The sequence below is a fragment of the Vipera berus genome (genome assembly GCF_964194415.1).
Source record: "Vipera berus genome assembly, chromosome: 5".
NCBI classification, from domain to species: domain Eukaryota; kingdom Metazoa; phylum Chordata; class Lepidosauria; order Squamata; family Viperidae; genus Vipera; species Vipera berus.
Genome location: NC_138207.1, coordinates 36,679,805 through 36,751,893, shown reverse-complemented (window position 1 = coordinate 36,751,893; position 72,089 = coordinate 36,679,805). Strand labels below are relative to the sequence as shown.

The 72,089-nt window shown below is 38.6% G+C and overlaps 1 protein-coding gene across 1 annotated transcript; it reads right to left on the bottom strand.

The window, feature by feature from the left end:
- Positions 1-60,317: 60,317 nt before the first annotated feature.
- LOC308668739 (uncharacterized protein) lies at positions 60,318-63,812 on the bottom strand (the record flags this gene model as incomplete). Its single annotated transcript, XM_081328829.1, has 2 exons — positions 60,318-60,371; positions 62,888-63,812. The coding sequence occupies 2 exons, from the start codon at positions 63,810-63,812 to the stop codon at positions 60,346-60,348; spliced, it is 951 nt and encodes a 316-aa protein (XP_081184955.1). The 3' UTR covers positions 60,318-60,345.
- Positions 63,813-72,089: the final 8,277 nt, after the last annotated feature.

The following is a 72,089-nucleotide window of genomic DNA, read 5'->3' as shown; positions in this document are numbered from 1 at the left end:
GCAATATCCCAGGGCTTGGACCTTTCTTCAATATTTGCATTTGGACCCAAAAGGAAAAAGAATTTTCTATATATAGAGTGGAAAAACAAATCATTAATTTCATTTGGTGAAGGAGGTCAATTTGATCTGTCTGCCACTAATACTGCACTGTACAACATTCCAAAGCCAAACACATATTATTAGCTTTCAAGACACAGTGATACATAATTTTAAATGTCAATATTTTCTCAATGTAATTTAGAGGTATTGCCAAGCTATTATATAGCATAAAATGTGTCCAATATAATTTCATCTTTCGCTGTTTTATGTCTAAAAGCAGAGTTAATTACAATCCTATAAACACCCACTAAGTTTCATTGAACTCAAAGGAACTTGTGAGCTGAAATGCACAGGATTGCTGTTTTTATCTGTTTACTGAGAAAATGAAATTGTTGAGAAACTGAAGCCGAAATATTGCTTAATCAAATCAACCAAATCTTTTCAATTTAGAGCACTTCTCAAAACCAGCACTGTTTATGTTGACCTTTATTATCAGCAATACCTTATTACTTTATTTAAGTCCTCAGTGGCATAAATCCACCTTTCATCTTAAATCTCAGGATCAATCAAATATCACAGCAAATGGCAAAAGTGTAATTGTGCCACCACTCTTAAGAAAAGCTTAGGAATGCACACTTATCCCTTTACACTACATGCTTAACTACAATACCAGATAAGCCCTCTGTTTCTTTTAAATATTGATCTGATTTGTGAAAGAGCTAGAAAAAGCCATCTTGAAACATGTTGGCTATTTTAAAATAATAAATAAATACCAGTCTTGTGGCTTAAAATATTTTTTTCCCACTTCAAATTTCAAACTTTTTTTTAACTCTGCACTTAGTGTGCTGGAGCTTATCAGTGACTTCTTGGGGTCACGAGTGTTACTGTGAGTACAATTACTTGGACAAAGCCAGAACCAGGTCAGATCACAATGGGATAGTCCCACAAGGTTTCTGCAGGCTGCTACCACCAAGGAGTTCTAAGGAAAAGAAAGGAAAGACCATGAACCAAACATCCCAGAAAATTCACTAGCAAATGTGTTATTCATCAAGGAAAATACAAACAAACTTTATTAAAATGCCTTGTAAAAGTACATTTCAAAACAACACAGAGACATCTTCTGGGATGACCATTTAACACTGAGGCTTATGCCAATTGAGTTACATTCTTCAAACCTGCATAGCTATGAGTGTGCCAGAATGAAAATAAACACTGGAATTTGATGTGTATGGTCATGCATCTAATTTGATGACTGATTGTCTAATTTAAATAGCTATTTTAAAACAGATTGTTAAGGTTCATAGTAGAGGTCAGTGAAAAAAGAGATTTGGGTGTTAGATACAGGGAATTTTTAATTCTAAGAAAGGGACAGTAATATCAGTGCACATTTTGAAGTCTATAACTGTCATTCTGGTTAATTTACTTTTATTTCATTGAACAAATGATTGCACTGATTATCTCAACAATTGAGTCCATAATTATTGAAAGTGGGATAAAATTAAAGAAGCTCTTCTTTCCTGTCCTATGTTTAGAAACTGCTGCACAGTTCTGAAAATCTTTATCTTTACTGTATGGCCTAGGATTCATATTAGGTTGAGATGTCTCATTAATGAATAAAAAAAGTATCTCATATGGTTTTTTTTACTGCAGTTTATTTTAAAATGCATTTTGTTGCTGTCATGCATAATCATAAAATGCATTCTATTATGCATTTTTTCAGAACAGTGTATGATCTAAATAATAAAAAAAATCAGTAAAGTAAAATTAAGCTTCCTATCTAATCACAAATTTACCTTATAAAACATGCTTTGAACACACACACATAGACACACAAACATGCTAGTAACTAGATCATAAAATAGTTGGGAGGATACAAACCGTTTTTATATTACACTGGTACAACTGAGCATTAATTCTGATATTTTATTCTTCATACTTCTTCAGAGTTTTATATTTAGAAGTTCCCCAGGGATGAAACAGAATTAAATTGTTAAGAACAAGAAGAATAGTGTTTAAAATATATACATTTTATGAATCTAATCTGTGGAAGAAAATCTTTTTCAAAGAGTCTTGGCCAAGTTAGTCCATTAATTCTATTGAAGCTTTTGGCCTGTTTCATAAAACCCAGAGTTTATTTCTGCCTACAATTTTTTGCAAACAAGGTAGCTCTTCTGAATTCTCAAAAGGAAATATAAACTAGTCTCTATTTCAAAAATAATAATCCTAATATTCATAGACAGCATTTGAAGTGTGTTTCGTTAGAACTGACATGAAGGTCAAAGATACAATTTTATCAGTTTCATTTTGGAGGCTTTTACCTGATCATGACAGCAACTTATTTCTAACACAATTATTGTAATCATATTTCCTATACTATTTGACTCTAGTGGACCCAGATAACATTACAGTAAAACACTACCAAAATGGGGTGCAAGTTTCAAAGTTAAAGGTTAGAGAGCAAGAATGACAAATTCTGGTTCAAGGCTGAATCAAAGTATATTCCCAATGGAAAATTTTCAGGAGGTTTTATAAACTCTAGCATGTGTGCTCAGTATATCACGTGAGCTGGATATGGAACAAACTAACAATTGTGATCAAGCAATAAGAAATAGTTTATCCTCTGATTGGTAAATGTAGATGTACAATTCTAGTACTATTAAGTTAGAACTGTACAACTTTTTTGGCTATTGTCTGATTAAAGCAATTATGTATTCGTTGCAGAATAATCAGATTAAATTTATTTAATTTTTAACAGAGAAAATATGATTTGCTTGTGCATTCTTGAGATATGTAATTTACAATCCCAAATTCCTTAGATTTGGTCACTAAAAATCCCTGACCCTTATTTCACATCCCCACACTTTTAACTTAGAACCTATCATTTATATAAACAGTGGCTTTAAAATATGTCTGTTAGTTATGGCATGTATTGTATGCCATAACAGAAGCGTGCTAAAATGTAATAAGGCAGGCTTTTAGCTTATATACTGTATCATGTGGACTCTCATCTCTTACAAGGTTGCTTCTCCTGGTTCTAACAGTGGCCCACAAAACCAGAGAAGAAACCAACATATGTAACAGACATGATTGGAGAAAGGTGGAACATTACTGTAGTGCTTCTTCCATCTTCTCTGGCCCTGCTCAAGACCTTTGGTTTTATGCTATGACTAGCAGCTAGAAACCAGCAATTGGCAAAAGAGTTATGGGGATGGAAAGGGTGAAGAATGTTTTTTCCGGCCCAGTTGTGATATATGGGTAAATGCATGCATGCACACTTTCACATTTGCATTGACACCTATTATCCCTAACTCCCCTGAGTCTAAAAATTTTCCTACTTTTTAAAAATTGGACAATCCATGTCTGGTTTAAGGATAAGTGAATAGGAGCTTTGAGATTGCCCATCAAAAGTTTGCAGATGGGATTGTAGACACAGAGCAGCTGGTCAGTTTTCCTCACAGGGCTGAAATACTTTATATAAATTGTAATGTTTATATTTATATATACATGGCATACCTTCATATAAAGAACCTTTTTGTGAATCTTTGTTTTGCCTTTTGTCTCTGCACCATTACTTCTGTCTTTTCTTTCCTGTTAATAGCCATTCTACCCCAGTAAATGACCTTTGCTTATCCCAAGTAATGTATGTATCAGGTCATTTCCTGGCTCGTGCCCGACCAATAGATAAACTCTAATTGTGGTTCTTGATCTCAAAGGTTTTTCTTAGTTAATTTCTCTTTACTGGATCATTGAGATCTGTCTCTGGCACCATTTCCTGCCTTCTTCTCTTTGGTTCTATATTAAATTATGTTATTTACTTGGAGTTTCTAAGTATTTGTTTTCTTTGTGGCAGTGCAACCTCAGGAGAATGTGAATTTGACAGAGTTTCTGGTTTTTTTCTCATAGGGAAACTTCTAGCAACCCTAGCTATTTGTACTGCAGAGTAGCTAAAAGTAGCTAAAGAATGGCTATTTTGATTAATAAAATGGGTGCATGTTAAAAAGGATAAAACCCCATCTGCAGTGTTCTAATTAAATTCTCAGCCACCTCATACTGAGTCAATATTGCAATAATTCAGATGTTTCTTGCATCTTATCCCTCCTGGTTGTCAAGTTGCCTTGCATAATAGGAAGAAAATTCAACATTTAAGTTTTTTTTTTTAAAAAATACTAATATTACAATATAACTGTTGAGAAAACCAATAATATTATTGTTAATGTATTAACATATATACATATTCTAAAAATGTTCAGTTATTTCTATGTCAATTATTCACAGATGACTCCAACTATGTGAAGATTTGTTTTCTGCACTTTAGAGCATTATATTTATTCTGTTTGAAAAAGGAAATATGCAGTGATTAGCTTGTTGTAACAAATTGCAAGATTAATGTAAGAGTAATATTCACCCACAGCCCACAGCAATATCTAGTCTCTCCACCCATAAAAAAAGACAGGAGAAAAAGGAAGGGGGGAAGCTGTCTCCTTTTTAAAAATGTATCTTTGACAGAGCTACAAGTAATAATAGCAGCCATAAACAGATTTAGGTCTTACTTGTCCAAATGAAGAATGCTGATGCAGGAAGGATAGGCATAATTAGGATTATATCATAAATATGCAATAGATTGAAATTGAACTGAGTGATTGCTTTTGCTGCAACTTGAGCCTCTTAAAGTAAACTGAAAATATTCACTTCCTTAAAAATGCAGTGAAGGTTAAATCTAAAATTTCAAACAAGCAAACAATTGATTCAAGAGCTTCCAGGAGACTTTTGAGCCACTGCTCTGTGTTTGATTCCAAAGTGGTGATGACTGATAAAGTTTAGCTGCTCTAGCAACAACAGTTCAGGTTCTGGGAGAATTCTTCTTCTCCATGGCAACATTAATGAACTTTAATGCCAAAATCTAATTCAGATTCAGTGTGCTTAAGCCTATTGATTTCAATGGGTTTTAAGAAAGCATAATAAAGTATTAAATTGTGGTCTAAATGTAGTGTGCATTTCATAGTAGCTTGAAAATTGGCTGGGGATGATCAATTTCTTTTGCTTGTGTTATGATGTGAAAATGGATATGACCATAAAGTTGCTATGGGGCAGACTCTTTAAAATTTGCATGGAAGAACTTGATTAGTTGCTGTCTGGCTTTGATCTAACTAGTTCCTAGCTTCAGACAATGTTTTTCTCCAATGATTTTATTTCAGAACCTTTTGCCCAGTGATTTTACTTTAGAGTAACTTTATGCAATCGTGAACCTAATTTATAGACTATATTGCAGCTGGCAATTTCAATCTGATTCATAAAAGCTATGGATCCTGTATAATTCTATTTAGAAATAGTTCTAATACAGTTAGTGAGATTTATCACCCACAATTCTTATTCTTGTGTAAACATAATAAAACAGGAATATGTTCAAGTAAATGCAATGAGACTAACATCTGAGTAAACTTTCACAGGAATACACTTGATTTAATCTTCCTTAACTATAACTTGACTAGGACTACTGTATTCTAAAGCAATAATGCTATACACATGTATTTGAGCAAGAGAACCTTTAAATTCGAGCATGTTTGTTGAAAATTAACTAACAAATAAATGAGCTACACATAAGCCTATTTGATGTTAGAATATTTTGGATTAGATTGATCTGTCCAGTCAGTACAGGCTGATGGAACCTACTGGATTCCAATCAGGTTGGAGGAATGTTTTCTCAGACTTGACCAGCTGCTTGATCAGCAACCCAGTTGAAATATGAGATGCTAAAGTCTAATGGGCACTCAATATTGTGGTTTCCTAACAGTCCATATCCATGAGAAAGTAATGGCAAAACTGCTGTACTATATGTGTGCAAAGGATAAAGCTTGAAGGCCACAGCTCTGAGCAGCTATAGTAAACATCCAAGAATAAATCTGGCAGACCATGATTTTTGCTGAAGCCATCAAAGAGAATAAGTGTTGGTTCTCATCCTTAATTGTATCCATGGAGAATAACCCAAAACAGCTGTAAAGGGAGGTGAAAAACCCTTTGCTTAATAAACTATCTTTGAACCTGGCCAGTTTTAACAATAATATGCAGTATTCAACATTCCACTTTTAAGCTAAGTATTGAAAAGCATAGTAGGGCTGAAGCTGTATCAGCTTTTAGTGAAATAGATTTTAATTTTTTTCAGTCTGATGGATCTGGCACAGAGATGACCTTGCTTGTCCTGATTAATAATTTATATTGGGAGAGAGACTTGGGAACCTTGGCTGGATATTCAGGTTGTTTTTTTTTATAATATTGGTCAGATCATTATGAGTCACTTTTTCTTCTGTTTCTGCTAAGGTTAATGTTCTTAGGCTACAGCCAGGGTCGATTGCTTTGGAGCTGTTTTTCAGTCAACATTTCTTTGTGGCAGTACTAGCAAGCATGCTGTGAAGTAAGGATGCATTTGTGTTCTGTCTTGTTTTGAACTATTCATGTTAATGTTTTAAAACATAATTACTAATAACATAAAGGCTATACAATAAATTAAAAATTTCTCATCACACATTGTTAATTAGTTACTGCAACAACTTAGAAATCACTAACCTGGGTAAAAAATAAAATATGACAAAACTATGTTTGAGTAGTTATAAAGCTTTGACTAAATAATGATTGCAATTTAACACTGATAAAAATGTTAAATATACGGCTACTTCCATCAGCTGACATTCAAGATGTACATTTCATTAGCAGATGTCCCATTAATAGTATAGACAGCAGAAACAAAATCTAATATTTAAGTAATTCAATATGCCTAAGAGACTAAATTCAGGTTCAGTTATTCTGCCAGAAGATATTCAGCGAGCACTAAGTGACTATATTCTCACAGCATTAAAATAGCTTGAAATAAAGTGCATGAGAAACAGTAATTTTTAACAAGCCATAAAGGAAACAAAAATGAATCATTTAATTATCAAGATGGCTCTCTTGCACATAAACAAATAAATCAAATAATAAAAATAAAAAACTAAGTGTAGGCATAATGTCTAATTTGTGGGATATGAACTAAAAATGGGAGTTTGTTGGATTATTTTAATCATTGGCATGAGGTATAGCTAAATCAAAATCACTTGGAATAGGAGTCTTATCAAATATTGCAAAAACTAATGTGTGGCGCGTATAGCATTTTTTTTATTCAGCTTCTCCTTCTTTCCCCTTATTGGTGGTTCTCAACAGATCCAATTTCATAACCAGTTTCAGCGATCTGTATGATTAGCTATAGTTTTATCTCCAGATAGTCAGAATGTTGAAGTTAGGAACTGAGACAAGTTTACCTGTAACTTAGTTTCCATATGCTTTTATTTCCTAAAGCCTGTAAAAAGTTGATTTAAGGCAGGATTTTTGATTGTATGACTGATAGGCCTGTCCTGTTGAAAACCTTGAGAGCTAGTGTAATATACTTAAAGTATTGGACTAATACCGGAGAGACCCAGGATCTGGACTACCCTCAGCAACATACATAAACACTGAAAGAGTGTTAGTTGTGCTACTGTGCTACGATATCTTTTTTTTTTTACCACACAGTGTTGACACTATTAAGTTCATGGTTCAGTTGACAGCTTCCTGTGACAGTACCATACAAGAAATATCCTATCTATTATGGACACAATTCATCTGACAGCAAATTCTCACCACACGGAAGCCCTTTTGCAGTGGAAATTGGATCTGTATGATACAACCATATACTCAACAATAATTTGGTCCTTACTGTTTTCTCTTAGTATGTTAACATAACAGCATGGCAGAAATAGCTTTGAACTATCAAGCATTTTTTAGTATTATTCAGTGGGATGATATATTTGTAGCCATGTTCAGTTAATAAAACTGTTTGTATTTGACCAATAGCCATGTTTAAACATTTCTTTAGAAAAGTGAAAAGAAAATTCCATCTAGGTGAATTTACAAAAGACGTAGTTCAGGTAATATTAAACATGATTTATGCATTGATGGACACATCAGGTTCTAAAAGGTAACCTTTACTAAGGTTGTGTTTCTATAAATTATTATTGAATCAACATTTTTTTAAAGTGCTCAGTATAGAGCAGTGAGCTGAATATTGTACGTGATGCAGCTTCTTCATCCTCTGCCAAACTGCCTCAGTTAATTCAACCCAAATTATGGAATCTCATCTGGTTATATGAAATACTCTTGGGTTGGTTGATTAAGTCCAGAAAACTCTTCTATTGCATCATTATTTTTAAAAAGCTAAATTAATAATATTTAACTTCTATTCCTTGGGGTTTGTAAAATGTATTTCACAAAGTCCCAATTAACTCCACAACTCAGAGTTTAGGATTAGTCTTCTGTCATATTTCTGTGTTTTGTCAATAGGATAGAGAGAGAGAGAGGTTTTAACTTGTTATCAAAAGTACTTCTCTTTTTTTTGAGAAGAATTCTACCTTCATTTTCAAAAGCAGATCTCCTGGTGAATGCAGTTGATCTTGTAGAGTAAAAGACTGCAGGAAATATTTTTGTCTGATTGAAGTTTTTTTGAATATTACAAAATATTTTATTTTGTATTCAGAAATACACACATACCCATGTAATGTGTGTGTATGTGTGGCTAAATATAAAACATATTACTGTCTCTAACCCTGATAATGTTTTGGTGGTTCGAGGCCATATTTCCCATTATTAGCGCTCTAAGATTGAGACAAACTGAATAAGGCTGTGTCAGCATGAAGTATTCTATTTTTAAAATTGTTTTGGAGGTTGTTGTATTAACTTTCTATTTTAAAGTGCATTAAGACTTGCTACTGTTTTCAATGGGGAAGCCAGATTCGCTGAACAATTATGTTACTAACTTAAAAACTACAGTGATTCACTTAACAACTATGGCAAGAAAGGTCGTAAAATGGGGCAAAATTCACTAACAACTGTCTCACTTGGTAACAGAAATTTTGGACTCAATTGTAGTCATAAGTCAAGGACTACCTGTCTCAGATCTGACAGATCTCAAAGGCTGAAGATTTGCAAGATTAGAAAAAAAATGGAGTGGGAATTGCCAAAGCAATTCAATGAAAGTTGGAGGGAGGCAGAAATAAAAAGAGAAAAGGAGAGGAATGGAATGAAGTGAATCTTAGGAAAGGGCAGAATTGCTTGACTGGAAACTGAAAGAGAAACAATCCATGTAGCAACATAAAGCCAATTCTCAATATTCTGTTTTAGGGCTGATGCGCCATAGATCATTTTGGGAAGGTAGGAATGGGTGATATCATCCTCAGTTCATCCCAGCTTGATGGGAAAGCAAATTCCATCTGAACTTTCTGGCTCCATAATTTTCTGGTTCTTAACGTTCTGCTGGCATAAGCAGAACAATCCATTCTATTTTTGTACTTCATGTCATCCTTCATTTATCTTTCTGTTCCATTCATCTGGTGTGGCACATCCCTACTGTTCCAGCTCTCTGCCTTCAATAGCCATGTCATGCTGGGCTGAAAAGCTGGACTTTTTGCATTGCTTTGTTTGATGATGTTCTTTTTGCAAGTGGATGAAATGGACAGCAGTCTGGAAGAACTGTACAAAAACTGTTGTTTCTTTTGTTCTATTCCTTGCCTTGTCCTCAAAAAGAAATGGGAAGCAATTGGCTCCTGGGACCAGGGATATTTACAATGAGGAGCTGTGTAAACTGCCACCTAGGCAGAATATCTGGCCAATGTGGAGGAAGGTGTGAAATCCAAAAAGAACTTTTTAAAGCCAGCTCCGTTTCTGATTGATTCATGGGAGACAAGCAGCTGAAGGCTGCAGTGAATGAATGAATGAACCTTTATTGTCAAAGTACAACCATGTATACATTGAGATTGGCTGAGCCTCCCTTTGTGACCCCACCCCCAACTTACAGTGACACAAACTTCCATCTTATTACACCATGTGAGCTAATTGCACAACATACTGGCCTCGCAAGTCAATCATGCATAAAGTTTATAAAATTATTTCCCGTTCAAAAGCCTAACAGCCCATGGATAAAAGCTGTTCTTCAGCCTGTTGGTATGGCTGGCTATACCCCTATATCTCCTACCATCAGGATACTGATGGTAGATACTGTCCAGGGTGTGAGTGTGAGTCATCCCCGAGAATTTTCCTCACTCTTCCAAGGCAGCAAGCCCTGGCAATGTCATCCAGTGGTGTCAGGGGACAGCCTACAATGTCTTGTGCTGTGCTCACCACCCTCTGTAATGGTTTCCTATCCGCGGCTGTCAGACCAGCATACCAAACCACAATACAGTACAAGAGGATGCTCTCTATAGTAGACCAGTAAAAGAGGGTCATTAGCCATTGTTCTACCCTGTCCTTACGCAAGACCCTGAGAAAGTGAAGTCTCTGTTGGGCCTTTCTGGCCACCTGGGTTGTACTGTATTAACTTTCCAGGTAAGATCTTCGCAGAGATAGACTCCCAGAAATTTAAAGGAGGAAACTCTCTCCACACAGTCCTCCCCGATGTAAAGTGGGGCAGGTTCCTCCTTTTTCCTCCGGAAGTCTAGCACCATCTCTTTCGTCTTGCCGATGTTCAGGTGCAAGTTGTTGTTGCGGCTTTGCTGGGATTCACAGCCTTCAATACAGTTCTCACTTGGTCTTCAAATAGGGTGAGTTGCTGAAAATCAGAAGGCCGGCCAGCAGAGGCTCCGGGGTCTGGTCTTTTTACCTCGTAGCGAGCGAAGAAGATATTCAGCTCCTCTGCCAATGAGGCATCAGTGTTAACCGTGCTCCTCGTACTGCCCTTGTGGTTGGTTAAGTGCTGCAGTCCCTGCCACACTTGCCTCGGATTGTTGTCTGCTAGGTGGTTCTCCACCTTGTGTTTATATTGCTGTTTCGCCATCCTAATGCCTCTTCTGAGATTTGCCCTGGCCTCTCTGTATGTGTCCCTGTCCCCTGCCTTAAAGGCAGAATCCTGGGCTCTCAGGAGTGTTCACACCTCTGCAGTCATCCAGGGTTTGCAGTTCCTGTAAACTTTAATGCACCTTTCTGTTGTCACACTATCAGTGCCCTCTGGGTGTTTGCTGCTGCCTGGTGATGACATCATACAGCTTGGAAAGTGCCGTGCTGACAATGGCATCAGGTGGAATATAAACAGCTGTAATAATTGTTAAGCTTGTAAGCCACCCTGAGTCTTTGGAGAAGGGCGGGATATAAATGTAATAAAAAAAATTACCACAGTAATTTCTCTAGGCAGATTAAAAAGGCCTACATATGTAAATGGATAAGCATATTGTTAATATTCAAACTAACAAAATGGCCATACTTTTATGATGTAGTCATTTGGGGGAAATAGGCTAAAGCTTATATTTGTTCTGTATATACACAGTGCAGAAAAGCTCCTATTCACCAAGATTCTATCATGCTTTAATACGTTAAAACCAAACCCATGCAACTTAGTTTCCAAGAGGGACAGTCAAGGGAGTAATTATTTCCTATTTTACTATTGTGATGTTCCCAGATAAATCCATTCTTTTATATAATCCAAAAATTATTACACCTTATTTCAATGTGAATAAAATGTTACAACCACTGAACAAGGAGCAAAGATCTATAATATTTGTGTATATACAGAACAAATTTAGCCTATTTAGCTTTAGCCTATTTCCCCCAAATGACTACATCATAAAAGTATGGCCATTTTGTTAGTTTGAATATTAACAATATGCTTATCCATTTACAGCATGTTCCAAAGAGATAGCTACGTAATTAGAAGCATGGATCAATATTTAATATTCTGGAAATTTCTCTGCTCTTTTAGTTACTAGCAAAGATGCTAAAAGATTCTGTGAATAACATCTATACCAAATATTTGACAAATATATCAGAAATTAGGTAACCTGTGATCTGTTGGGTCATCAATTTAGAGATATTTCCATATTTAAATAGAGAAACAAAATGACCAAGGGCAAAAATAATCAGTGTGAGTGGAGTAAAATCCCAACTTTCTGCCAGCTTGACTGTGGTTGACTGCTCTCCAGCAGCTGTTGATGGTACCCATCTACTTAGCTTTCAGAGGCTAAGGCAGTATTGGTCTACTGAATCCCTGCACTGAAACACTGAAGCAATGACAAATTTGCCAAATTTCAATCCCACTGGAGTCATGCATTTTGTATATGTTAGTCATTTGAGGTACCTTGGTTCAGAAATTGTTACCTTATGATGTGCTGCTTTGTCCAGTTAAAAGTTACAGACACAGATGCTATGAGGGAAAATTTATTTTAAGGTGATGATTCTATTAAGGCAAAACCCTGAATGACTGTGTGAAACATTTCAAAATTTCCAATTCCTGTATCATATGTAATCAGCAAAAGGTGGAAAACTTCTCAACTCCCTATGAGAGTTTGTAGTTTCTCTTGTTTCAGCTTTAAAAAGTATAATCTAAATTGCAGTATCAATAGGCTAGAGTTGCTCCATATCCAATTGTTATATTAAAAAAACTATAGGGAAGATGTACAAGTTTTATTAAGTTATATAAACATTCCTACCCTGAAATATATTAGTAAATCTCTAGTAGTGGGAAAAAAGGAAATTTATGACTTTTGTGAAATATTAATTATTTCAACGGTATGGAGACATCTGCAGCAGTGATGCTTCATATTACCATATTGCCTGTTGGGATTTGCAAGTTCACATTATGTAGTTTTCATTTTGTGCCCATCATTGAGATATCTGTGATCTGAGCACGAGAGGAGGCAAAATAATCAAATGGTTACAATAGAAGGATTATTTAACCAACATCATTCATGTACTCCTTTACTTCCTCTATTCTTTTGGTGAGACTTAAGTTTAGGATTTGGCATGTGGAGTAGACTATACCAATAACAATTAAATCTGTGACCCCTCATTTCAAAAGGATACCAATATTATAAAATTCTATGTCAAAAATTCCAAATCCAAACATTTGGAAAATAAAATCAGTAATTTTTCAATGTGTTGAAGAAACTTTTATCATGGAGAAAGTAAAATGCAACATGTTTCTCTCTACCTTTGGATCATTGTTCTTTAAACCACCTAACTAAATTTAAAAGAAAACCATAAAAAGTCATATATGTTTCCATCAACCTTACAAAATCAAGCACAAATAAGTAGATTCTTACTATCCTTTTGCTGATAGCTCCAAATTCTAGCTTTCTGATTGCTTTTTTTGATGAATAAGGCTCTACACCCTTTTTCAGTGACTACACCCTTGAGTATTTGCAACTGTGAGATTCTGCCATGAAAGCATGTTCTTAATTATTTCATTAATTAATTGTCTGAATAATTTAGTTTGTCCTGATAAGGGCATTTGTATTACTTGACAATCACAGCCTAAAATCTAAGTGATTTTCAGACATTCATATTTTGTATGCACATTAAAACTCTAGAGCAGGGCTTTTCAACCAGTGGTACGGGTACCACCTGTGGTACATTGGCACCTGGCAGGTGGTACGCGACCATCCTAGAAAAGTGGTAGCTGGGGAGGGGAATGAGCTGAACCAGTGTTAGCACCACACAAGCCTGAGCAAGACATGGCTGGAGCTGCAGGGCTGTCAGGGCTCAGTGGAAGCACCAGGATCAGCACTTCGTCAGGGCTGTCAGGACTCAGTGGAAGCGCCAGAATCAGCGCCAGGCTCCAGCTGGATCTCGGCATTGATCCTGGCGCTTCTGCTGAGCCCAGAAGAAGCGCTGATCAGCTGGAATGTTGCAGCATCTCCAGGGTCTTGTGATTTACAGTCAGATGCTTGGCAACTGATTCATATTTCTGACGGCTGTGGCTTGGGGGTCACTTGTTTCAGTTCCATTGTAACTTCGAACAGTCACTAAGCGAATTGTTGTAAGTCGAGGACTTCCTGTACTTCATCACTTTTTTTCCTTTTTTTCTTTTTGGCCATCAAGTTTTTGACACCTTGCTAGGCGACTGCTGGTACTCAGATGTTGCCATTTCCTAAAAGTGGTACAATGGGTGAAAAGGTTGAAAAGCCCTGCTCTAGAATATTTATATGGCAATTCTTTCTCTAGCAGGAAGAGTCAAAACTACTGTCTTGCTAGCAGGGAAACGCAAACACATTCTACAAGTCACATTTGCAGTCAGGAAGCATCTCTGAGGTGCCTTTAGGCAAGGAAAGGATTTTTTTTTTGCTTGAAACTGGCCTGGATAAACATACGAGTTCCTTTCTTGCTTTACTACTTCATCTTTCCAAATAACATTTGCACTGTTTAGAAAATGACATGTTTTCTCTTTAAACGTGCAATAAGTCCAGCCATGCTAACTGAAAATTGAACACTTATGTACTGTACAGTTCAGAGAAGTAATCAAAATTGAAACAAAAATACCCCGTCATAAACATTGTTTTAGATCTATTTCAGCTTAGGTACCATTTAGTGTAAAAAGTCCTAAAGCAATATATTAAATTTTAGTCTCTTGAGAGAGAAAAATTGTTTTAAAAATTTACTTTATTGAAGTTTGAAATTAGCATTCTTGGATAATTCCAGCAAGGGAGACATAGATATTACTCCTCTCTATAGGCAGAAAAAACAACAACATTTCCCCTTCTCTTTCATAAAGACATGGTGAAAAGTTCTGTGTGAGGAGCTACGTGTGCATGCATATGTGTGTGTGTGTGTACTGATCTAAGCCAGTCACACTGGCAATGGGGAAAAAGTCATGATAAGTTGCACAATGTCACATGACCTCACAAGTTTGAGATGCCTAATCTAAGCCATCTTAACGTCATCACTATTTTGCATATAAAAGCATCTGCAGGGGAAATAATCCATAGAGCCAATTTTATAACCAGGTGCATTTCCTAATACCTGTAGACCAGGTTACATGATTATTGGAGTAGGAGAAAAAGAAAAAGAAGTGCTAAGCTGTGCAGGCTCCAAACTGCACACCTGATTACACTGCCAGATTTGATCTGAGCTGTTTTGACTGTTTCCAGACCTTTGCATATCTTCCTGCATGCATAGGAGATGAGGCAAAATAATACTGCGAAATCAGAAAGACTTAACTTCGGCAAGGGACCAGTCATTCAAAATGCAAGGCTGCTTTATTTCTTTTCCAGTGACTGCCTTCAATAGATTGCCTGTATTCAGAAGCTGGAAGATGCAAACAAGTCCACAAAAAAGCTCCAACAGTTTTTCTCTTTTTTCAGATAAACTGTTGCAGAGCCAGCGAAAAGCCAGCTTAGCTCTCAAAATGAGCTAATATTGTCTGCTTAGACAGGTCTGGATTTTATTTTGAACTGTTATAAAAACTAGTGTTGAGGTGCTTTATATCCCATCTTATTTTTCAGTTATAATAATCTCTATTAAATGAGACTTAAGATTAGTGTAAGATGTTTAGGATTCTATTCTTTCAATAAGCATGAAAAAATAACAACATACAAAAAAGACCAAAAAAGAGTCATGATAATCATCATTAATATAATAAAGTCTATAACAAGTGCTTTGCCAAATACTTTTAATAATACTGCATATGATAATACAGCATGAGCCAAGACAACAGGCCTTAATTAATACACAAGAAAGACAGATGTTATCAAATCATTCATTCCATCTTGTTTTCTACACTGCAGGAAGAATATACAAGAGGGAAGAATACAATATCCATAGCCAATTATTCTTGCTTGAAAGCATCTCTGCCTAGTTAAAAGGTTACAGATTTCCACTGCAATATTTTTCAGTTGATGCAAATAATGCTAAATATAGCAAGGGTATGAGATGATGAAGGAAATTCATCAAATAAGGTGGAAGAAGTTACATGGGCACCTTAGAATGGATCCCAAATGGATGTGTTATAGTAAACAGACGATGGACTTGCCTGCTTTTTCTCCTTTTTCAATAGTGAGAAGGAAAGGGCCTTTGTCAATTTCATTTTCCATCTGGGGAGATGTTGATTTTTATATGAAAAAATATTTTTTTATGAATCCTACCCTATAGATCAGAAATATTTGAGCTTTTGAAATAATAACAAGATTTTACTGAATATTATAACACATTTTGGCTCCAGTTATCCCACTGATGGAAGAAAATATAGCAATCTGAACTTTCTTTAATTTCCAACCTACACTGAGAATCAGCATTGTATGAATGAATTAAAATATAGCAAGACACCTGTGTTTTGAGTACAGTGTTTGGGTCCTGAAAAATATATATTCTCCTCTCTATTTTTGCTGGAAAAGTCCTGAACTTCATTTGATGCTGAATACAAACTGTTTTTTCAGCTAGCAGAGTTTCCATTTGTTAGATTTCATCACATATTCTGACAGTGAATCTACCCATGATATGCTGGAGCTTGGTATCAGTGAGGTCCACAAGCAGGGATATAGCATGCTCATAATCCTGTAATCACATTTAAGTCAGAATTTTCATTTAGGCTCACTTATCACACATCTTTGTGCAAATATTTGTATAGATAAAATAAAAATCCTCTCATACATACATTGTGCATTCATTTCTTGCAATTTACCTTACATTTTATACGTTATCTAAAGATAAATTCTTCAGGTTGCCAACTTTAAAGCAAGAGGTGGATGCTACCTTTTGCTGGATTGAGGGTTGTACAATTTCTTTCCCAGAAGGATGCAGAATTGTGCTTGCTTCAGCCCCTTTCAGGTTTTTAAAGTTAATATAACTATTCTAAAACAGCTCATATTTTAAAGGCCAAACAAAAGTCCAAGTTATTGTTCATCAGGTTATAAGCATCATTGTCCTTCCCCTCCTAATACTTGACGTTCTTTGATGTGCCATTATCCTGGACTTAAGCCCAAATCTTGTATATCACTTGATTTACATGCATTTTATTATCACTACTAGCTCATTGTTACAGTGTAAGTTTTAATTACCACATGAGACAATAACCTGCATGACCTGCTCAAAACATCTCATGAGCAGTTATTTCGGTCAGTTCATAATTTCAGTTGCCAGTTATCAAATATATAGCGTCTAATATTGAAAAACAACCTATTCATATTTAGTGTAATGCCCACTGATATTTCCATACATGCCAAGCAAATCCTCATTTATCAGCAAACTGAATGTGTATGTTTATAATCAGGGTAGCCACATTCAAAAAATAAATATTTTGAAATCTTTTCCACGGGTCTCTAAACTTTAAGGAATAATGAAATAGTTACTATTTGAAAAGAAATAAATATATCTATACTTGATCATAAAAGATGGAGAAGCTCTGTAAAGGAAAGTGTTGTTGTAGTCTACAATTTGAGATAAGCCATAACCTAGATGTATAAAACAGTTCTGAGGAAAAAAAGGACTTTAGTATTTCATAGCTAAGTATAAAGCTAAGTATAAAGCTAAGTATAAAGAACATGCTGTACTGTTGTATAACAGAAAGTACTGTGAGGTCTATAAACTGTCTAATTATTGCTTGCAAACCATATAAGGAGGGGACAGGCCATAAGAGGCCTGGCTGAAGAGATGCTGAAGAAAAATATATCTATGTTTAAAATAAAATTAACTGGAGAATATAAAATACTCAAATCCACAAATCCATTGGAGAAAACATAAAGAATAGAAATGGGGTCACATAATTTTACAATGCATAACTAATGAGTTTTCCCCTCAATGAGAACTAAATAATCATCTATACATTATATGCTTCTAAGTAAGCATGACATTTGCCTACATTATTTTTTTATTTTCAATTATTCTAATAAAGCTCCTAATGAAAACTAGGCAGTGTGTTTCTTTTTTATTATCTGCTCATCTGTTAGAGATGCTATGTAGCATTCCTCTTCAGAACAGTGAAGTTTGAGTCACTTCAATAGATAACAAGGATTTATACGACATACATACAGAAGCATCTGGCAGTGAAACGAAGGGACTCATCAGTACCTCCCCCCTTCCCCCTTTTCCCTCTTTAAGATTTGAGTATGCACACACACACACACACATACACACACACACACACACTTTAAGATGTTGTTGTTGTTAGCTGCGAAGTCGTGTCCAACCCATCGCGACCCTATGGACAACATTCCTCCAGGCCTTCACTTTAAGATATATGGGTCTAATACCACAATATGCTTTGTTGCATATTTTTCCTTCTTTTCCTTCAAAGATGGAAGAGGACAGGATAGTGTATTTGGTTCTCTTACAGCTAGATTTTATCTCTTCTTGAGATCAGTGATGATGAGTTGATGGGTATTATACAGATGGAAAGTGCTGTTCTCTAGAATGCCGGGTATAGTGTAATAGTTTCAAGAAAGTAAACGTTAGGAAAAAATACCTCAGGGGTAAGAGTAATGTGATGTTTGAATCAATTATTGAAAAAAAGTGGTAAGAATCTCTTCACTGGTTTTTTTTAATTGGATAGCTATTTGAAAAGGTATAGAGGGCACCTTGAAACTAAGATTTTATACTTCTATTACTGATGCAAAGTCTTCTGATAACTTCCTTCCTTCCTTCCTTCCTTCCTTCCTTCCTTCCACTTTTGTCATATAACTTTTCAACCACTGACAACTCTAAGCAGTCCACTTACTTGATAAAAACCGCAAGCACATACACATATACACTATGGACATTAATTACATTAACAATTATTCCTGCGCCAGAGGAAATAGTATCACATCATCTCTATCCTCAAGGCTGCTAGAACATAAAGGCTGAATGAGAACATAAATTATTTAAATTAGAGCTTGCCCATTTTTCATTCAACATTCTAACTGCTATATTCTAGTTGACTTATAGTGTACATATGGCTTGGATCTGGAGCATTTTACCAGACTCTAAACTTCTATTTCATTTTCCAACTTTGAAAAGTGGCTGTTTTGTTTTCTTAAGCTGGGAGCTGTTGTAGAAGCATTCAAAATAGTTCCCAAAACAAGTATAATTATTTTGTATGTGTGCAGAACTATACGAGTTCAACTACTTTAAACTATACTTTTTGTGCAGAAACTGCATCTTTGTGATTCAATTTAGGAGCATAGACAGATTGAGACTTCACTTCAGAATCCCAGCTTATACTTTTGAAAGGAGTTTTGCCTCTCTCAGCTAAGATTTAGAAGCTTATTTTCTAAGATTTAAAATGCAAATTGGAACAGTAGTTTCTTGCAGATACTAATGCATGGGCTTCATCACATTGCTTATTTTAATGCAGTGTTTCTCAACCTTGGCAACCTTAGGATGTGCGGACTCCAATTCCCACCATTCCCCAGCCAGCCATAGCTGGCTGGGGAATGCTGGGAGTTGAAGTCCACACAACCCAGAGTTACCAAGATGGAGAACACTGCTTTAATAGCATAATTCTGGATCTAGGAACAAGTTATGTACTGTGAGAACTAGGGGTAAAATAGTTTTATGAACATAAAAACTCTGTCATAAACATCATCTATCATAAACAGAATCTACTAATTGTAGCCTTGAATTAGCTGGTTTTAATAAGTGTGCTTTCTATCTCCCTTTTACATGTGGGGATTCACTTCTATTATTTAATTAGAGTCAAAGGAAGAGTAGGTCTTGTTGAACAGCACCTTGATTTCTATTTATTTATTCCCTTAAGGTTTTTTCAATGGTTAAAAAACTTTTCTTCTGTGCATGAAAGTCAGGGTGGTGGTCATGGCAGTAGAGTAAGTAAATCAGCTGCAGATAATTTTTGGGAATGTGTCAGTTCCACATATCATTTTGGATTCTCATAAACTGCAAGCAATACTTTCTTTCTCCTGTTGTATCTGAAGCCCTTGTGAGAAAAGCCCACATCATTATCAGCTGTTGACATGTAAATACCCTGGTAATGAAAATATTTTCATTCTTGATTCTCTCTTCTGTTTAATCTTGTTTTCCCCTTCACTCAACAAAATTATAGACCATAGCCATAGTTAGAAGAATCAGCAGCTGAGTCTAACGTGTTAAGATTTTCTTTTTATAGAGAACCAATAAATTACATGGATTGGAAAGCAAAGGAGTGTTTAATAAATAATAATCACCAGAGAATCTCAATATAATGTAGATTTAAAAGCAAATATTTATTTATTTATTTATTTATTTATTTATTTATTTATTAGATTTTTATACCGCCCTTCTCCCGAAGGACTCAGGGCAATAAATATCAAAATACGAAATACAAAGTAAAAAAACATTAAATAATTATGCCCGATGTAGTACATTGGTTAAAATCCATGTTAAAACCCCAGACCCCAAACCCATCAGACCAGGCCAGCTTGTTCAAATAAATAAGTTTTTAGATCACGTCGGAAGGAGCGAAGGTCGGGGGCCATCCGGAGCTCAACCAGTAAGCGGTTCCACAGGTCTGGCGCGCCCACAGAGAATGCCCTCCCCCTGGGGGTCACCAGTCGACATTCTCTGACCGGTGGCACCCTGAGGAGGCCCTCTCTGTGGGAGCGCACTGGACGGAGGGAGGTTGACGCTGGCAGCAGGTGTTGCCGTAGGTAATCCGGACCCATGCCATGTAGGGCTTTATAGGTCATCACCAGCACCTTGAATCTCACCTGGAGGGCAACTGGAAGCCAATGCAGCTCACGGAGCAGAGGTGTAACATGGGAGTATCGGGAGACCCCCAACACAACTCGTGCGGCTGCATTCTGCACCAGCTGAAGCCTCCGAGTGGTCCTCAAGGGCAGCCCCATGTAGAGAGCATTGCAGTAGTCTAAATGAGAGGTCACGAGCGCATGAGTGACTGTATGCAAGGCATCCCGGTCCAGATAGGGCTGCAACTGGCGCACTAGGCGAACCTGGGCGAAGGCCCCCCTAGTCACAGCTCCTATATGATCTTCTAAGGAGAGCTGTGAATCTAGGAGGACCCCCAAGTTGCGAGCTCTATCTATGGGGGGTAATAACTCACCCCCCATAGTAAGAGGTGGAATAATCTGAATTTCCCAAGATGCCGGCACGCACAGCCACTCAGTCTTGTCAGGGTTGAGCCGAAGCCTGTTCCTCCCCATCCAGACCTGGACCGCTCCAGGCAACGGGACATCACGTCGAGGGCATCACTGGGGTGGTTTGGGGTTGAAATGAAAAGCTGGGTATCATCAGCATACTGATGATACCCAACTCCAAAACCACGAATGATCTCACCCAGAGGCTTCATATAGATGTTGAACAAAAGAGGCGAGAGGACCGACCCATGAGGAACTCCACAAACGAGAGGCCTCAAGGTCGACCTCTGCCCCCCTGCCAACACCGACTGCGAACGTCCCAGAAGGTAGGAGGAGAACCACTGAAAAACAGTGCCTCCAACCCCCTGAGACGCCGCAGCAAGATACCATGTTCGATGGTATCAAAAGCCGCTGAGAGGTCTAATAGGACTAGGACAGAGGAACAACCCCTGTCCCAAGCCCGCCAGAGATCATTCACCAGCACGAGCAATGCCATCTCCGTGCTGTACCCGGGCCTGAAACCCGATTGGTACGGGTCCAGATAATCAGCTTCCTCCAGGAACAAAGGGAGCTGATGCGCCACCACGCTCTCAACAACCTTCGTGAGAAAGCGAAGGTTGGAGACCAGACGAAAGTTGTTTAATACAGCTGGGTCCAGGGCAGGCTTCTTAAGGAGGGGTCTCACCACCGCCTCCTTCAAGGCAGTGGGAAAACTACCCTCACTCAAGGAAGCAGTTATCACTGCCTGGAGCCAGCCTCGTGTCCCATCCCGAGCCGCATAAACCAGCCAGGAGGGGCACGGGTCCAACAAACACGTGGTGAAGTTCAGCTTCCCCATGATCCTGTCCACATCTTCAGGAGTCACAGGATCGAACTCCTCCCAGATAACATCAACAAGACTGCCCATGTCCTCATCGTCAGACTTTACATACAAGCCTGTTGCAAAATTATATTGGGGTCATTTACAAGTATCCTCAAGAATACTTAAAATGTTGATGTATAAATAATATAAAGAATGTGACGCTTCAAAGTTTTCTCTTAATAGCTTAGTCATTAAAATTCATGTCATTATCCCAAAATAATTCTGGAAGCAATGGTGGAACTTTGACAGCTGTGAAACACAGGGCACGTCTTTCCAACAGGAAGCAAGACAGCAAGAACAATTTATTCTTTTTTGCAGGTACTATTCTTTCGGTCTCTCATGTTGCCAACTGCTGATTAGATCCTTTTCACCAATTTCCTGTTATTAGTTTTCTCATACTTTCCATCCACAAACCAGCTCCTTTGCAGCATTCACCTACATTCACTCATGCATGTACCTGGATGTATCCCTTGTGAAAGGAGACAGAGGCCTATTGCAACAGCAATGGCACTTAGACTTACTGTATATACTACTTCATAGTGCTTTACAGTCCTCTCTAAGTGGTTTACAGAATCTGCATATTGTCCAACAATCTTGGACCTCATTTTACCAACTTCGGAAGGATGGAAGGCTGAGTCAATCTTGAGCCAGTGAGAACTGAACTGCTGAACTGCAGTCAGCCGGCAGTCAGCAGAAATAGCCTGCAGTACAGACATTTCTTTATTCACTGTTAAAACTATACGGCTGTCTCACTCAGAGTGACTCTGGGTGGAGTACAATAACACCAACAATTAAAACATTCTACAAAGTACTTAACAATAATTAATAACAATATTAACAAAATTAATGCTAATAATATTAACAACATTAATAAACAAACCCTTAATGACAATAAGGCATAATATTTCTGGTTTCCACAAGCATTGAACATAGAACAGCATTACTTCTTTGTTGCTCATAATAAAGATCACCATGTATATCTCTGATTACATGTAACTACTTTTACAGCTTTGAAAGCTCATTCCTTTGAATATAGCTTTATTGCACTGCATCTACAATTCTTCCTCAGCCAAAAAGATATATTAATTCACTGCAACTTTGTTGTCAAGCTGATGAAATCAGTTGATTAGTCATTCTGCAAGCATCTTTGCTCAATATAGATCATTTTTCTTAAATGTTATTTAATTTGAATAATTAAACAAATATTCTGAAAAGTATTATCTGTATTATTTCCTTTAATTTAGATTTACAATTTTTTAATTATTGTTTAATTTTTGATTTATAAGTGATGTGTAAAAATGGTTTGCATTTTTGGGCTAATTTTTACTATTTTACGGTAATACTTTATTATATTGTATAATGTAGTACATGATATTGTTTCAGTATAGTGGTATTTGTATGATATGGAATAAATATTAGTAATTAAAATAATTAAAAGATTACTTGTAAAAATTAATTAAAGAAATAAATATTAAATCAGCATTATTTATGATTTAAAATGTCAGTGTTAACGACCATAGATCATTTCATTTTTTTCATTCAGAATTAAATATGACATCAAAAATGGATAAAGATTAACCAAAAAAATCTCTACAGTAAAGGTTTTGGTATTTATTTATTTATTTATTTATTTATTTATTTATTTATTTATTTATTTATTTATTTATTTTAATCCCATTTATATCCTGCGCTTCTCCGAAGACTCAGGGCGGCTTACACTCTAAGCACAAATCAATGTGCTTAGCAATAGCCTTCATTCTATGTATATGCCTGCTTATTAGGGCTTTCGCCCCCCCCAAGCGGCATTATTACAAAGTCAGCTTATTGCCCCCAACAATCTGGGTCCTCATTTTACCTACCTCGGCAGGATGGAAGGCTGAGTCAACCTTGAGCCTGGTGGGATGCGAACCTACACTAATTGCAGGCAGCTGGTGTTACTTAAGGAGGCATTAGCCCACTGCTCCACCAGCTGGTTACTTAGTACTAAGGTATATTTGTATTGTTACTTAACACTGCTTGTGCATGTTGAAATGACCATGCAATTTCCCTTTTTCCGGTTTGTTTACTTTGTTATTTGTAAATGTTCCCTTATTGTAAAACGTGTTAAAATAAATAAATAAATATTTCCTTTCAAATCCTTTATTACATTTGATGATCCTTTATTACATTTGATGATAGGTACAATTCTGTAACAATATTAGGGACAAAGGAGGAATGGGCTAAATGTAGTCAAGCAATTTATACAAATATTTTTTAAAAGGGAGAATTTATAAACTAACTAACTAACTAACTAACTAACTAACTAACTAACTAACTACAATTTTCAATACTGAGTTGCAGTGGATTGCATTATCAGAAAAACTGTTGAATGCTGTAGATATCTCATGAAAAACTTCATATTAAGTTCCCAATATATTAAATCGGAACTATTCTTTACTGAACTGACATTTCAAGTGACATAAAGTAATTGTTCTTCACTTAAAACAGTTTCATTCTGCACTGAAGAGAATGGATTTACTTCTGTAAGTGTGTTTCTAATTTATATTTGAAAAAAGTCAATTGTGCCATATATGCAGTAACTTAAAACCAAAATGAAAGGATTAATATTAGAACTTTGCAGAATGGTTTGAATTAAATTCAGGTAGTGTGCAAGAGAGCTGCATCTTTGGGGGTCAAAAGTAAGAATAAAGGAAAACAAGTCTTATCTATATATTCTAGGGAAACAACAACTAAAATATTGATCATTACTAGAAACTATAATTCATCTTGTAAAACTTTGTTCTTATTGTAAGAAAAATAAGGTACTGAATTATGATTTTAAAATGATAGAATTTCAGCTTTTTCTTGAAAACCTCTTATATATTATATTGAGAAGCCATTGTTCCTACTATATCAATAAATCACATTGCCTTATCAATAGAATGGAACATATATTCCAAATTATTCTGCAAGAAAATATCTATGTTCATATCAGTGCAAATAACTGTAACATTTTAATCCATATTCTCACAGTTATTTATGACAAGAAATGTAGATTGATCTGGCAGCTTGTGATAGAGAGAGAACTTCAATTTCTCTCATTATGGCTAGAAATATAATCCTGTAATTTCAGAACATGGTGCTATCTTTATTTACTCTATATGCTTGCTAAATAATAGTAGAGTAGTCTTTAAATTTGCCCATTAAAGTAAGACTGAGAAACTAGGGTAGAAGAAATCAACTGTTTTGCTCTAGAAGCCATATTTGTATTTGTAAATGTAATAAGGTAGGGTACAAATAAACAAACAAATTTGAAGGCAGCTGTGAGCAAGGCAAGTGATATCATCAGATTAGACAGATTTAAGAAGGTAGGGTTTGGGGTTTCTGGTTTTGTCTTTTAATACAAAATATATGGCTTTAGTCTCTCCAACAGTTTAAGAGATTTATTTTAAGTCTTAAAAGAATGTCCCCCTCCAAACTATATCTATTGCCAATTATAGATGATGTTGTTGTGAAGTCATAAAATAGACCACAAGTTGCCCCTTCTTTCTCTAAGACTTCTCATACCCTTTGGCATCATTCCAAACAGCTTTGCAAGCAATCAGTTCAGATCTCTGACAAGAGTAAGCACCCTTTTCTCTGGCAGCCTACTAAGAATAGAATAGAATAGAATAGAATAGAATAGAATAGAATAGAATAGAATAGAATAGAATAGAATAGAATAGAATAGAATAGAATAGAATAGAATAGAATAGAATAGAATAGAATAGAATAGAATCTGGAAGGGACCTTGGAGGTTTTCTAGTCCAGCCCCCTGCTCAAGCAGGAGAACCTATACCAGTGATGGCGAACCTTTTAGAGACTTAGTGCCCCCAAACTGCCCAACCCACTCTGCCCCCTGCCCCTGCTCCACTCTGCTCCACCCCCTTGCTCCACCCCTGTCCACACACAGGGTCCCCACTGCCTCCACGGCCTGTTGCAGATTGCCCAGGTGGCCCTGCAGTGCCATGGTGGCCACACCCTCCACCCGTGCCCAGCAGCAGCATCTGTGCACATTGGGATGCAAAGGCAGAGTCCTGTCCCTGCCATCTGGCTGCCATGTCCTGTTCTGCATGCACTACACCCAGGGGTGACTCTCTGGGGGCCTGCTGGTGAGGAGGGGGCCGTGGGGGGAGGCAGAGCTGGGCCAATGGTGCATGTGCCCACAGAGAGGGCTCTGAGTGCCACCTCTTGCATGCGTGCCATAGGTTTGCCACCACTGACCTATACCATCTCAGACAAGTGACTGTCTAGCCTCTTTTTAAAAATATCCAGTGATGGAGTGCTCACGATTTCTGGGGGCAAGCTATTCCACTGCTTAATTGTCTTCACTGTCAGGAATCCTCTGGTGCTTTGGTGAATAATGTGACCCTTTCTTCTTTGTGGAAGAATTGGGAGAAATTAGGTACTTTTTTGTTTGCCACCTACTTAATCACTGGGTCTATGTAATATTAATATTAAACAACAACAAAAATATTTTCAACCATCTGATTTAAACATTTGTAAGTATGCAGACTTCTCATTTGTAGCTCGGGAATCCTATAGTCTGGATTCCAATAACACACTTAAGTTGGTTAGAGAGTGAACCCATATTCTGAATTTGTGCTTTGTATTGGACTGAAGGGACGCGGTGGCTCAGTGGGTTAGGACGCTGAACTTGTCGATCGGAAGGTCGGCAGTTTGGCGGGTCGAATCCCGAGTGCCGTGTAGCAGAGTGAGTGCCTGTTACTCGTCCCAGCTTCTGCCAACCTAGCAGTTCGAAAGCATGTAAAAATGCAAGTAGACAAATAGGGACCACTACGGTGGGAAGGTAACAGCGTTCCGTGTGCCTTTGGCATCTAGTCATGCCGGCCACATGACCACGGAGACGTCCTCGGACAAACGCTGGCTCTTCGGCTTTGAAACGGAGATGAGCACCGCCCCCTAAAGTCGGAAACGACTAGCACGCATGTGCGGGGGAACCTTTACCTTTACCTATTGGACTGTAGGCTTACCAAACCTGCAATAAGAGACCAAAAAAAGGCTAAAATTAAGCTCTCTGTGTTGTATGAATGCAACAACTGACCTAGTTAAATATATTATATGAATCCAGCTATTGAATCTTAACTGTAGCTTACAGTTTAATTTAAATGTCTCAGTCTGTCATTTGAAACATAATTATAATATAAATAGAATTCAAGTGTCTTTAGATTCATTATGAAGAGTAGCAAAAAATAAACAAAGAACTGTTATAGTATTAAATGACTCCACAATAGTTCTAAAATTTCTGACCTAGTTTGTGTCTTTTAAATGCTGCCTTACGTTCTGATAAAGCCCTTATTCAACCAATGGATTATTGAGTGTGAAGTTTGTTCAAAACATTAGAATCCTATCAATAACAATATTATTTTGCCTAAACCCCATGATAAATGAAACTTAAGATCTATGAAATTATCTATGCATTTCACAGAACAGTGCTACTTCTTAGACTATTTTTCACAAATATCATTTTATCTTTTTAACAATTGCAGCTCCACACAATTAATAAATTAAATTACTGAATTAATTATGGGTTGGCTGCTGCTGCTAACTGGCTTCTTGGGTATAACCTTATACCATGTTATAGTTATTTGAAGTGTGGAAATAAGCACAAGGGAATAACAGCGGAAAAAAGCCTGCCAAAACTGTTATTATATGTCTCTCTATGTCACCTACATGCATTCAGTGGATTATGTCACTGTTATGTGGCCAAATTTACCACATTACCCAAGAGTGACAATAGGTCAAGAGCTTTGGGAGTAACACAATGACAGCTAGACCCAAGATTCAAATACTGATCGCAGCATTGATGGCATCTAAAATAGACTGTGACACAGTGTTTATAAAAGCACTTCAGGAAAGATACCAGTAGGAAATGATGTCATAAAGATAGGAAGCTTTGATGGCTGGGTAAAGTGTATCTCAAGACACAAGAAGAACAAAGCTGTAGGATCCCTGTATCTGTAGGTATTTGAAAGCTTTATGTCTCTGAAATGTTTCAGAATTTTAGAATATACTCACATTGAACTAGAAACTTATCATGAACAGTGCAATAAATCATAGAGTTGAACATGAAAGTATAATACTGGATACTCAGTTAGCATCCAAGTGAGGCACAGAGGTATGCCTCTTGGATACCTCCTTTGTTACTTGCTCAACACTATGTTCCACACAATTTTATTCCAGTATATGTTTTTACTGCCACTTTTCTTATGTCTATAGAGATTCTAATGCAGTGAGCCATGCACAGATCTCTACATCGGGGAAACAAAACAACCACTTCATAAATGTATGGCACAATATAGGAGAACAAACCCATCAGGACAAGATTCAGCAGTCCGTCTGCATTAAAAGACAAAGGCCACTCTTTCAAAGACAGTAAGATCCACATTCTGGACAGAGAGGACCGCTGGTTTGAAAGAGGGGTCAAAGAGGCCATCTATGTAAAAATTGAACAGCCCTCTCTTAACAGAGGGGATGGATACAACATCATCTATCTCCAGTCTACAACACAGTCCGTTCAACAGTTTCAAGAAGGCTCCATACCCATTTGCACTACTCAGGTGACCCTGAAGACACAGATAAGCTTCCAGGTAGCACTAATGACTCTCTAAAAGAATGCAAATGACCAGCTGTCCGCAAGGAATAAAAATCCTTCCATTCCTCACCATCCAGTCAGACCTGAAGAAGCTTCTTGGATGAGAAGCGAAACATCTTCAAAGAGAAAAAAAAGTCCAGTTGCCTTGTGAAAAAGCACCTTTGGGACTTATGGTTTACAATATAGATATTTTTCTGTATGCAAGGTAATTCATTTCTTTAGGAAAATAGAGTGTTGTCTAATGGTAATGTCTGCACTGAGTTCAGTATATCTGCAAGTTATAGTTTAAAAAAATGGCAGCTATGACCTTTGTGGCACCATCTTGAAGTTTTTTTTAAAAAAAAGAAAGGTCACTGTCTTATACTGTGCAACAATAACACTATTGTCACAAGTCAACAACAGTGACCAGTATGCTGAGTGCCCAAATGGTAGAGAACTGATAGCTCTGGCTTATGTCTCTGAGGCACAGCAGACTACAATATTATGTTCCAAAAGTAGTGACGACATCTGAATAACTCTAATTAAAAGGTTATTCAGAGGCAACTTTGTCAGGATGTGATTTCTGTTGCTTCAGAGCAGCTTGCAGAACTCAGGGCCTTTGCAGAGAGTAATTACCTGATGGAGCCTTTAAATGACAGGCTGGAGCAGAACACCAAAATGAAATGAAAACTAAGTATGATTAATTAAATCAAACTGAAGAGTAAGCATGATTATTCCCTCAATATTTAATATTTTTTCTTTCTGTCATACTAACACATTATAGCTTGGCAGCTGCTTTTAGAAGGGCTTTAGGGACTTCATCGAAGACTGAGGAGTGAGAGGAAATTACAGATTTTATATCCCCAATTTTTTAGGAAGACAGGGAAAGAACTGATAGGATCACAAGTAACAGGGCTGAAAAGTATTATCTGGCAGCCAACTTGTGTGGCAAGAAAATAGAAAATTCCATAATGGTATGGGTAATAGTTTAAGCTCTGGTAGGTTAAAGCTGACCTGGACATGAATCTTTTGCTTAATGTTTAATCATTTCAATGAAAATAATCAATAAAGAATTTATAGATGAATGTTATTTTTAAAATATGTTAAATATTAAATTATCACAATTAATCGTTTAATTATAGTTGGTGTCTATTATTATTATTTATTTGTATTTCCACTTCTGTTTTTCCCCTTTTCTGTTTCAGCTTTATTTCTCGATTATTATAACTATTCAGTCAGTTACCTTGATTTTCCAGAAAGATTTGGTTGGGGTTAGGGTTAGGTTTTTAAAAAAGTTTTTTCATGCTGATTATGAGAGATGATCAGCATTAACCAAACTATTAAAAATCAGGCTTAATTACTGATACAATCAGTCCGCCATGTGTCCAATTCAATGCAGATTAACAGAGCTTTTCAACATTCCTAGACAGTTTTAAAAGTTCTTGACAGTATATTGTAATCAAAGAAGCTAGTTTCAAAAAATAAAAAAAATAGTGGTGTGATAGTCTAGTGGTGAAGACACTCACCTCCACTCAGAAGGTTGAGAATTGAATCCTAGGTAGTGGCAGAGATTTTCCTCCTAAGGTGCAAAGAAAAAAATACCTGTTGAAAACTCTGCATGGCATCAGGAAGGGCATCCAGCCAGTAAATGCTCAGGTCCATCCAGTTGCCCTAAGCCTTACCCCAAATAAAGGTATCATAGGGTCATTGAAAAGGTTTTTTTAATTATTTAATTTAATTATTTAGAAAATAATATGCTAAAATATTATGAAAATAGTAAAATAAATTTACTATGAATACTTAAGAATTAATGTCTGGGAGAACGTTTAATGATTCAAGGGGGTAATTTGTCTAAATGGGGAGCTCTATTAGGATGTTAGAGAGGCCAAGCTATGATCTCCTATGAATATTACCCTTTCTGGTGCATTGTTCATAGGTCTGGCTTTTTATTTTGTCTCTGGGTTACATCATGAGACAGCAAAAACTTTGCAGCTTTGAAACAGTGTACACCTTTTTAAGCTATGTAGTGAGCTATATTTCCCTCTATTTTTATTTCCCAGAAAAACATGCTTAAAGTTTTCAAGCTTATTTATCTTTCCTCCAGAGTGCTTCTCTAGACTGCCAGACTTCCCTTTCAATTGCTTTTCTAATTTGAAAGAGTTCAATGTTTTATTAGTATTTTATTATGCTTTAAAGCAGTGTTTTTCAAACTTGGCAACTTTTAAGATGTGTGGACTTCAACTCCCAGAATTGACTTCACTCCCAGCAGTGAAAAACATTGCTTTAAAGGGGAAAAAAAAGGAAAAATCTGTTCCAAGAAAAGAGGGAGGTGCTCCTGAGGTTGATAAAAATCAGTCAGCCAGTCCATAGTATTGCTGTAGAAGGAAGAAGAAGACAAAAGGATAGTTGTTCAGTACAGGATACATCTGGCAGCTTCTCCAAGGCTGCTACCCTAAGCATGCAGTTTTTGGTTGACCTCACTACCCCAGATTCCCAACTTTGAATTCCAAAATAACAAAACTCTAGAACCTAGAATATGAGATAAACTATTTAGGTCTATTCTGCCATCTAATTTTGGGAAAATATTTATAGCTTTCAGCATCCTTAGACAACAAATTTGACTGACCATTTGTAAGTTAACAATACAAATAAGTGGAAAGGAACTACTTTCTGCAGAATAGAATTGCTTTTATTTAAACCCAAGTTTTACTTTCTCTCCCTGTACCATTAGAAATGGTCTTTTGCTTTTAAGTACTGAAGTGTAGTTTACATTTTTTGTCATGAAAGTTGTATAAGAAATTGCCTTCTTTGAAGATGTGTGTACATGCATAAATATAATCAATGTTGTGGGCAGAAGAGTTAGCCCCAGGACCAATCATTAATCTGATCCATCCCTAAATAAAGGTTTTCAATTAAAGGTTAGTGTTTGTGACTTGGCAACAGTGTAGACGTGCTTAGCTGATATCTTTTTGAGGAATGTTTCTTCAACTTTCCAGTCTTGCACATGGTTGTGAGATTTCCTGGTAGTTTCCAGTGCTATGTTATCTTTTGGAATAGTCTAAGATCAAGCAAGTCTAATTGGTGCAAAGACAAAAGTAGGATGGATAGAACTGCACATTTATTTCGGTAGCCTGAGCTATAAATTCTATATCAACAGTATATATACCATATCCTTACTGGTTTTGCATAATATTTACATACTCTGAAAGTTTGTTAATAACATTTTAATGTGATCTGGTTATTAAAGCAATATCCAAGTATTGCCAACTATCTCAACAAAAGTGACATTTATGAAAATCACAAATATAAAAATGGCATGTATAAAGAATGTAAAATATCTACATTTTTATACTATAAACCATATAAAACAAATGTACAAACTCTTAGGTGAAGAGAGGATAAAAATGGTCACCTCAACAGCAAAGCAACTGAGCATATCTTTGATTTTCTGGGAAACCCCCCCCCCCCCAGGCCTGGTGATATAACCAGGTCTTGAGGGACTTCTGGAATGTAAAAAGGGATGGAACTAATGTCATTATAGGGGAAGAATGTTCCATATGGTAGGCACCACAAAAGATAAGGCATATTTTCTGGGACCCACCAAATATAGATTCTTAGATGATGGAGCATCCTTCTCTGTCCAATCTAATAGGGTGTGTTGAAATAACCATGGAAAAGCCATCCCTCAAATAGGCCAATCTTCTGCCATGAAAAGCTTTCAAGGTTAAAACCAGCATCTTGAATTGGACTTGGGGAAAAAAAAACTGGCAACAAATTCAGCTCACAGAGCAAAGTTGTAACAAGCCATAGTGTTTGTTGATGTATTTTTAAAAGTTGGATTATGTATACATCTGATATAATATCCTGCTGCGGCATAATACTTGGATATTGCTTTAATAATCAGATCACATAAAAATTGCAATGAAGAACTTTTCTGAAACACCAATGAATCCAGTGTAAAATCTCACTGAATGGGGCAGGCTATGATTATATTTATTTTCTTTTTCAAGGAGCAATCTAATTCTGTCAAAGTTTTGGAGAGAGGTTACAGGTTGAAGACAAGGCAGGAAATAAAGGGTAATATAATTCTACCCAACTGACTTCATGTTGTAGTTTTCGGTGTTGATCTTGGGTGTGCAAATATTAAAAAAATGCAGTAGGTACTTCTGTGATGTTGTTCACCATAAGAAGTGGCACAGAATTCTAACTATCCCTGATTTCTAGCTCTTAGTGCATTAGTTTGTCCATTGTTTGCTTTGGGATCCTGACTTGTTGCAGTTTTGAAAGATGATTGTTTTAGAAACTCATAAAGTTAGACAAAAATCTTAGTTAATTTCACCCCATCTACTGCCAGTACAGAAAATTAACTGTTACAGTAGTCTTCTCCAGCAAAGGCATCTTTACATGTGTAGACATCCTTTAGAATCAACATAATACTTTGGAGAATTTTATGAGCAAAATTCTACAAACCAGGAAGCACATATATTAGCAAAGCCTGTATTATAGAATGCCTGATTTGTGGTCTTTCCGTTTTGGCTTGCAGACTTCTGTTGAAGAGAAATTGTTGTTCTCTAAGGCAGCCTAGACCACTGTGAGAAAATCTGTACCATCAATAAATTCTTCCCAACATTTAATCAACTCTTCCTTTACCCCTAGACCTATCTTTTGAAGCAAAGTGCACAACATGATGTTATTTCCCTCTATTATTACATATTTGCAAATATCTAAAGTATCATTTCTATCAATGTCACCTCAAGAAAACTCTAACTGTGCATCTTATGTTTCTTATCTTGGATAACAAGGGCATCTGGAGAGAAGCCCTGTAATATGATTTCCATATGTGTATAAATAGGCAGCAGAAATTCTTTCAGGACCTAAGACACATACAGCTTTAAAGATACACCCAGCACTTGGAATCATGTTTGTATTGAGCAAAAATTTCTACTGAAAATACACTTTCAAACAAAGGACAAGTTTTATTATTTGTTTCAAAGCCATTATATCAAACTTATTGAAACTGTACTCTCACTTTCTGAGAGACAGAATATTTTAACCCATAACAGAAAAATGAGAATAGTCACAATCATTGATAATAACATAATTGACTAGCATGCTTGATTTCAAATACAGCTTTTCAGTCATGGATTTTGTGTACATGTTTGTATTTTATGGTATTATAGATGATAATCTCATAAAATAATTGTTTCTCTGTATCAACACAGTTGATACAGTGCATCAAGAGCCACCACACACAGATGGATCCTGGACATGGGCTTCAAATGTCGTATTCCTCTTGTCAAGCCGCTCCTGAACAACAAACAACGTCAGAAGCATCTTACCTGGGCTAAAGAAAAACAGACCTGGTCTGTTGCTCAGTTGTCCAAAGTCCTCTTTTCTGATGAGAGCAACTTTTGCATCTCATTTGGAAACCAAGGACCCAGAGTCTGGAGGAAGAATGGAGAGGCACACACATGCAAGATGCATGAAGTCCAGTGTGAAGTTTCCACAGTCTGTGTTGATTTGGGGAGCTATGTCATCTGCTGGTGTTGGTCCACTGTGCTTCATTAAGTCCAGGGTCAACGCAGCCGTCTACCAGGAGATTTTGGAGCACTTCATACTTCCTTCCACAGACAAGCTTTATGGGGATGCTGACTTCATTTTCCAGCAGGACTTGGCACCTGCCCACACTGCCAAAAGCACCCAAACCTGATTCAATGACCGTGGGATTACTGTGCTTGATTGGCCAGCAAACTCACATGACCTGAACCCCATAGAGAATCTATGGGGCATTGCCAAGAGAAAGATGAGAGACATGAGACCGAACAATGCAGAAGAGCTGAAGGCCGCTATTGAAGCATCCTGGTCTTCCATAACACCTCAGCAGTGCCACAGGCTGATAGCTTCCATGTCATACCGCATTGAGGCAGTAATTGCTGCAAAAGGGGCCCAAACCAAGTACTGAGTACATATGCATGCTTATACTTTTCAGAGGTCCGATATTGTTCTATGTACACTCCTTGTTTTATTGATTGCATGTAATATTCTAATTTTATGAGATTGTGGATTTGGGGTTTTCATGAGCTGTATGCCATAATCATCACAATTATGACAAATCACAGCTTGAACTATCTTGCTTTGCATGTAATGAGTCTATCTCATATATTAGTTTCCCCTTTTAAGTTGCATTACTGAAATAAATGAACTTTTGCATGATATTCTAATTTTTCGAGTTTCACCTGTATATGCCTTCAGGCCTTTTTCTCCATTTTCATGTTGTTCTATTTGCCAATTACAACACCAGTAGAATATAGCATTATTGCATTATTTATAAATAATGTTAAATAAAAAAGCAGTTGTCTTTTGAGAGTTTTAACAAAATATTAATGTCAATCAATTAGAATAGAGCTGGAAGGGACCTTGGAGGTCTTCTAGTCCAGCCCCCTGATCAAGCAGGAGACCCTATATCATTTCAGATAGGTGGTTGTCCAGTCTTTTCTTAAAAACCTCCAGTGATGAAGCACCTACAACTTCTGAAGGCAAGCTGTTCCACTGGTTCAGGGGTGTCAAACTTGCAACATCACGTGATGTGTCAGTGTCGCAATGTATTGTGACTTTTTCCCCATTGCTGTCAATGGGGTGGGCGCAGTTTCACTATGATGCATCCAGCCCATGGACCAGCAGTTTGACACCCCTGCACTGGTTAATTGTCCTCACTGTTAGGAAGTTTCTCCTTAATTCCAAGTTGCTTCTCTCCTTGATTAGTTTTCATCCATTATTTCTTGTCTTGTCTTCTGATGCTTTGGAAAATAAGTTGATCCCCTCTTCTTTATGGCAGCCCCTCAAATACTAGAATACTGCTATCATGTCACCCCTAGTCCTTCTTTTCTCTAGACTGGCCATATCCAATTCCTGCAACCATTCTTCATTTTTGCCTCCAGGCCCTTAATTATCTTAGTTGCTGTTCTTTGCATTTTTTTTTCAAAGTCTCAACATCTTTTTTGTAGTGTGGTGATCAAAACTGGATGCAGTATTCCAAGTGTGGTCTTACTAAGGCTTTATAAAGTGGTACTGATACTTTATGTGATTTTGATTCTATGCTTCTGTTTATACAACCAAGGATTGTATTAGCTTTTTTGGCTGCTGCCACAAACTGCTGGCTCATATTTAAGTGATCGTACTAAGCCTAAAATGTAACCTTGTAGTATCCCACTGCTTACTTCCCTCCATGTAGATGTAGTGCCATTAAGGACTACTTGTTGAGTACAGTTTGTCAGCCAGTTACAATCCATCTGGTAGTGATGATAGATAGATAGATAGATAGATAGATAGATAGATAGATAGATAGATAGATAGATAACCTTTATTGTCATTTTTTACTGTGGGCACATTGGCTCACATTAAAATGAAATTTAGTTGTTTGCTCTCAAAGTGTACACATATATAACACACATTTAAACATGCTATAAACACCATATGTATAAACCTACACCCTTACATACAAATAACATAAATATTAATGACTGATTACATTCTAGAGATTTACTGATATATTTACTGCTACATTCTAGATTTTTAAAGGTATCTTTGATTTTTCATTGCAGCAATAATAAAACAATGGAAAGCATACTTAGAAGTTCTTTACCTATAAATATAGTTGAATTAGGTAGCTTTCCAGTTAAATTAAAGCCTGACTGCTGAATCATTCTTGGATTGATCAGCAGGATTGTCCTTATGTTTTTCTGCAGGTATATATGAGATTGGCAGAAGGATGTATCCTCAAAGAGATAATCCTGGAGACAAGTTCCAAGCAACTTAACACAAAACCAAGGAGATGAGTGAGTGCTTATGCTAATACATGAAAACATGAAACAAGTACTTCACTCAACATCATATAAATCCTTAGTTCACCTCTGAACCTCTTAAAATTTCTCTTATGGTATCAAGCAAAAATATTTAAACAACCAATTTATATATGTTTTGCTACAAGCAAATAGTAAAAAAAAAATAAACCTCAAATTTTAAAGTATTTTTTGCTATTTGCATTACAGTATTGGTAAATAACAAGGGACGCGGTGGCTCAGTGGGTTAGGACGCTGAGCTTGTCGATCAGAAGGTCGGCAGTTTGGCGGGTCGAATCCCGAGTGCCGCGTAACAGAGTGAGAGCCTGTTACTCGTCCCAGCTTCTGCCCACCTAGCAGTTCGAAAGCACGTAAAAAATGCAAGTAGAAAAATAGGGACCACTCCGGTGGGAAGGTAACAGCGTTCCGTGCGCCTTTGGCGTCTAGTCATGCCGGCCACATGACCACGGAGACGTCCTCGGACAAGCGCTGGCTCTTCGGCTTTGAAATGGAGATGAGCACCGGCCCCTAGAGTTGGAAATGACTAGCACGCATGTGCGGGGGAACCTTTACCTTTACCTATTGGTAAATAATTCTGAAAAACGTTGTTTCTGAGTTTCCTCACAGTCTCAATAGTTCAGTAAATTTTACAGAGAGCTAAGACATCTAAATTAATTACGATTTGTTGAAATGGTTTATTACAGAGAGGCCATCATAATTATACACAATCTCATCCAAGTTAATATAAAACTAGTTGTACATACTGTGATATGCTGTATAATTAAATATGCAGTAAAAATAGTATAAACTAATACAGTACATACAATACACTGAGTCAGCACAAATAGATGATTGTTTTAGTCATGCTGCATCTGAACAAACAAAATATGCTTATGTAAAATTAGGATATTATGCACAACAATCCTTAACTATGAATGCAGATTTTCACTGGGGTCTGAAGCACATTGACTAAAAGATCCTCCATCCAAACATTTTAAAATAAATATTCCTGTTTCAGGGCAAAACATTGGATAAAAATGACAGCTGAGGTAGCATGTCATAGTGGGCAGATTCCACTGTTCTACTGAGAAACATAATTGTTTTTGCTCCTTGCTGCTTCCTAATTGAAGAATGCTAAATATTTATACTCGTGATCTTTCAAAAATTTGTGCCTGTAATTATTATTTTGTGCAAAGCTCTGCGTGAGCTTAATTTGCTGATATAATCCTAGTAATTTGAAAGCACTGCCATATAATCAGCATGGATTGGCCAGAGTACCGTAGCTGCATGATTTCGGCAAGCAGTCCTGAAAGCTTTCCAAAATCTTTCCTCTTTTTTGTTTTTTCTTCTGGTTGTAATATGTGCACTATCTTTAATGTGCTACATACTTGATTTATCTTTTGTGATTATTTATTTGGAAAAGCTGACTTGATAAATTCTATGGATTACCTGAATTTCCAGTTGGTCAACTGAAAAGAATAAAGAATGACCTCTGATTGGTTCATGTTGTTTTCCATGTATTCTCTGCATTTTGTGGTTGACAAAAGTAAGGCTGAAGCTGGTTTCAAAATGGTTTATGTGAAATTGTGGGATGCTATTAGTGTGGAACTGTTCATATTCTTTCTTTGTTATCACCTGGATAGTAAAGGGGTTAGACCAAAAAAAAAAAAAAAAGAGAGAGGATACCACAGAACTTTATCAAAAAGTGCCTGACTACTCAACCCACTATAACACAACCAACACAAGCTATGGAAAGGACAACAGTACATCAAAAACATTGCAAAAGTAACCAACAGACAATTACAACCACACAGCATCACTGTAACACACAAACCAATTACTCTAAAACACCTTAAGAAAAGATGCAGTAGGGTGGTTATGGTGAGTTGTCCCATTCCATCAGTTGGAGCAACCTCTTTGGACTCAGTGATAATTGAATACTAGTTTTTCTTTGATGTTCATGAAAAATTTGGGTACACAGCTAGTCTTCTAAAACTGAGTGATCTGACTTTTATTTGTTATCCATAAAGCATATTTATAAATACCATTTAAGCAATGGTATCTTTATCTAAAAAAGTACGTTCCAACCCAGAAACATCACATGGTAAATTTATACTTCCTGTATGGCTGTGTACAGATCTACTTTATGTGTTAACCTGAATGTGCAAGACTTCAAACTAAATTGGATACTGAGTCTATAAAAAGCAGCCCCTTTGATTTCAACCTACTTCTTCTATTCTTTAGATGGCAGCGCCTGGAATGACTGCGGCTGCATTGGCTCTTGAAGGCGAATAGTTTTGGGAGGGATAGAAAGGGCTATAGGCCACATGATCAGGAAGATTTTAATGTGTTTGAGCAACATGGTAGAACTAAGGTAACATACGACTGACAATCTTTGCTGGCATGGCGAGTTGCTAGTTGTTTTGGAACTGTTGGTGAGACCGTTAAAAGTCGTTGGTGCTGTTTGAATTTGTTCTACCAGCAGCAAGATCTGACTGCTGGCCTAGTGATGGATTGTATTGCAAATCAGGGCTGTTTCCAGAGGAGGCAGAGGAGGAGAGGACCTGGAGCTTATGGAGCGAAGGAACTGGATGAGGCTGTCGGCAGGCCCAGAGGAAGAGAGAGAGGCTTTTGGAGGAGTTGGTGGTGGCGGCAGCGTGCTCCAGGGGCGAAAAGAAGCAAGGCCTCTTTAAGGAAAAGGTGGAAGAGTCAGGATCAGAAAAAGGAAAGAAAGCGAGGTTGTCAGAATACAAGCGAATTTGAGGGCTAATCCACATGGAGCCCCATTTCCATCTGTCCTGTTTGCCATTGTTCACTCCCTAGAGACTAAAATGGACAATGTGAAATCTGAGCGGGCCACAAACAAGGAGTATATATCAGAAGTGGTGACCCTTTGAGAGCTGTATGCAACAAAATTTCATTTTGATGTATGCCGATTGGTGTACATTCAAAGTGACAATAAAGTTATCATTATTACTATTATTATTGTATTAAACGTTAAGTTCTTCCCAGAGCCATTCACTACAGTAAATTTAATTTTAGCAGTAAATTTAATTTTGAAAATTATAAAATAATGTTTAACCCTGCTTTATAAAGAGGAAGTTATATTAAAAGTCAGCAGATAAAAATAAATAAATAAATAAATAAATAAATAAATAAATAAATAAATAAATAAATAAATAAATAAATAAATAAATAAACTTATCCCTGAAATGTCTACATTTGCAAAACTTTCCAGTATTATGTTTCGGACCATGCAAAATACCTTCAGTAGGGAAACTTTGTTTTCCAAAATGTATTGGACTGTAATAAATTAATGATTTCTGAGAACTGTTTCTTCTTTGGCTATTAGGTACATTTAGTGCTTTTACTTGTAGTTTTCTTCTCATTTCAATATCAGTATGGAAAAGGAGCCAAAACACTTCTAGAAGTGCAAAGATGAAAGGATTAATCAATCAGTCAATTTTGGGTGCTTTGACTTAAGTGTGAGAGCCAGTTGTAACTTTTTTGAACACCAGTGTAACTTCAAATAGTTGCTAAAAAAATAGTTGTACGCCAAGGACTACCTTATGGGGCTCAAGACTGTGTCCCAAGCACTAATGACACAGTAGCTTAAATGGGTCGGACTATGTTTCCTTATTTTAATTATAGTATCTTATATCTATCAGACTGTAATAATAACTATAACAGTAGTAGTTGCTGTAGTAGCAGTATCTTATTACTGCATAAGTTCTATCTATTGGGCTCAACCCTGAGCTATATAAATTGTTTAATATTGGATGTTATATCTCTTTTTAGGTGAGGGACTTCAATCAAAATTGGCAATAAAATGAGGACCCAGATTGTTGGGGGCAATAAGCTGACTTTGTAATAATGCCGCTTGGGGGGGCGAAAGCCCTAATAAGCAGGCATATACATAGAATGAAGGCTATTGCTAAGCACATTGGTTTGTGCTTAGATTGTAAGCCGCCCTGAGTCTTCGGAGAAGGGCGGGATATAAATGGGATTAAAAAAAAAATCTTAGTGCAATTAACCACTCTACACCAATTACAAGACTTGTGTGTTTATTGCATTTACCTACCACAATATAAAGACTCATGCCACTTATAATACCTTTTTCACTGTAGAAGTTTATATCAAATTGAATTTCTTTTTTTAATATTTGATGGCATCAGATGATGCCATTAATAGAAAACAAATGTAATTTTTTCAGGATAATTTTGTTTGTAATTAATACATTCATTTCACTATTACCAACTAATGAATCTCAGAGAAAGACAAGATTGTTTATCTGATATGCATCTGTCAGGTTCCCCCTCATCTCCAACACAACACATCAGGGATATAATACTGAAGGAGCTGCTATTTTGTTGGCGTGTCTAATAATTTCATTAACGAAATTTAGTTTCCAGATTTGCTTTGTAATCCCTTGCTCTGTTCATTAGAGGAAAAGAGAAGTGCAAATCAAGATGACATTTTGGAAAAAAAATGTAGCTTAGACCTAGCTGGAACATCTGAACCTTTTCCAATATTGAATATTTTATCTGTTCAGCAGCAGGACCAGCCATTTAGGAAAATTAAAGGGGGAATGGTAGGGAGATTGAAGCAGATGAGGAAGTATGTTGTTTCTGGTTACACAGGCAATTAACATGGCCTTTTCAGTTTATCCCTGACTTATCTTATCCTTCATTTGCTTTAAATGGGTCAACTATTATTAAAATTATTTTGAATCACTCAGCTCCAATTTCATATTACTTATTTGTATCTATTCTATAATACCAATGAGTTTGGCTAAGCAGGTGTTGTAAATTTCTGCCAGTAGAATTCACTCTAGGATTTAGCTTCCCATCAGCACTTCATCAAAAACACTCACATTTAAGTGGATTTAATTACTTTGCCATATCATGGTGATTCTATAAACTTTATATATATTATATATTATTTTGAGGAAACAGGTCCAACCTTCAAGGAAATTTGGAATGACAAACATACCTGACTATGCTAAAATGTTATTTTATATACTTTTATATTACGGTATATAATTTTGCCACTAGTAAATATTATCAGATGGTGTATAATAGCTACCAAGAATTTTTTCTCATCCAGAATATTGTTTGTTAGAACTCAATTACATAATATATAAAATTATTAGGAGTTGGACGGAACATAAATTTAATTAAACAATAAAAATTATGCCAACTAAGGTTTATTTTTTCAAATATCTGGTAACTTTTTTAATTAACAGAGGGGCTGTACTGCTGAAAAATTAAGGTTGTTCTCTTCCTACCTGCAAAGGTCCTGATCATTTATTTTATAAAAGTAACATTTTTATAATTGATTTTTATGAGTAATCAGAGATCCTGAATTCTAATAAGCCATTATTCATTATTCATTCATTGATTTCAAGAGAGGGTTTAATATTTTAGATGTCCATATTTGTTTAAATTGTATACCTATTATGCAGAAATTGGCTAGATAACCAAATAGATTCTCTATCTGTCATTCGTATTGCTAATAGACTTGTTTTCAACTTTGAAAAAATAAATATTTGGCATTCAATATTCAGTGGACAAAAACATTGATGATACTTGCAACTTTAGAACTTGTTGCTTATAGACACAGATTGTGCATGGAAAATCTGAATGAAATGCAGACATCCTTTACTGAAAATTTTATTTAAAGTTCTATGTACATATAGACATGTAGCAGATTGCTTACTTTTTCAGTTATTTGTTTTCTTTAAGAAAAAATTAAAAAGTTATAGCTATGTTATGTACATTTTACATAGTTCAATTCTTAGTTTCTATCTTGTATTAACAAGTACACTGTTGGATTAACTGGAAAACACTGACGTTTTAGGTGTAAAGGAATAGTTTGGGTAATCAGTATGGTACCAGCAAACATTGATACATTAAATATAACTAGCAGGAGATCCAGTTTGGTGAGGTAGTTTTGACTATTGGGGCTTTACCATTAAAACAGGATGAAAATCCAAATCCACTAACAATAAAAAAAATTCATTGTAAATATTGTTGTTAGTCTTTGCTGTTACCATTTCAAAGATGGGTCATTGTGCACGTGTGTGTGTATGAATAATGCGGTATGAATTATGAAAGGAAAGATTAATGTCAGAAAGTATCATTATCATAAAAACATGCAAAAAGCATGTTTAGCAGATAAAAATATAGTGACTTTGACTAGAGATCTAGACATTTCTACTTGAAGAAGCCCTACTGAATAGATACAAGGTCTGCATTCTTCTTATCATATTTTGTATTTTCATAAGTCCTGAAGGGCTGTATCAGAAATTCTCTTTTATGTTACAGAGAGTAGGAACCTTCAAATGCAGTGACATTGATATTGCCTGCTCTGTGGTTGTTACTGCTGGGTGAAATTCTGAAGAGGCAGTTTGATTTGATGAAGCTTCAATCAAAGTGCCTCTTTGAAGCAGTGCCTTAGATTGAAGCCATGTTTTCCTAAGCGCTGTGCAGCTTCAATCCAGATGTTAAAATGTGGGGTTGCACATGTGGTGCCCTCTTTCCATTTGAGCAAAGCAGCTGGCCAGATTGAAGCAGCCCAGTTTAGTGTTTTGATTCAAGACACAGAGATAGACCAACTTTACTTTCCAAGTTGAACATGGCCTCCACTGGGATCATTGTGGCAGTGTCTGGTTTGAAAGTCTGCCTGAATTTGGAGGGGCACCATGCACAGAGTCCTAATGATGAACTATATTTTGCTTTTCACAGAAATGAAATGAAAAAAACTTTGTCGGAATAAGCAGCGGACAGAATCCCAACAGTTTCCAGAAATAAAGTTAACAGACAATACAGTTCTTCAAAAATATAAACAAATAAATAGAATAAGATAAGACGGATAAATTATTTATTATTCAATTTTTTAATGTTCAGGTTCTCTTTTCTAGCTGAAATTCAATTCAGTTGCAGTGTCATCCCCCCACAGTTCATCTTTATGTTATCCTTCTTTGTTCCAAGATGAAATGGATATTCTAAACATCAAAACAATCCAGACTTACAATCTACTCATCCAATACTAACAATGCTTCTTCCCACCTGAAGGTCACTGGTTCAGAGGTGTCAATAGGTCAATCCCGTCAGCTTTTAAAACCTAAATCTGAGAAATCACTGGGCTTATGGCTTTGGAGATCAGCATCTGCAAATAACTAAGGTCTCTTGTTGCAGGTGTATGCTTTTATTGAAACAAACTGTTATGAGAATTGTAAGGTGTTTTTTTTTCTTTTCCCCCTGCCATTGCCTTTTGAAGTTGATTTGAATGCTTGTCTGCTATCTTCCTGCCATTTTGGACTTTGGATTACAGAATGACAGTTACTTTTACATAAATGATCTGATTAAGATAGTTGAAGAAATAAAAAAGTTTACCATAACTAGCAGTGAGATAAAGCAAATAAAGTTTGAAAACAAATTGCAGCAAATAATTTATACTGTCCTTCAGTTTGAAATTCATTGGAATGAGTTTAAAATGTTCCTATTTGTCAAAGCAATGCATGTTCTCTTTTGTTATATTTCTATTATTGTTATATTTCTATTATTTTCTTGAATTAGTTATATATTATAAAATTCCCAGGTATTTTTTCTTATTGCATTCTTTTATTTTTATATTATATATAATATTAATTTGCATAAGAACACATTTCATCTTTGTTATTAATATTTTATTTAAAATATGTTAATACTATATAAATATACTACTACTAATAATAATATCTGTCAATAAAAAAGGCAAAAAAGTCTGGATAGTGGATGTGGCAGCATATGGAAACAGCAGAAGAGAAAAAACTGGAGAAAATCACAAAATACAATGACCAAATAAAAGTGGAATAACTGTAGCAAAAGAAAGCAGTGATAATACCAATAGTAATAGGCTCTTTGAGTGTAATCCTAAAACATCTGGAGGACCACTTGAATACCATTGATTTTGACAAAATCACTATCAATTAATAGGGCAATACGTTTAACACCATCAGACAACAGCATCTGCCTATTACAGATCCTTGGGAATAATTTGATAAATGGATAAAAATTGTAAATCCAGGAAGGACTTCCGGTGGCGACGCGGCGCCGAAGACAGCCGGCTCCGGGCTGTCCGCTTCGCAGCTGTGTTTATCCACATAAAACAGCGCCGATCAGCTGTTTAGGTGGATTTGAAGCCCCCTCCTCGGGAGAAGAGGAGGGGGTGAGGCCCCAGGTAGGGGTTGAGCTCTCCGGGGCCGCCTGAGCTGAAAGTTTGGGCGGCTGAAGGATTGAGCCCCCCCGAAGCCTGGGTTAGCTCCGAGCTGCGCAGCGTCTCTGCTCCGTGATTTTTGGAGCAGAGCCAGGCGTTAGCAACCACCCCTGCCAGAAGGAAAGACTTTCGAGTAACAAGAAGCAGGCAGAGCGGTACAGGAGGTCAAGGTGAAGTGGACTTTTACTTTTACTCCCTGGCTCAGTGGATTTTATAGCTTTAAAGTGAAAGTACGCAACAAGTGAAAGTTGGGCAAGATGGCGGCTAAATCTTCCTCTAAAGTTCTTCGGAGTGCGGGAACTTCCCCGGTGCAACAGACTTCGTTGCAAGCTTTGCTTCCTCCTGCACCTCCTCTGGCATTGACGCTTAAGGACTTACAAGATGCCTTTGCAAAGCAATCCCAGGTAATGTCAGATATGATGGATGATAAGATGGCAAAGCTGGAGGAGAAATTGGAGAAATTGGAGGAGAGGATGGAAGAGAAGTTCAGTGCAATGAGGGTGGACATTTTGTCTACAATTGAAAGCGTGGCTGAATGTGTGCAACGTTTGGATGAAAAAGTGGAGGATCTTAGTCAAAAGAACTCTATATTAGAAGTAAAGGTAATAGAGAATGAAAATATAAGGGATAAAATGGATGGAGAATTGAGCCTTGTTCAGTACCATCAGATGCAGTATGCTATTAGAATCAGGGGTTTAAAAGAGAATCCTAAAGAAGACTTAAAGCAGCTGATCTCTGAGGCGTTAGAAGCAGCACTGGGCCAGCCAGCATCTGAAATAGAGGGAAGCATGGATAACATTTTTCGCGTAAATTCATGGATTGCAAGGCAGAGGAAGCTACCTAGAGATGTGGTGGTCTATTTTACAAAGAGAGCAACTAGAGATGAAGTTATTCAAGCTGCTTATGATACTAAAATTGTGGTTGCTGAGCAAGAAGTCCTGGTTCTAAAAGAGATTCCTCCAAAGATTTTAAGGAGAAGGAAAGATTTTGCATTTCTTGCACAGGAACGTAAGAAATGTGACATTAAGTTTAGATGGGAGATTCCAGTCGGAATGGTGGTGATGCATGAAGGTAAAAGACATCGTCTGTTTACCGTGACCCAGGCACGTGATTTTTACAGCAATGTTTTAAAAGCAACCCCTCTATCACTTTTGGAAGCTGCAAAGGGATTTGGAGAGGGAAAACCTCAAGAGGCTGAAGGTGGACAGACAAAGGAGAATGGTGCTGGAGGGGATCAAACTACAGCTTCATCGGCTGCTGTCGGAGAGCAGAGGTTGACGCGTGCTGCCTTAAGACGAGCAAGACAAGTACAAGAACAAGATCAGCAGAAAGCTATGGAACTTCCAAAGCGTACTTACAGTGAAGCTGTGGGAGGGGCGCGGCCCAAGGAAATTACAGGGGCCATTGAAGATGTGCTCCAAAAGCTTCGGGACGCCAAGCATGGCGACTAAATTTTTAACCTGGAATGTTAATGGATTAAACTCACCACAGAAGAGAAAGAAAGTTTTTCAATATTTAAAACAATTTAAGACTGATGTTATCTGTTTGCAAGAAACGCATATTAGGGTTATGGACCAAAAGTACTTATCGAACTTAAGGTTGGGTATGCAATTTGTTGCTTCTGCGCTGAACAAGAACAATGGAGTGGTTGTCTACGTTAAAAGTACTCTAACAGCGGAACTAATTGAAGCAGATAAGCAAGGAAGATATGTTATGATAGATTTGCTGTTAGAAGGCAAAAAAACGCTTCTAATTGGACTGTATGCTCCTAATCAACAACAAGCTGATTTTTTTAGTTTACTTCACACAAAGGTTACACAATTGGATTATAAATCATTTATTTTTATGGGGGACTGGAATGGTGTTTTAGACGTACAAATGGACAAGACTGGTTCTTTTAAGCGTGTTCCGAGTCATGCTAGATTGCCTAAATCTTTTTTTGAAATGAAGGACGATTTGGAACTGCGTGATATCTGGCGTGACACACATCCACACGAAAAGGATTATACTTTTTTTTCTGACAGACATCAATCTTTTTCCAGAATTGATTTTATTTTGTTGACTAATGACTTTTTTTCTAGGATCAAGAAGGTAAAGATCTGTGCAAGAACTATCTCTGACCATAGCCCAGTTTGGTTAGAGATTAATAAGGACAATAGGGATAGGCGCTCGTGGCGCGTAAATGAGAATTTGTTTAGAAATCAGAAAAATGTGGAAGAATGTAAACAGCAGATGAAGGATTTTTTTGAAATTAATATGAATAAGGATACCTCTATGGACATGGTTTGGGATGCTAGCAAGGCCTACATGAGAGGGGTGTTGATATATATTAATAATAAATGCAGACGTACTTTGGAAGTCAGAAGGAAAGAACTGGAGAATGAAATTAGGGAAAAAGAAAAGGCCCTAATCTTGAATCCATTGGATGTGAAGACTAAGGAGGTTATTAAGCTATTAAGAGGACAATTTGATAAATTGATGGCTGATCAAGTGGCAACCAATTTACGGTTTGCTAGGCATAATACCTTTTGCAATGCTAACAGGCCAGGTAGATGGCTAGCTTACAGACTAAGGAAAAAGCAAAGGGCTTCTAATATAGATAAAATTGAACATAAGGGAAAGGTAGTGTTTCAACAGGATCTTATTAAGGAAGCTTTTGTGGATTTTTATTCTAAATTATATGCTAAGGAGAAGATTAATGAAAAAGACATTGATGTATATTTGGAGAATGCTAGCATCCCGGTTCTTACGCAAGCACAAAGGGAGGAGATTAATCAATTGATAACAGAAGAAGAAATTCTTATAGCAATTAAGGAATTGAAGGTGGATAAAGCTCCAGGCACGGATGGTTTGACTGCGGTTTACTACAAAAATCTACAACTGGAGTTGATAAAGCCGTTAAAGGAACTGTTCCAGACAATCCAGAGAGGGGGAAAGGTGCCTCCGTCTTGGAGAACTGCTTTTATTTCTTTGATTCCGAAGGAAGATCAAGATGCTACTCAAGTAAAAAACTATAGACCGATATCACTTTTAAATACAGATTACAAGATATTTGCCAAGGTGTTAGCTAACAGATTGATGAGGGTTCTGCAACAGGTGATTCATGGGGATCAAACTGGGTTTATTAGTGGTAGGCAAATGAAAAATAATGTGAGGCATATAGTTGATGTGATGGAGTTTTTGGAAAGGAACAACCAGATCCCTGCGGCGCTAATTATTTTAGATGCTGAAAAAGCTTTTGATCAATTGAATTGGCAATTTTTGATGAAAGTTTTAGATAAAATGAATTTTGGGGATAAATTTTTGCAACCAATTAGGGCATTATATCAAAAACAAACTGCCCGAATAATAGTTAACAATAGTTTGACTGAAGTATGTAATATTGAGAAGGGCACAAGACAAGGGTGTCCATTATCACCTTTATTATTTGTTTTAACGTTGGAGATATTATTGGTAAAAATACGGAATTCGGAAAGAATTAAGGGTATACAAATTAGAGATCAGGATTATAGACTGAGAGCGTTCGCAGATGATCTGGTTGTTACGGTGACCCAGCCAGAAAACTCTGTTGTGGACCTGATGGAGATAATAATGCAATATGGGAAGGTTTCTGGATTTAAAGTTAATGCACAAAAAACTAAAATTCTGGCCAAAAATATGACAGTATCGCAAAAGGCCCTTTTAGAAGGATTAACTGGATTTGAGATTGTTAAAAGGGTCAAATATTTAGGGGTGTTTTTGTCACCCTCTAATACAAAGTTATATAAAAATAATTATGAAAAGTTATGGGGAAAAATTCAAAAAGAAATGGAGAGCTGGGAAAAATTGCAATTGTCTTTGTTGGGAAGAATTACAGCAGTGAAAATGAATGTCCTGCCTAATTTTTTATTTTTATTTCAAATGATACCGGTCCTTAAAAAAGATTCTAATTTGGAAGAATGGCAACGGGGTATCAATAAATTTGTCTGGGCAGGGAAAAGGCCACGAGTTAAACTTAAGATTATGCAGGATACTCATGAAAGAGGTGGTCTTAAAATGCCTAATCTTAAATTATACTATGAAGCTGCTGCGTTATCAGGAATAAGTGATTGGATTAATTTGACACAAGAGAGATTATTAAATCTTGAGGGCCATGACTTGCTATTTGGCTGGCATGCATATTTGTTGTATGATAAGAAGGTAGATAATGTGTTTAAAGTGCATATTTTAAGACAGGCATTGTTGAGAGTTTGGAAGAAGTACAGACATAAGTTAGATTTCAAGATGCCGTTGTGGGCAATTCCAAAACACGCAATAGAAAACATAAATGTTGGCTTTAAACATGATGTGACTACGTATAAGGAGATTTTAAGCTTGGAAGGAAACGTCTGGTGTTTAAAGCCGTATAACCTCTTGCGAGATGAGAAGATTGTTCAAACTTGGTTTCAATATATTCAATTACGGGCCAGGTGGAAAGAAGATCAGAAAATTGGCTTTTCAATGACCGATGAAAATTTGATAAAGCAAATTAGAAACCAGGGTCCAGCACATATCAAACGGATATATCTTGCATTGATAGAAATTGACTCAGAAACAGAACTTGTTAAAGATTGTATGATAAAATGGGCCCAGAATATTCAAGAAGTTATTACAATGGACACTTGGGAAAAGATCTGGGTGAGGAACGTAAAATTTACACAAGCTCAAAACCTAAGAGAGAACTTTTATAAAATGTTTTATAGATGGCATTTAGATCCTAAAAAGCTTGCAAGTATGTATCCGAACTATCAGCCAAAATGTTGGAGGTGTGGTGGCGAAGATGCAACATATTTTCATATATGGTGGACCTGCAAAAAGGTTAAGGCTTTTTGGATAAAAATTTGGTGGAATATGCAGAAGATCTTCAAGCAAAGGATAAAGTTTTGTCCGCAATTGTTTTTGTTGGGAATAATTACAGATGCTACTGTTGTGGACACTAAGTTGATGTTGAATTTAATTACAGCAGCAAGACTTTTAATAGGTCAATATTGGAAGAAGGAGGAACTGCCGACTATAGAGGAATGGACACTAAAGGTTTCTGACCTGGCGGAAATGGCAAAGATCTCGGCCTATTTGAAAGATCATTCGCAAGAACGTTATATTATGGAGTGGAAAAAATGGATTGATTATATCCAGAACAAATACGGGACTAAAAAGTTTCATTTAGCATTTGAATAAGTCTTCCTTTCTTTTTTCTTTTTTTCCTTCTTTTTATAGGTAATATTAGTATTGCTTGTAGTTATCTTATATGAGCCAGAGAGCGATAGATTTAAGAGTTTATTGTTGTTAGCATATGGATGTTTATGATTGTCCTTTGTTTTTATACCTTGTACTTAGCTCTGGGAAGTGGGGGGGGAGGGGGAAATGGGGGGAGGGGTAGGGAGGGATAGGTAGGGGTGGGGGGAGGGGGGATTGTCAAAGATAAAATGTATTTTAAAACTTTTCAATAAAAAAAAATTGTAAATCCAGCCTAAACATCTTCCTGACTATGTGACAAACCATAATAAACTATAATAAAAATATCTACCATATACTACTGGAAAGCTCAAAGTGCAGACCTGAGCCTCAAGAGGTTCATAGTTTAGAAACTGATCTAAGAGAGGCAAGTTATGCCAGCAATTGTATATATTAAGTAGATGGAATGGGAAAGTTTCAGCTAGGCAATCATTTCCATTCAAAGTTGGAAGTTTTAGTTTAATTGAACAATGTGCTCAAATAGAAGGCTTTCCACACTAGCAATCTAGCTTAGAAGAATAGCTGTGAAGAAAGCGGCAATCTCAGGAGACATATACAGTAGGTAATGGTGAAGATGATTCTCATCAGTTTAATGTAGTCATGTCAAGCAATTTTATCCATGTACATTTCTTGTATAATAATAATAATAATAATAATAATAATAATAATAATAATAATAATAATAATAATAATAATAATAATAATAATAATAATAATATGGAAGTCATTGTCCATTGTATTTTGGATATACTTCACAGCCCTGAAATTGCCAGCTGTTCCTCATTTAAATATTAAGCAGGGGCAACTCTGGTTAACTTTTGAGATTACCTAATTTTTGTTTCTGGATACTCTCATTGTAGCAGCCACGTTATAAGAATACTTATATCATATTCATAAATTTGCTCATTGACCAAAAAAGTTGATAACCCATAACTGATCAATCTGATTAAGAAATAATTATCTGATCTAGCAGTATAATCTAGCAGACAGCTGCATAATGTTGAAGTTTCTTCTTAATTTTGAAGAATAGGCTCACATTCCAGTAATCCAATCATTATATTTGCAGAGCATAGGTCACAAATATATGTTATAACTAATCCATGTGGCAGGCACATCAGCAAATCGAGGTAAAGGGATCCCATGCTGCATCCCATCTCAAGTGACAGGGTTAGATCCATGGATACTTATAAACTATAAACCTACTCTTTGAAGAAGATTGCAACTTATTTAATGAAGGTTAAAGAGTTTATAACTGTGCATGAGCAAAGAACCACTTACAGTGCCTTTATCAGGATTATTATTACAGGCAGGGCTTTTTTTCTTATAGAACGCTCAGAACGGAGCTCTGGCACCTTTTTTTGATGGATTTTTTCAACTTTTGCACAAGCTGTGCTACTCCCTCTATTGGCTTTCAAAAGCCAATAGGAATTGCTGCTGAGCACGTTAAAAGACCCGGCCGGCAAACGTCGCATATGCAAGTTGTCTGCAATGAAGGCAAGTTGGCAGGAACTTTGCACCCCTCCCTGCTGCCCAACTACATAATCTCCTAGTTGTAAGTAAGAGAGGACCAGGAGTGGGAGGTGGGGAGCAGCACTTAATTCTGCCCTTCCTAAAAAGCGGAGTCCATGTGCACTCCTGCCTCATGCTCACCCGTGTCAGCCAGGCTCTCCATGCCGCACTGCAGCATGGAGAGCCTGGCACCGAAGCACAGAAAACATGTGCACACCTGACTCGTGCTCACCTCGTGTCAGCCAGGCTGACCACAAGTCAGAAGGAGAAAATGTAGTGGCAAAAAAGCCCTCCTCAAATAACCCGCATTTGTCAAGTCCACCCTGCCCTCTGCGAGACCCTTGGCCCAATGGGGAGGCAAGGCCTGGCGGACACGATTTCCCTCTCCACCTCTTTTTAACGGTAGTCCTGAACAGTGCTTTTTTTGTAAAAGAAAAAGGTGCCGGAACTCACATATGTCATACAACCCGCCTTGCCTACCCTACAAGGTTCCATCCAAAAAAGGTGCCGGAACTCCGTTCTGAGCGTTCTATGAGAAAAAAAGCCCTGGTCCTGAAGATACCTGAAGGAGACAGGAGCGGCAATGCCACGGTGCTGTTGGAGCCACAGGGCCTGCTCTACATGGTGGGGCTGCGTGGGGTGGGTGGTGGGGTGGAGGCAACACTGGTGGGGTGGCTGCAGGTGCTGGGCATGGAGGTGGCATGTATGGGGCACGGTGGGTGGCTGACCTTCCATGGGCCGGGCCAGATGGTGGCCTACCTGGTGCTGTACCTGCGCCACTGCTGCCTCGCCCTGTGCACCTATGTGGCCACCCTGGAGTGCCTGGCCTGTAATGCCTGCTGCCGCCTTGGCCTGCCTGCTGCCCATGCCCTCCCACCGCCCTGCACTGGCATCTGGCTCGGCAACTGCAAGCTCTGTGCCATCAGTGTGCATTGAGGCTGGTGCTGTGAGAGCTGCAGGGCCCGCTCTACACAGTGGGGCTGCATGGGGCAGGCGGAGGCGGTGCTGTGGGCACTGGGTGGGGAGGTGGCATGTGTGGGGCACAACAGGTGGCTGACCTTCCATGGGCCAGGCCAGCTGGTGGCCTACCCAGTGCTGGACCTGCGCCACTGCCACCTCACCCTGCATGCCTACGTGGCTGCCCTGGAGCGCCTGGCCCATGACGCTGCATCGGCCTGCCTGCCGCCCTCACCATCCTGCTGCCCCACACCAGTGTCTGGCTCAGCGACTGCAAGCTCTGCGCCATCAGTGTGCATTGAGGGAGACACATCACATCACACGGATTGGCCCTGAGCTGCTGCGCTGACTTAACCTGGTTTGACCACATCTTCCCATGTGCCCTGGAGGGGCTGGGGGTCACCTCCCTCAGCCAGGAACTGTGTCTCATGGCTATTATTTTAGTGGTTATCTGGATTCTTGCAGATTTTGTACGTCAGTCTAAAGTGGTAATCTTAAGCATTTTCTTCATAAATTACTTAAGGATATGCAACTATATTTTTTCATATTTATCTAATGTTACTTTTGCATCTACTTTTTTCAATCCATTTTCTTTCTGTCATTAATTACCCAAGAATAAGAAATGTAAACTGTAAGCTCCTCATAGCACAGTTCTATATCATTGTTAAAATACACTGGGCAATTATGGATTCATATTCATAAATAGACTGAATTGTAACACTTTCCCCCTCACCTAAGCCTGTTCTCTTGTGTGTATAATTTGAACATAGCCAGGGCATTTTTTATCAGCAGTTGTAAAGAAATAGAAACAAAATGTTTAACTTATGTATTAATAACAGTTTCTTTGCAATTCATTATCTTGTCAGTAACATGACTCCATCAATTAAGCACATATATGTTGAAGGCAGCATATGCACTTGTATTAGGCATCTATTATCTCCCACTGCTAGTCCTTCCAAAAGGAACTCAATATATGTCATACTATATATGCAAAAGTTGTCTCCTCCTCTATTAAAGTGCAACACATCATTTTCCAAGTAGACAAAAAAAATCCCATCTTTACTATACCCACCTGCAGTATATAAACATGGGGGAGCTATCCCACAATTTTTTCACCCCTATGGCATCCTACTATGCTCTCTTCATGATAAATTTGATAAAACAGAATTTAGTGTTCTAAGTTCATCATGAACTAAGTCTAATGAAAATAACTATTTTGGCAGGGATGAATTAATAGCATGCATTTTGGGTTATAGGAGCATCTCATTCACTTGAACCAATGTGATCATATCTTTAAAGTGGTATGTACAAGCCATCAAAAATGTGGTTGCTAATATAGGTAGGTCCAGCTTATGAGCTGTTTTTATTTAAGGAGATGCTCACAACAAATTCTAGTTTATTTGGTGAATGCCTGAAAGATGCATTACTTCATCTAAGCCGAAAACAGATGAAAAAACTAAAGGCAATTATGAATTAAACTTGGCTCAAATCTCAAAGATTTGCCGGATGAGAATTGGACAAAACTTTGAAATTTACTATGAACATTTGCCTTAGATACAATAAATTAAATTTATGTTAAGAATTGAATATATAATTTTTAAATTATATAAATAAATATATAAATAAAATTATATAAATAAAAGATTAACAAGATGAGAGTTCCGGCACCTTTTTTTTCTTTTTTTTTAGAAAAAAAGCACTGATTACAGGATTATTAATTATTACTATTAGTCAATGCATCTTAAAATAAACTTTACCCCACTGAATTTTAGAATTGTAATTCCTAAACTGAATGTCAAATCAGAACACCATGGAAGAAGCATCTTGCCAAGCATCTGAATTTTGATCACATGACTATGGGGATTCTGCTATGGTGTGTGGAAAATGGTCATAAGCCACTTTTTTGAGTGCCATTGTAACTTAAAATGATCACTCAATGAATGGTTGTAATGGCTTTCAGCTCCCAGTTTCCATGATCAGGTGGTGTTGCTGAGATTTCTGCAAGTTGACATGCCTGGAGGGCACTCCGGCTCAGGAAGACAGGATTCAGTAATGAAAGTCTTTACCAGATCAAGTACTCCATGAGACAGAAGGCTGCATTTTGGTATTTCTCTTTCTAATTATCCACTAACATCAGTAACTTGATGTCATGGTTTTGCACTGCATGAGGCAAAAGATGATCTTCCCTTGTGGTAAAGATGTAGAAGGATGGGCCACCTACAAAGGAAGCTGTTATGCATGTCACTGCCCTGGGGTTTGCAACTTCAAAACAGGAAGCATGTCCAGATTGAGGAGCTCAGGAAGAAAAGTGATGTGTGTGGTTTCATACACTTGCATGAACATATTAAGCGTTCATTTTGAAGAGAACCAACTTCAGGGAGGAAGCTGAAGAATGGTTAGCAGATTGTGTAAAACAGCTCCAGGTCCTTCTTTGATGTTCACTGAAACTGACAAATATCTGCTGATATAGTCTACTTCTCTTTAGAAATGTTTTCGTGGTGTTTTAAAATGGCTTGACAAATCATTGAGGACAGTGAGGCAGCTATAGCTCAGTGGTGGAATACATGCCTTGTTAGCAAAAAGGCCAAATTCATCTATGAAATCTCCAGATAACCAACGAGGCATGGTGTATGTCCTAAATATGTCTTTAATTTGCACATTTGCATATTTATTCATGTGTTTGTATAACTGCTTAATACATATGCTTCTATCTGATATTTTCTAGACCAATAAAATTCTTCTCCAATATATACAAGGAACTTTTCACAAAAAGCTTTCATTTTTAATATATAAGAAGTGATTTTATGCTGAATGAAAGCTCTAATTCAAAATGATTGAGTGCTGTGCTACTGAACATATCAATTATTGTTAGACAACCATTAGAAGAGAAAAACTATCCTAAGGTATCAGATGACAAATGACTCTACTACGAAGGAGTTTTTTTTTACATCTTAGATGCTGTGAGAGAAAGGGCAAATATAATATTTGACTTGTCCCAAGGAAATTTTTTTTCTTAAAGCACAAAAAAAGAGAAATGCATAAAATTTGGAAGGTAGTATTTCATAACATAAAATGTTAGCATCTTCTTGCTCTTATAATACTCCCAGATAATTTCTAGTCATTGGTCCCATAAAAATAGTGCCTATTGTGTGCCATATATCAATTATAGAACATATAAAATAGTGAGTTAAAAATAAAAGTTCACACTATATTCGCTATGAATCTGCAACTTTAAAAATATATCGATCTTTTAACTATAAAATTGCTATTTTCATTTGTATAAAAAAAAGCACACATGTTACATTTTAAGACTAGAAATTGCATTGCTCTAAAAAAAGAATAAGAAAAAAGTAATTTTCTATTTGTTGGGTTTACTTTTTCTATATTTCATAATTATTCAAAAACATTTTCCTAAGGAATAAGTATAGGAAGTCCAGAATCCTTATTGAAAAGTGTACAGCATGGAAGAATTTCAACATTTCTCCTTCTGAAAAATACAATTTTATCAGTAGACTTGATTAAAAATTTATATTGGCGTAAATCTATTGATATATTAATTTCCAAAAACTTAAAAATTGTCATATTTGACTATTAGAGGAAACAAATCTACATACATTAAGATTAAATAAAATGTTTAATAAATAAGTATGCAAACCTTTGAATTCTCTGGAACTTTTTACCCAATTAAATGTTGAAGGGATGTTGAGAAAAACAGAAAAAGGCCCGTAATCTTTAATTATTGTGAAATATATTGCAATAATTAGAATTAACAGTGAAGATATTGAAGTGTTGAACATTCTGCCTTTTAGGATCAACCATCAACAATAAAGGAACAAGCAGTAAAGAAATATGCTGGAGACCAATACTTGGGCAAACAGCCATGAAGCCTTGGAAAAGGTAGCCAGTTTGGTCCAGTGGGTAAGGCACCAGGTTAGAAGTCAGGAGACTGTGAGTTCTAGTTTTGCCTAAGGCATGAAATCTAGCTGAATGATTATGGGCCAATCATTCCCTCTCAGTCCAATCCACTTCACAGGGTCGTTGTTGTGGAGTAAATAGGAGGAAGCAAGAATATTAGGCATGTTCACCACCTTGAGTTATTTATACCAAGAATAAAAGCAGGATAAAAAAAATCTAAAAAAAAGTTATTCAAGTGCCATAATGTGTTTATTCCTACAAAGATCAGAACCATGCAAATATTGATATTCCCTATGAAAGCAATATAGGAAGAGTATTGATGCTGGATTTTGGGGGAAGACTCCTGAGCAAAGAAAAAAACAAACCCCATTGTATCATCAAACAAATCAATACTAGACTCAGTTACAATGGCAATTAAGTGCAGTGTTGGTACACCTGAAAACCAAGTTAGGGACAGAATTGTCATAGAGAAAATTTGTCTAAATGGTTGTTAAGAGTTGACAACAACTTGATGGCACATAATAATCAATACTGCAAAAAGAATAGTTCAGATATAAATGATTTATGATGCTAGATGCCAAATATGGAAGCATGTTTGCAGTGCAGTTAAAAACTGGACTGTAATTTGAACTATCTTGCTTTATCCTGAGCTTTCTTTCTACATGGACCATCTTTATTGCAATCCTGAGTGAAAGTCATTGCTAATAAATACTCTTCTAGACTTATAGGCAAATGAAAAATTAAGAGAAGTTTTAAAAACCTCTGACATTAACTGATAATTCTTAAATATACAATTGCTGGTCTACCCACAATATGCTTCTTTTTCAAGATCAGTATATTTCAGAATCTTCCCATGGAGACTTTTTGTTACAACTGATTAGCAATGGGGAGCCTGAACATTTTAGATTGAGAAACAATGCAAAGTGTGAATAGTCTGATTAGATTAGTTCAGCTTTTAATGATATGCCATCATACAACTTCTGCCCTTAGTGAAAGTTGCACAGATTTTTGTTTACCAACAATTTGTTTTCTGTTTGCATTTAATATAATCTTCCAAACCTCCCAAGAGGACCCATTACCAACTGCACAACCAGGTGTTGCTGAATTTTAACAGTAGAATGACCATGGAATTGGTGGAATTCCAAAGGCTACTCACAGCTGCCAGTGCCTTTTGTCCCCACTTTTATCCTATTTTCTGTCTGCTACAGCCGGGTCCCATTTCTAAGCAAATGACAGACAGCTCCCAAACTTGACCACCTGGCTCTTAACAAGAGACAGAACAGGAAAGGCCTATGAGGACCCACTCCAGATGGAACGGAAAATTCAACAGCAAGGCTCAAGAAAGACACTTGAAGCACTACAAAGCTTCGTGTTTCGTCTCCACCCTTCACTAGAAGCTGAGCTTGACTAGTAGAGTTTCCACTCTTTCTCCTTCTGTCATTGTACTGTACATAAACATTCTACTAGTTAGTTAAATAGAGACATGTCTTCTAAGAAATATGCAATTTAAAAACAAGTTGATTTTCTTTCCTGATGAATGATACTTTATTTGAGAGTAGGCACTTTATTTATTGTATCCAAAGAATCTGCAGCCACTACATTACTGTGGGATCTGTAGAAACCAGAGGTATTTGATGATTCTTTCTAATGCCATCTTATTTGGACTGATTTATTCTGTCCTGTAGACAGTTTATTACTTGGCTTCAATACTCATACCTCCAAAATACAACTAGGTATGGAAAGAAACTCTCCGAAGAAGGTATTTTCTTGGCCTTTTGTTATTGTTAGTTGCGAAGTTGTGTCCGACCCATCGTGACCCCATGGACAGTGTTCCTCCAGGCCTTCCTGTCCTCTACCATCTTCTGGAGTCCATTTAGGCTCACGCCTACTGCTTCAGTGACTCCATGCATCCACCACATTCTTTGTCATCCCCTTCTTCTCTTGCCCTCAACCTTTCCCAGCATTAGGCTCTTCTCCAGTGAGTCCTTCCTTCTCATTAGGTGGCCAAAGTATTTGAGTTTCAACTTCAGGATCTGTCCTTTTAAAGAGCAGTCAGGGTTGATCTCCTCTAGGACTGACCGGTTTGATCGCCTTGCTGTCCAAGGGACTCGCAGGAGTCTTCTCTAGCACCATAGTTCAAAGGCCTCAATTCTTTGGTGCTCAGCCTTTCTTATGGTCCAAATTTCACAGCCATACATTGCAACTGGGAAGACCATAGTCTTGACTATATGCACTTTTGTTGGCAGGGTGATGTCTCTGCTTTTTAGTGTGCTGTCTAGATTTGCCATGGCAAATTTGCCATTGCTCCCCATGAGCAAGCATCTTTTAATTTTAATTTATTTTTAATTTATTTACGGGAGCACCTTTTGCCGGCGTTAACTTCCCATCGCCCTGTGTGCTCCCACAGAGAGGGCTTCCTCAGGGTGCCGTCGGTCAGGGAATGTCAACTGGCAGCCCCCAGGGGGAGAGCATTCTCTGTGGGCGTGCCTGCCGTCTGGAATCAGTTTCCGGTTGAGCTCCGGATGGCTCCTGACCTTCACTCATTTCGCCGTGACCTGAAGACTTGGCTATTTGAACTTGCCAGCCTGGACTGAGGGACTGGGATTTTAGATTTTTAAATTTTAAAAAATTTTAAATTTTAGAATGTGTTTATTGTTTAGGGTTATTTGATTTAATTCTATTTTAATTTTTATATATTATGTGTTATTTATAGTGTTTTAATTGCCCTGTACACCGCCCTGAGTCTCTTCGGAGAGGGGCAGTATATAAATCCAAATCAATAAATCAATAAATCAATAAATCAATAAATCAATAAATCAATAAATCAATAAATCAATAAATCAATAAATCAATAAATCAATAAATCAATAAATCAATAAATCAATAAATCAATAATTTCTTGGCTGCAGTCCCTGTCTGCAGTGATCCTGGAGCCCAGGAAAATAAAATCTGTCACTATCTCCATTTCTTCCCCATCTATTTGCCAGGAATTGAGAGGGCCGGATGCCATGATCTTGGTTTTCTTAATGTTTTCTTGGTTTTCTTGGCCTTAAAATTCCACTATTACCAGAATTTTAAGTGGTGTTTGTAACCATTTAAACATCAGGTAAGATATTTATAAAACACTAGTGACTAGTGACATTTGTTTCTTAAAACTGACACCATTTTATATTTATATTTATATCGGCCCTTCCTGTTTAGTTCTGATAGACGAGGACTCAGAGTGGTTTAACAAGGAATGAGTTTATTGAATACACAAAGTCAACTGCTAACTGTCAAATGTTGCAACCCTTTTATAGGGAAAGCGTTTGAACTGTAACCAATACAAACAGTCTCTTTTCCCGCTCCTTGGTTGTGGCGTCCAATGAATGCACCATATTTTCCCGCTTAAAACCTTGCAAAGCTGCACTGTGTTTGCAATCTCTTCCAAGGCCTATTGCTAACTATTTACATACATAACACCCCTTACCCCCCAGTTGATGTCATTTTCTTACAAAATCCCTTAGGTATTTTGGTGGCCTATGTATTCTGGACGGGTATCTGTTGCTTTGGCTATTAGGGACCCTTCTTTCTGGTTGACTGCTAGGCTGCTGGTTACTACTGGACCTGGGCTCTGGGTTACTGTCTACAGATGTACTGTCTTGAATAATAGGATGTGTTTGGAATTCAGTGGTCACTGGCCTACTTCGCAGGGGTATTTCCCAATCAATTGGACTGAATTGTTGTTGTTGGGCATCAGGGAATGTGTTATCATGCCCAACCCCCACAACGCTTCCAGGCCTAATGTTGTCTGTACTGTTTCCCCTTACTAATCCTTGGTCCCCCTCAGCAGGCACACACCCCCTCGATCTTTTCCTCAGTTGGTCTACGTGTCTTTTACAAATCCTATTCCCTTCCCCCTCAATGATGTAAGATAGGGGACCCAAGATTTCAGTTACCACCCCTGGAATCCATTTGTCCCCTTGGGCGTAGTTCCTGGCCCAAATCAAGTCCCCCACTGCAAATGTTCTGTTAGGAATGTCAAATTCAATGTTTGGTTGGAGTCTGTCAGGATGTAATCTGTCCAACTTGGTCAATATTTTCCTGCCCCACCTCATTTCAGCTGGGCTTTTCCCCGTAGCCGAACAGGGGGTTGTGTGTTGAGCCAACAAGAACTCAGCTAGTCTCTGATGCCAGTCACCTCGAATGATCCTTTTAAGCGCGTCCTTCGTGGTCCTCACGTTCCTTTCAGCCAATCCGTTGGTGGAGGGGTGGAAGGGTGCAGAAGTCTTGTGCTTAATCGAGTTGGCCTTGAGGAAATCCTGAAATTCAATAGATGTGAATTGTGGCCCATTATCTGACACTATTAAATCTGGCAACCCATGAGTGGCAAAGAGGCCCCTTAATGCCTGTATTGTTCTGCCTGCCGTTACTGAACTGACCGGTATTACTTCTAGCCATCTAGAGTAACTGTCGACCACTACAAGGAACGTTAACCCCTGGAAAGGTCCCGCGAAATCAATATGAATCCTGGACCAAGGATTCCTAGCTAGCTCCCATTTATGTGTGCGGATGTGTTGTTGTTCAGGCCTGGAGCGTTGGCACAGATGGCAATTGGCAACGCATTCCTCAATGTCGTGGTCCAATCCTGGCCACCACAAGTGACTCCTAGCCAGGGCCTTCATCCTTACTATTCCAGGGTGTCCCTCATGCAATTCAACTAGGATAGCTGATTTGTGGATTTCCGGAATGACTACGCGAGTTCCCCAGAGTAAGCACCCCATATGAACTGATAGTTCATCTTTCCTTCTGAAAAATGGACTGTATTTTACGTCCGGGTTGGCGTTGGGCCAACCACTCATGGCCCAGGCCATTACTCTCCTTAAGATGAGGTCCTTATTGGTTGCCTCAGCAATGTCTTTTGCCGTTAATGGCAAATCAGGAATATCCTGTAGGGACATTATTTGTCCCACTGGGGCAGGGTCCTCCTCTGTTGTGCTTAGAGGCAATCTGCTAAGAGCGTCTGCATGACCCATGTCCTTACCTGGCCTGTATTGGAGGGAAAATGAGTATGCTGAGAGGAAAATGGACCACCTCAGCATCCTGGGTGACATAATCTGAGGAGTCTGTTTATCCGTGGTAAACAGTCCCAGCAAGGGTTTGTGGTCAGTCAGTATAGTAAAGTTCCTACCATACAGGTAATCGTGGAACTTCTTAACTCCTGCCACAATAGCTAATGCCTCCCTGTCTATTTGCGCATAGTTCCGCTCTGCCTTGGTTAGTGTGCGGGAGTAGTATGCAATGGGTCTTTGTATTCCTTGGTTGTCTAAGTGGCTGATCACCGCCCCTACGCCATAAGGCGAAGCATCGCATGCCAGGAAGATTGGTTTGTTTTCAATAAAGTGAGTCACAGTTGAATTACTGGAAAGGATGTCTTTTAGAGTTTGGAAACTCTCTTTGTGCTTGTTCTGCCATTGCCAAGGGGTCTTCTTATCTAGGAGTCTGTGCAGAGGTTCTGCAATGGCAGCCTTATGTGGTACAAAAGTGTGATAAAAATTTACCAAGCCTAGGAAGGCCTGTAGTTCTGCCTTGTTCCTTGGTTCAGGAGCCCCTTTTATTGCTTTGATTTTTTCAGGGGTAGGATGGACTCCACTTTTGTCAATCCTGAACCCCAAAAAATCAGTGGATTTAACCCCAATGCTACATTTTTCCTTTTTTAATTTTAACCCAGCCTTCCTAAATCTGCCCAGTACCTGTTCCAGCCGCTCTACTAACATTCCTTCATCTTTTCCAGCTATTAGGACATCATCAAAGTAAGGGCATACTCCAGGTATGCCCTTTAAGGTCCTCTCCATCACTTCTTGGAAGATGCCTGGAGCTGCTGCAATTCCAAATTGCAGCCTGTGGACTCGGAACGCCCCCTTGTGGGTAACAATTGTTTGTGCCTCTGCAGCCTCCTTGGAAACAGTTAACTGTAAGTACGCATGCGCCAAGTCGAGCTTGGCGAAGATGGCGGCGTCCTGGATCGTGGCGAGGACCTGCTTCACCGTCGGGACCGGGTAAGCATGTTTTTTCATCCCAATGTTGAGGGTGGCTTTATAGTCGGCGCAGATTCTCACATCCCCATTGGGTTTGAGGGGTGTGACAATCGGCGTCTCCCACAAACCGCCCTCAACAGGTTCTAGAACTCCGAGGCCTACAAGCCGGTCGAGCTCGGCCTCAATTTTTTCTTTTAAGGCAAAAGGCACTCTCCGGGCCTTTAGCCTGATCGGGTTTACTGAGGGGTCTAGGTTAAAGTTAATGGGGGGCCCTTTGTACTTGCCTAGAGATCCATCGAATACGTCTGCAAATTCTTTGCAGACGGATTCGAGGGTCTTATTTCTAATCACTGAATTTATTCCTCCTATCCAAATTCCTAGGGCTGGAAACCAATTAAGCCCTATTAAGCTGGTCCTATTCCCCTCCGTAACTACCAAATCTAAGACCCCCTTAAACCCCTTAAAATTTACTTTAAGGCTGGTCTTCCCTTTTACGATTATTGGACTTTTTTGGAAGTCCATTAATTGAATAGTTGTTGGTTTAAGTGGAATTCTTTTTCCACTTAGTTGTTCAATTTTCTCAAGGGTTTCAGTGGAAATTATCGACACTGAAGCCCCTGAGTCGATTTCCATTCTGCAAGGGACCCCTTGCAGAAGGACTGTAATTTTTAATTTTCCGTCCGGAAAATTGTGCCCCCTTCCCCGCCGTCTCCGATTGACGCGGGCCACCTCCCTTAGAGTTGGACTTTCCACCCGGGGTTTAGGGGTCTCCTTGCCACTAGCATTAGGGGTTACCTTACCCTCTGGCCACACATCGACTTCGTTCAGACGGGTGTCCCGACCGCGACTTCTGCAGATGGCCTGGATGTGGCCAGTCTTGCCGCAAGCCCTGCACTTGGCGGTACGAAATCGGCAGGAAGCGCGGGAATGGTTGCCGCCGCAGCTGCCGCATCGGTTCTGCGTTTCGTTGTCGCGCGGTCTGGTTGCTGTGTCCCGCCACGGTCGTTGTGCCCCGGTCGGTGGTCTTTGCGGTGTTGCGGGTTGTTGCCGGCGGCCAGGGTCAGGCCCCTCGCTTCTGAGTTGTTTTGGTGCCATCTTTCCGAATCGCCTGGAGACTTCTGCGATCTCTTCCTCCCACTGCTGATCCACCTCCCCGCAGTCCACATAGCCCTCTTGGTTAATTTCGGGTGCTGTCGCCATGCTACTGCGGGGGGGGTCGCGGTACCCGGTTGACTCATACGTGAGGAGTTCGTCTAACACTTCCTGTAAATCGCCGGTAGGTTTGGCGATTATTCTATTCTGTAATTGTTCATCGCGTAAGCCCAGCACGACTCTGTCCCTAATTCTAATCTCTAAATTGTCGTATTTGCAACGAACTGCTGCTTCCCGGACGGCAGCGACGAATTTCTGTATGGACTCCCCCGGTCTCTGATTCCGCTTCTCGAAGATGCGCCGCCAAAAGAGTTCGGACCTTCGGGGAGTAAAGTGAACTTTTAATTTTGCGAGGAGGTCGGCATAGGGCACGCTGGAGACTGGTTGAGGCTGGCACAGCCCGACAGCAACTCTGTAGACCGGTGTGCCGCAGATTGTCAAGAGTGCCGCCGCTTTTTTCCGGTCGTCGGTGATTCCGTTCACCAACAGGAATCCCTCGACCTGCCCGATGTATTCTTCCCAATCCTCGGGGAAGTTAGGGTCAAATTCCTTCAGTGACCCAATCTGCGCCATTCGGAGAATTTTTTTTATTCTGCCGCGGCCGCTGAGTTGACTTGACACGTATTCGAATTCCGCCGCCTTTGCGCGACAATTCTGCCGATTCTCTGGTCTTCTGACTATCCCACCTTCGTCGCCAGTTGTTTAGTTCTGATAGACGAGGACTCAGAGTGGTTTAACAAGGAATGAGTTTATTGAATACACAAAGTCAACTGCTAACTGTCAAATGTTGCAACCCTTTTATAGGGAAAGCGTTTGAACTGTAACCAATACAAACAGTCTCTTTTCCCGCTCCTTGGTTGTGGCGTCCAATGAATGCACCATATTTTCCCGCTTAAAACCTTGCAAAGCTGCACTGTGTTTGCAATCTCTTCCAAGGCCTATTGCTAACTATTTACATACATAACACTTCCTCTATGCTATACTGAATCACTTTCTAAAAGTTGTTTACCCTCGATATGTCCCATAGCTACTTTTACTCTCTACTTCTTAAACCTTCCCTCTCATATTTATTGTGCACTGATGGGCCATTCATGAAGATAAAGACAAGAATGCCTCAGGCACAACTCTGTGCTTAACCTAGACTGCTGGTTCATCATATGACCAATCTCTTCAGCAGGTATCTCCTCAGCAGATGTTCTCCCCCCCACATTAGATTGATGTAATATAGGTTGATGAATAAGAAGGACAGTCTGCAGTAAGATGAGACATCTTAATGCTTACCCTCCCTCTTCCATCATGTTCATTTGATATCTGTGAAAGAGCTGCAATGCCACTATTCACTCCTACCTATTTCTCCAGAAAACAGACTGATTTAAAACTTTTGCCCATTTCTGGTTATTTCTTTTTGAACCTCATAGCAAAATTTATCATGTATATAGTGTAGCTATTCTTCCATTCTGTTGATCCAGATGTTGTGTGAGGATAGTGATTCATCCCTTTACACTGCTGTATTTTCCATCTTTAATTGGCATCAATGTTTAGAAACAAATGGAAGACAACCCTCAGACAAAGTAGCACAAGCATGTAGCCTTATGCCAAATTGATATGTTGAGAGGGAATTTAGTAGATTAAAGCTATATGTTTTGGTCCCCATGGGAAGCAAGTAGCTTCTGGATGTCAAATTTGGGTTACATGTATTTACAGTGCCATCATTTTGGCATAATGAGATATAGGGATATAATTCAGATGAAAAAACTATTGTTTGGAAAGAAAAGCATGATTTGAAACAGTCCTCAATTAATGAAAAACTCTCATAATGCTGAATCATCCCCAAATGCTTGCATATTCAAACTATTGCATACTTGTGTATCATATGAATATTTTGCCCTTATATGGAACTTTCAGTGCAAATTCTCCAAAACGTTGACCTGATCCACACACATCTGCACACTAGCAGCATCTCATTTACTTGATTCTACTATAATCTGGTAATAAATTCATTGGTAATTTATATGATGATTAGTCACAAACCTTTTGTATGCTGACAGCCAGAACAATCATTTGAGATTACATCTTGAGACAAGACACAAAAGGTATTAAAATAAAAGGCATTCTACTTTAATTAGATGACTTCCTTTAATGAAAAACAGAGCAATTATATATGCAATTGGAAAACCTATGATCATTTATCCATCCATTCATCCATCTAGGATTCAATGGAGCAAATCTCTGAAGATATTACATGCATAGCTTTGATTTTTTAAAAATTATATTAAAGCATAACTTACTTAAGGTTCTCAAATTATGGCTTTAATATGTTTAGCTAATTTCTCAATTTTAAAACAAGTTTCTATTTCAGAGTATTGTGCATCTATAGTTATTCACAGAAACATATTTTTTTCAAAAACAGAGGTTACACATCAGGTACTCTCATTTCTGTGCTCTTACATCATAACAGTCTAGGGTTAGAACATGAATAAGAATAAAATTAAACCCATATTATATAATTATGAGAAACACATACAATGCCACTCTATTTTTCATTTCCACATAATTATGTAATTCTTGAACCTAGAATATTTACTTAGGTTTTCCTTAGTCTTATGTTTTAATTAGCATAGCAGTCTTCTTTCTGGTTTGGATATGTTTGACAAAGAGAATTATTGAAACATGGCTGGGCTGTAATGGGGATGTATCCCTGGTTAAAAATCTCCCTGGCTGTATTTCAACAGCAGAAGTGACAACAAGGTTGTGGAGGAGTATTAACCAGGATTGTTTAGGACATTCTTGAACTGACAAGGAGCTCTGCCTGGAAATGATTCTTTCTAAGTGGGATTGAGCTACAAGCAAGTTTGTTGTTGGTTCACTAACAGTTCATCCCCTTCCCCCAAAAGACCACTCTGCGTAATCTTTTGCATTTCATCTGGGGTGGTGTTGGACTTATGTCTCCTGAGTTGGGTCTCATGTAGCTTGTGAGTTCATAGTCTCCTGCATATTCAGAGGGTTGTCATCAGTATCAGTGGCATCAACACATATGGACCTGATCTTTACTATAGAACAGATGACACATGATCTGAATATGTAGGGCATTAACAGCTGACCTTTGCAATAGTAGTCTACTTCCTAGTTAAACTGTAGAACATGGAGGCCTGGACCTCTTCAAGAGCAGCTGACCCATTCACACAGTCCACTCCAGGTGTTTACGAATCCACATGATTTTCAAAGAATACTTAAAGAATTCCCCAATAATTTATCAGGCACCTTGGACCTGCTCAACATGTGGAATATGGAGCGGTGCTAGAGGAAATCATCCAAAGCCTGTTATATTGAGGAGCAGAATACACCTAGAAAAATGGTGACAGAGAAACCAAAAGTGGATGTGAAAAAAGACTGTTAAGAGTTCAGTTTAGTAGCAATCTCAATTTTTCTCTGGTCTTATTTTATTTGCCAAAACAAATACAGGGATGTCTTAGAAGTCTTGAATCAGTTCCTGAAGAGTTTGAATAGGACAAAACAGGCTTAAATTAAATCCTTTCAAGATGGCGTGGCAATTTTGTCAGTAAATATGAGGATAATTCAGTAACCTCAGTTCTGATCATTATTCTTGACAGGATCATATTCCCTCTGATGGGGTTCACTTGTGACTTATAGATCCTCTGGAGTTGCAAGTCCTGCTTTTGCTCAGCACACCAGTTATGATCTCCCTTGATCAGGATGCCTTGCTAACAGTTACTTGCCCTGTTACTTGTGCCTGGATGATCAGAAACATGTGTTCTATGAGGCGGCTTTTGGAGGTGACTGAGAAGCTATGACTAGAACAAAATGAACTGGCAGGACTGCTGACAGAATTATTCTATCAATGTACAATAACATTTAGCAACTCATTAACATTTTCTGGCCTTTCAGAGAGGGACTACTTAAGGTCTACTCTCTTAGTGAGACTTATGGGGCATGAACTAGGCATCAGACCTTCATGGTAGTGACTCCACCTTATGGAACACCTTACCTCCAAAAGTACAAGTGGCCATAGCCTTCATTGCAATGAGGAAGTAAGCTAAATTATTACCATTTCAGTAGGATTTTGACCTCTAGTATTGTTTGGGTAAGCATAACAGTTATCTGTCTGATATTATTTTAATTACTCTGATTTTTACTGTGCACTACACTATCTAGGGTCCATATAAATATGGGTGGCTTATAAATATATGTAAGAAAACAAAACACAATAAAGCTGTTTAAACTATTTGGTAGGCTCTGAAGGAACTTTATGTCACGCTGTATATTCACTCCAGATGTACATTTTGCACATTATTATAGAATTGTACAGGCAACATAATCTGAAGCCCTTACACTGGTTTATGATACAAGCAGCATTCCATGGTGGGCAGTCTCAGCTTCTAGAAGTCTTTCTTCCATTTGTTCCACTTAAATCACAATAGGGAGCTTTTTATCAAGCTGAAGAAAAAAACAAATTTCTGCCTGGATGACATGCTAGAAAACTAAATAAGACATGATGTCTTAATACTCTTTCTCTTCCCTGCTGTGTTCTCAAAAACAAGCCATCACTTTGCATAGTTCAGTTTCCACAATTGAACTAGGAGAGATGTAGTCTTTGGTGCTCCCTGAGCTTGGATATTTGTTTGCAGGAATTTCATTATCTCAATAGGTAACATCAGTGCTGTGAATGCAGGGTGTAGTCCCTATTTATATACACTAGCTTCAGTGGTGGGATTGAAATACCTGAACAACCAGTTCTCTGCACGGAGAGCACTTCTAGAAGTCCTTTCTGATCTGGGGATGCCTCCCAGGCCCAGAATGACTCACCGGAAGTGTCTGGATACCACTTCTGGAAGTCTCCAGGCCTCCCCGGCTCAGACTGGACTTCCAGAAGTGGTGTCCATGCACTTCCAGTGGGCCATTCTGGACTTGGCAGGCCTTCCTGGCTCAGAACGGAGTTCTAGAAGTGGTGTTCACACACTTCCAGTGGTCCATTCTGGACCTTGTAAAAAAGTTCTAGGGCACCAGCCAGTTTGCTGAAGTCAACAAAAAATTAACTACTGGTTCTACTGAACCAGTGTGAACTGGCTGAATCCCACCACTGAGTAGCTTGCCCTGCCAGAGCTGATTTATTTATTTATTTATTTATTTTTGGGACTTATATGCCGCCCTATCTCCCGAAGGACTCAGGGTGGCTAACAACAATAAAAACAACAATACAAAAGTTAAAAAAAGATTAAATAAACAGCCCCAAAAATTAACTAAGCAATTAAAAATTAAAACATTTTAAAAACCCGTCGTCAATCCAGGTCAGCCTGATGAAAAAGGAAAGTTTTGAGGTCGCGGCGAAAGAACCAGAGATCTGGGGCCATCCGAAGCTCAAGGGGGAGTTGGTTCCACAGGGCTGGCGCTCCCACAGAGAAGGCCCTCCCCCTGGGGATCGCCAGCCGACATTGTCTAGCCGACGGCACCCTGAGGAGGCCCTCTCTGTGTGAGCGTACTGGGTGATGGGAAGTCATCCCTGGCAGCAGACGGTCCTGCAAATATTCCAGGCCTAGGCCATGAAGCACCTTAAATCTCACCCAGAAGACAACCAGTAACCAATGCAGCTCACGCAGGAGGGGTGTAATCTGGGAGTATCAGGATGCTCCCATCACTACCCGCGCGGCCGCATTCTGCACCAGCTGGAGCCTCCGGGTGGTCTTCAAGGGCAGCCCCATGTAGAGAGCATTGCAGTAATCTATCTGAGAGGCAACAAGTGCATGAGTGACCGTACGTAGGGCATCTCGGTCCAGATAGGGGCGCAACTGGCGCACCAGGCGAACCTGGGCAAATGCCCCCCTGGCCACGACTCCAATATGATCTTCAAAACTGAGTCGTGAGTCCAGGAGGACACCTAAATTGCGTGCCCTATCAACGGGAGATAACACCTCTCCTCCCATAACCAAAGATGGAACCTCTTGGACAAGTCGAGATGCCGGCACGTAAAGCCACTCAGTCTTGGCCGGGTTGAGCTGGAGCCTGTTCTTCCCCATCCAAATCCGTACCACTTCCAGGCAACGGGTCATCACATCGAGGGCATCGCTGGGTTGGTTCGGGGTGGAGATAAAAAGCTGGGTATCATCAGCATATTGATGATACCTCACCCCGAAACCATGGATGATCTCACCCAGCGGCTTCATATAGATGTTGAACAGGAGGGGCGAGAGTACCGACCCCATCAGGCACCCCCTGATGAGGGTGTGGTGTTCTCCTTGGTCATTCCTTGATTAGAGTATAGTCTTTGTTAAGTCATGGAGCAATGAGACGCATAGGCGATGGCTGCAATGGAATCTTTATTGGATGGCAGGCTGGAACAACAACAACTCAGGGAATAGGGTTACCTGAGTCCTCTTATACCTGTCCAGGTGGGTGCTAACCAATAGATTCAAACCTTGGTTTCCCGCCTGGCTGGCAACCAATAGGTTTACTTGGTTTTCCCGCCAACACTGCTCCTTACCAGAGCTGTCCAGCACAGCGCCTCCTGGAGTTCTTGTAACTGTAGTCAGTCCCATACATTACACCCCTTCCCCCATAAGAACAGACATTGCCAATCCACTTGAATCTTTACCCCCCAACATAACTATGTACACCTTGTTTGTTGACCCCTTGCTTCTTTCATGTCCGCACATAGTCCGTGAGGTAGGTTGGGGGCCTGTGCTCCCGGCCTGAATGCCTCAGTGTTCCCCCCGAGTCCCATGTGGTGTTGTCCAGATTGCTGGTTTGTCTAGGAACCTGGGGAAACCCCAGAACAACGGTTGTTTCTGGCGCCCGGTCCCCCTGGCCCTGTTGTTGCCATGTCTGTGTAGGTCTTATGGTCCACAGGTCAGTGTCCCCACTGGCCTCTTCTGTGTTTGGTTGGTCAGGGTGGTTGGAGTGCATCGCTGGGCCCGCCTGATGTGTGCTACCTGATACATTCTCAGGAGCTCTCCTCCTGACCTGGTCTACATGTCTTCTCCACTGACGGCCCCCCTCCACCCTTACAATGAAAGACAATGGCCCCATTCTTTCAACCACCTCCCCCGGCACCCATGCATGCCCAGGCCCATAATTCCTTGTCCAGACCAGTTCTTCGTTGTTGAGTTCTCTTCTGCCCCAACGCAGTTCCGCTGGGCTCTTTCCTGTGGATGTACAGGGTGTGGTGTGTTGATAGAGTAAGAATTGTGCTAACCTTTGCTTCCAGTCCCCTTGGATGATGCATTTCAGAGCACCATGTGCTCTGCCATCCCGTTAGATGACGGGTGGAATGGGGTGGCCGTGACGTGTCTAATTCCATTGGTCTTTGTAATCACCTGGAATTCTGTGGAAGTAAATTGCAGACCGTTATCAGAGACTAACAAGTCAGGGAGGCCATGTGTGGCAAAGAGTTCCCTGAGCACTTGGATCATCCTCCCCATGGTCATGCTACTTACTGGCACCACCTCCAACCACTTAGAGTGGCTGTCCACTACCACTAAGAATATTTGTTCCTGAAATGGTCCCGCATAGTCAATATGGACTCGGGACCAGGGATTGTGTCTGGCCTCCCACTTGTGGACTGGTGCATGGGGCTGTTCCGGCCGGGACCTCTGACAGGTATAATAGCCAGCTACCTGTTCCTCTATAGCCTTGTCTAAACCTGGCCACCACAGGTAGCTTCTGGCTAAGGCCTTCATTCTCACAATTCCGGGGTGCCCTTCATGGAGTGATTGTATGACCCTGTTCCTCATCTTCTCTGGAATGATGACCCGGCACCCCCACAACAAACATCCCTTGCGGGCAGACAATTCGTGTCGCCTGATGAAGTATGCCTGGAACTCCAGGCCTGGGGACTTATCTTGCCACCCTGTGCTCACCCACGTCTGGACCCTACTCAGTATTTTGTCAGCTGGCGTTGCTGCTGCAATATCCTTTGCACTGAGGGGACACTCAGGAAGATCCTGCAATGCCAATATTTGAGATGTGAGAGCTGGATTGGGTTCAGTGCTGGCTAAGGGTAGCCTGCTCAACCCATCAGTGTGGCCCATTTCCTTGCTGGGTTTATGGACCAGCTTGCAAGAGTATGCCGACAGGAAAATGGACCACCTGAGCATTCTGGGGGACAGAATTTGGGGGGTCTGTTTATCTGTGGTAAAGAGGCCTAGTAGGGGCTTATGGTCAGTGAATATGATGAATTCTCTGCGATACAGGTAATCATGGAACTTCTTCACTCCAGCAACTATCGTAATTCCGCTCTGCTGCTGGCAATGTCCTGGAGTAATAGGCAATGGGAACTTGTTTCCCATTGTCTTCTAAATGGCTTAGGACAGCGCCCACTCCATAAGGGGATGCATCAGAAGCAATGCAGATAGGCTTGGATTCTATGAAATGAGTGATTGTGGCATCACTCGGTAAAAGGTCCTTTAAAGCCCGGAAGCTTTTGTTATGAGTATTTGTCCAGCTCCATGCAGTGTTCTTATCCAGGAGTCTGTGTAAGGGTTCTGCTATGGATGCCTTGTGGGGTAAGAATGTGTGGTAGAAATTGAGCAGACCTAAGAAGGCTTGTAGCTCTGCCTTATTTTTTGGGGTGGGAGCTCCTTTAATTGCCCCCACCTTAGATGCTGCAGGGTGGATGGTGGATGCAGGGTGGGGTTCCTGAACCCCAGGAACTCAGTTTCTGTCACCCCAATGCTGCATTTGTCTCTTTTAAGTTTGAGACCTGCAGCCCTGAATCTCCCCAAAACAGCCTTTAAACGCTCAGCCAATACCTCCTCATTGTCCCCTGCAATTAGGATGTCATCGAAGTAAAGGCATACTCCTGGGATGCCCTTGAGCGTTCGCTCCATGATCTCCTGA